The 72,089-nt window shown below is 45.9% G+C and overlaps 1 protein-coding gene across 1 annotated transcript; it reads left to right on the forward strand.

Annotated features, from left to right (window-relative positions):
* The first annotated feature begins 15,988 nt into the window (after positions 1–15,988).
* LOC142767587 (uncharacterized) lies at positions 15,989–54,977 on the forward strand. The gene is made up of 5 exons (XM_075869551.1): positions 15,989–16,047; positions 17,265–17,362; positions 44,001–44,171; positions 54,220–54,242; positions 54,725–54,977. The coding sequence occupies exons 1-5, from the start codon at positions 16,007–16,009 to the stop codon at positions 54,731–54,733; spliced, it is 342 nt and encodes a 113-aa protein (XP_075725666.1). The 5' UTR covers positions 15,989–16,006; the 3' UTR covers positions 54,734–54,977.
* Positions 54,978–72,089: the final 17,112 nt, after the last annotated feature.

Raw genomic sequence — 72,089 nt, forward strand, 5'->3', positions numbered from 1 at the left:
ATGGTATACACGAAAATCATCGATACGCCCTGCGATTTCTGTGGTGGGAAAGGATAGCCTGAGAAAATATGCCAAACCCGAAAAAAAACATGAAAAATGACGAGAGAACATTTCGGCACCACACCAAGTAGCTTTCTTCTAGTGGCAACAATACATCAATATTTAGATAACTTTCAAGATAAATAAACTGCAGTTGTGACGCAACTCCTTAACGAAATATAGGTCGATGATGTCTAATTAGGAGCCAGGAATACTCGACATCAACAAAGTTGCTTAGAGAAGCAAGGGATACTTTTCGTAGTACAAAAATGAGTTTTAAAAAATTAACTACAAGTGACGCTGACCTAAAAAACTGTTTGACGAAAGATAAAGTATATATCGAGGAATCAAAAATGATGGACAAATTGAGATTTCGGGACTGAAACGGAATTTTGTCGACGACGTGTTGAGCTTTCCCGACACTACATGGCCGAAATACATGGATGTAACACAACTCTGAGAACGACAAGTTCTGCAAGCTGTGGCAAAGCTATATGACGGTTTATGATTTCTTACACCATTTTCAGTTAGAGCAAAATGAATCCTCCATAAAGTTTGAAGACAAAACTGGATTGGAACGACCCGTTGCCAAGTCAGCACCGATCAGTTTTGAAGGACTGGTTCGAGGAGCTTTAGTACTTAGGTGATTTTATTATTAGCACATGCTACATTAACAGGCAAGCTGAAATGAAAGCATCGACTCTACACGTGGTCTCTGATGCAAATCCAATGTCGTATGGAGCGGCAGCATACATTTATTAGAATGCTACATTGAAATCAATGAAGCCATCTTACTCAATGCTAAAGGTACCGTAGCTCCAATAAAAAGATTACCCTAGCAAAATTCCAGTTGTTGGCTGGCACCATACCAGTCAGATTGACCAGTCATATAACTGAAAATTTTATCGGGAAAGTAAGGAGTAATAAATTCTGGACTGACGCTCAAACTGTATTATGCTGGATAAAGTCAAACAAGACGAAAGACCTCTTTGTTCACAACCGCACAGCAGAAATCAAGAGGAAGTCAAACTATGATCAATGTAGCTATGTAGAAACTTATTACTATGCTGTGGATTTGATGACAACGAGCATGAAGATATAACGTTTGCTGAACAGTGAACAAGGTGGAAGAGCCTTATGTGGATAAAGAACGAAGAACAAAAGCATGAATGATGACATTGCGATAGAAGCGGACAATGATGAAAACGAATACAACGAAGGAACCGTGGCAAGTTTAACTACCACTACAAGTCAAGAAAAAATAATTGATGGGAACAGGTTCGGATCGCACCAGGAAGCGTTACGAGTTACAGCAAAGGTGATGCATTATATTAGAAATCTAAGAAGCGAAAAAAAAACAGGTTCTTTTACAGGAGAAGAAATGAACAAAGCAGAGTTTGTGCTGAAAAAGCAGGAGCACAAGAGGTTACAAATTGCAGTGACACAAATGTATGACAAGATGAATCTGTACATGAATATCTTCGAAAACAGTCAAGGTGTCCTGAGAGTGCAAAAGAGGCTTCTGTTGATCGATTTGAGCTTTTAAGCAAAATATCCTACTGCTTTGCCAACACAAATTCACTTGTCAGCACACTTCGTTTTATTGCGCATCGAGTGACAATGCATGGTGGCGTTGCGACAACAATGACGCATTTAAGAACAAAGTTTTGAACTGTTTGTTGACTGATTGTGAATTCTTTGTGTCGACATAAGGTGAAATATGTTATAAAAATACATCACTTCAAGGAGGTTTGATTTTTAACTAATGATGCAAAATTTTTGACCACTACTGGCTGGCAGGATAGCGCAGAAAAGGCTATTTGACATAATTGGTATAAACTGTGCTCTACCAATAAATAACATTGTGAGTTTACGTGCGCAGTAACAAAATTGTACATCTGGAGTTGGTTGAGAGGATGCCATCAGCAACGTTTATGCAAGCATTTAAAAGATTAGTAGCCAGAAGAGGATTGTGTACAACTAATTTCAGGGACAATGTGAGAGCGTTGAAGAAGTCTCATAAAAAGAGAAACAAGATAATAAAGATGGCAGATGAAAGGGTGCAACAGTAAACTAATGACCACAAAGTGAATTGGAAGTTTATTGCAGAGTTTGCTCCATGGGGGGTAGGATTTTAGTAAAGACTCATCAGAAGCTTTACCACGTCCATGTCAACAACTATAGAAGGTTGACTTATAAATGAAGAAGAAATGCGGACTGTAGTTGTTGAAGCAGGTGTAATTATCGACCGGCCTCTTAAGTGTATGATGATCCTAACGAGTCGCAGCCCATCACACCGGCGGATGTAATATGAGGCAGGCTAGCTATCAACAAGCAGGAACAGAACATATATGGTCAATAGAGATTGCTAAACTACTGGAGAACAAGGAAACAGGATATATTAACATAATAGAAAAAATGGAAAAACTGAGTACCTTAGGCAGCGTAACTGTGTCCGCAGAAAGGCAGAAGTTCACACAAGTATACAAAAAGGAGATGTACTTCTGATTGCAGAAGCGCAAAAAATAACACAGTGGCAACAATGCAGGGTCGAAAAGACTTTCCCAGGCAAGTATAGACGAGTACGAACATGCTTGCTTCAAACATATGAAAAAACAAAGCTGAGAGGCCGATTCAACTGCTGTGTTGGCTCGAAGGCTGCTTTAGTTTTATCTGGCCGGCGGAAGATGTAAAAAACAGATTGAAGCTGAAGCTTGGAGGCAAAGAAGAGGTTAGCTTGTGGTACATTTTTTATATGCTCGTTCTGTCGAGAATAAGCGAAGGCGTATCGGATCTGCGGTGTCTCTGGTTTTTCCGAAACACCCTTTGTTAGTGCGGGGCTGTGGTGACTTCCACACCAGTGGAGTGATATGTCAATTGAGCCAATAAGGACAAAAATTAGACGCGTTGATAGCGCCGTCTGGGTTACGGTGCCAGTTGTACGAATAGTAAAAAATTACTATTTTACTGAACTGAACAATTTCTTTATGTTCTGCACTCAAATAGCTTTTTTGAACAAATAACCAAAAATATTGTTTCTTTATTTTATAGTTGCGGATAAAGCTAAATGGGTTTCAGAGCACCGGCGCGTTATCATAGGGCGGCTAGCTGTTCGCATAGCAGACGACACTGTCGTCACCTTCGCCGTCTGCTTCTGCTTCATGGCTGTCCCCCGCTCGTTGGTGCAGCTCCCTGTCTTAATGTCTCGTTTCCGTAAAGTAAAATGCAGCAAACTACTTAATAGACGCTCAGAAGTATCTTGCATACTTACTTTAGTAAGTGAGTGATGCCGCATACAGGCTAAGTGAAATGACAACGCAGATCACACGAACATGCGACAACAAATTGCTTTATTGCAGGACGTTTGCATGAAATAAAAATCACGTAGCAACCTTTTTAATATGTACAACATTGAACAATATGCGTGCATAAGCGTCCATGTGCAAACAAGTTACTTACTACGCACAGCTGCAATGCAGATGCCCGGAGCCCACAAGCTGTTCAGCACTGGCTGATATATCCATCGCATCCCACGAAACGTTCGCCGCAGTGAGTAAAGGTATACTGGTAATGTTCCAGCACTTCTGTAGCTGAAGATGCCGTAACACCTTGTTGTCGGTATTCGGCAAACTTTTTGCAAATAATATCAACGTATTTGCGTGCCAAAAACCAAAAAGTTTTTTCTATATTTTGTAGTGTTGTATAAAGCCAAATAGGTTTCAGAGCATCGGTGCGTTTTCATAGGACGGCTGGCCGTTCGCTTAGCAGACGACACCGTCGTCACCTTCGTTATCTGCGTTTACTTCATGGCTGTCCTCCGCTCGTTGGTGCAGCTCCCTGTCTCAATGCGTCTCGTTTTCGTATAGTAAAATGCAGTAAACTACTTACTAGACGCTCACAAGTGTCTTGCATACTTTAGTAAGTGAGCCATGCCACATACAGGCCGAGTGAAATGACAACGCTGATCAAACAAACTGTTTGTTTGTTTTATTGAAGGCTATCAATTATGTATTGCAGGCCAATGGACGTTTACATGAAATAAAAATCAGGTACTAACGTTTTATAATGTACAGCAGTGAACAGTATGCGTGCATTAGCTTTCTTGTGCAAGCAAGGTGCGTGCTACGCACAGCTCCAACGCCGATGCTAGGAGCACAGAAACTGTTCAGTGCAGGCTGGTATATCCATCGCATTCTACGAAACGTTTGCCGCAGTAAGTAAAGGTATACTGATAACGTTCCAGCATTTCTGTAGCTGATGATGCCGTAACACATCAATGTCAGTATTCGTCAAATTTTCCGTAAATAATATCAACGTATTCGCGTGCCTTTCATAAGCAATTAGGCACGACTGTTTGTTTTCTGGACCATGCTGCCACCTAAAGCGCGTCACTTTCCGATTTTCAAGGCGTTCGCAACACGCATGCTTCTGAATGGCTAAAAATTGAGAAACTGTTTTTGTGCTTAATATTTCTAAAGCTTATGAATAAAATTGTCGAAAAAAAAGAGGCTTAGATGGCGTTCGTTTGCAGCCGGCGGCGGCGCGCTGTCGTCGTTTCGATGGTGGCGACGCCTTACGGCGTGGATGCGCAACTTCCATCATGCCACGGGTCTGCCCACACCAAACAACTGTGTTGTGTCGTGTGACCCCTGGTGTCGCGGTAGCACACCAGTGGGTTAGAGTTCTTGTAAATGCCCCTAGGTGGATCTAGGCCCTCGCCAGCTCTGTTCTTTGTGAAGCGCATGAATTGATTCGTGTGGTGCGCATGGAATATTTCTGATACAATATTGTGGAGCCCCACTTGAAGCAGACGTTCCCTGTGTTATCACGGGTGTAGTTTTAGAGCCTTCTTGAGAGTCATACGTATGACTCTGTCAATTTTGTGCTCGTATGCTTTCAATATCCTCAGGTAGTAAAAGCTATAGGGTATGCGACTGATAACAAATGCCTGAATTAGTCGCATTATGTCGTGATCTTTCACCCCTCGTCGTCGGTTACCCACCCTACTAGGAGGCAGGACTTCATGTCAAACCGCTTCCGCGCAACACTCATTCTCAGTTCCACGAACATTGACGTCGGGCACGGGCAAAAGTTCGCGACAACTACTCAGATACTGAGGGCGTCTTCTCTGCCACTGCAGCTGGACCAGTGAACGGCAAATATACAAGAAGCGTCCTTCAATGTGGAAAACGAGTCAATTGTATATCAGCCCAGGACACAGACACAACTAGTATAGAAGAAGCAGGAATCACCCTCGCCCTACGAAACCCAAGGTTCACTTTCGTTCTGACAGATTCAAAAGCAGCCTACCAAAATTTCTGCAAAGGCTTTATTGGCCCCTTCGCGCATCGACTACTTACACAACTCTCTTCTTCACGCTTAGAGGGCGAATTAAAACAGCTGATATGGATACCCGGCCACTGCTGTTAGAGGCAATGGGTTCGCCGAAGCCTTGGCCCGAGAATTACTCTTCCGGACCTCCGACCCCGGCATATCGCACCCACCCTCGGCTATGCGTATGGACCCATTTCTAACATACACAAATATTCTGGAACTTCAATGACCTAAAAGAGGGAAACATCCGCCCCCGGGGCCAAAGCTCAGTAAAGGATCTAAGGTAGCGTGGCGTCACCTGCAGACCTTGTCTTACCCTATTCCATACATACTGTCCAACATAGATCCCGACGCATACGCACCACAGTGCAGGGTATACGTCACTAAAACAGCCACCCTATACCACATGGTATAGGAAAAGCCCACACAATGTACCTCTACAACCCAGAGCACAGCATGACACTGTAGGGTGGGAGGCAGCTATGTCCAGCTCGGACCCGAAGACCCAAGAGGCCCTCGTGAGACGAGAGGGGACAGCGGCCCGTGCCAATGGGATGCTGGACTAAGGAACCCACTGACCTACATTCCTTCCTCGGTCGCAAATATATGTGTTATTCCCTCTCTCCTTTTTGCGAACCTTGGAGGAGGGCAAAAATTTAGGAGAGGCCCTGACGTCACTCGATGTGAAAGCCTGGTTAAGCTGGAAGTCGGCCATATTGACTGGGCAAATTCTGTTTTCCTGTTTACATCCGAATGTAAAGCAGAAGACGCAACTCTATCTCCGGCTCGCAAAGCACGCGGGCTGCGCAGCGCGCATGTGATGATGATACGAATCGAATAGAACGGGGCTCAACACTCTGGGCCAGCACGACACCTTCCGCGAAATCATTTTGTGCGAGTATTACCAGTGTGTATTGGCTCGCCGACAACAAAGCAAGTACAAGAGAACGCACGCTAGACGCACTGACAACGGCGAGTGTTTTCACGTCATTATTTCAGCAACTGTTCAGACAACACGATCGGTCACATGCCCACTTCTACGATTGCACTCTGACACGAGACCGGCACAGCGCCCGGTCACTGTGCCCATATTTCTCGTGAAACGCACCGGCGTCAGCATTCTGCGACGGTGGTGACTTTGAGCACGGCGCAAGCGACACTTGAACGTGGTTGCTCTAGTGTTGAGATTACAATGCTGGAGGCGAGTATAACGTGCAGAACAGAAATGGTGTTTTATTACGCGCATGCACGTTGTTACTGTACTCGTACCCTACACGAAACTACGTATGTGTACATTGTCCTCATTGCGTTTTGCCTGGCACAACAGTTTCGTCCATTGCCACAAACAGGGGACTGCCCAACTGTCACTGACCTGCAAGGCATTTGTCGTTGTTGCACTTCGTCAAGGTGCCCAATATCATTGCGCGAAACACTTTAAATGCTTCATATGCCGCACGACACTTGAATATATCCATGTGTCGTGCGGCGGATACTCTCGTTCTACGCACTGTTCAGACCTTGTGGAGGACGAAAGGTTTGGTAAATGTTGCGAAGTGTACAGCAACTGCCAGGAGAATACTGCGTAACCCATAACGCGGTGCAGACAACGGATATTCTTCTTCATGTCTCAGCACGAGACCTGCGGAGGCAAACGTGCCGCCGACGGGCCAGGCCGCTTCCTGCTGGACCAGCTACACCGCGCAACACGCAACCATAGCATTCCCGCCATTGCGTTCAGTAAAAATGGCTGCCATCATGTCCTTTCCTCCACACTTTTCACGTAGCGTGCCGTCTGAGCATGCCCTCTCCTATCTTTCCTTCCTCCGCGCTGCAAACCACCCGGTGTGCACCTGCCGTCATATGACCAGTGTATTCAGTGACCAATCACCTGCTTCCCAATCCTAAAGAAACCGCCGCAATAACCGCGGGAGAGCATTCTCTCATCAACCGAGCCTAACTTCATCTGTGTGTCGTAACTCGCTGGTCGCTCGGCCTCTCCGCCGGCCTACCGCCGGCTTTGCCATGCTCCAGCCGTACACAACATATGGCGACCAAGTACTGAACCTCATGCTCAGATGACGCCATGAAGTGCCCGACGTAAGTGCCTGTTTTCGCCACCTTCTACTGCACGTCGGTGCTTCACTTAGCGCCACGCTGTCGCCGCCTGACTGTCTTTCCTTTGAGCTTGCTTCGGTTTCCTCGCGAAGCCGCCCTTCCGCTTCAGCTTGCTGCCTTCACTACGCGCCACGCTGGTGCCGTTTGAGTGACTTTTTTCTGTGCTTGCTCCGACTTTCTTGCATAGATACCCTTCCACTTAGCTTGCTGCCTCTCACCTGCACCACGACTGCCCTCTTTTCCAACCTTCCTCCGTTCCTCAATGTGCCCGGCCTGTCTTTCATTCGTGCAACAAATGAGAATAAATTTTCTAGGTACACCTCAAGGCGGGCGGCGGAAGAAACCGGGACGACTGACAGTTGAGTGGCAGCGCCCATCAGTGCTTTCGGCATCGAAGGTCAGCGGAAAAACTTTGCCGCAAAGGAAAATCCTGAAAACCGAACCGTTCTGAAAGCTTCACAATCTGCATCGGGCTCGGTGGCAGTGTCAACGATGGTCGAAAAGTGGCAGCGACAGAGATTGGGGCGGCATCATAGACGACGCAAACAGAGTGCGCCACGCTACTCCGATTTCTCGATGAGCTTTTTGCCGAGACGACGAACGTCCTAGCTAAGTGGCACTTAATCACAACCCGCAAGCAACTACTCGAAGAAACCTTCCTTAAATACATCGCTGCCCTCAAGGAGAAAGCCTTACGTACAAGTTTCGCGCCGCTTACGGCGAGAGAATTCGGGCCCAAACAATTCATGGAGTGGCGGACGCGGAGGTACGAGCCAAAGTACTGTCTTACGGTGAAACTCTCGGGCTACAGAAAGCCGAACAACTTGGACGAGACTTCGAGACACTTCGCAGGGCGAGCGCAGCGTTTAGCGGAAACGAATAGTTTGCCAGTGCCAGCAGCATGGTCCAGCGCGTCGCAGCAGCTCAAATGGCGGCTCGGTTGCTTCGCCGGCAGTGCAGTTGCCTCAACATGGACAAACCGGCTCGTCAGCGAGCCTGGACGGCTTCGGAACCAACAAGTGGGTCAGCAATCTTTCAAGCCCCCACTGGGCCCTTGTTTCCTCTGCAGCCATTATGAACACATGGCAAGTTCACGAATTCGCCAGTCCAGGAAAACATTTTTACACTTCTGCCGCATCAAAGGCCACTTCGCAGCAGTTTGCCGTGAATGGCAATCATCTGTACAGGCGCTTAGCCCCGTTCAAGACTCTGAATCCGGCGCTGCCACAGTCCTGTCTATGAACGTTATGCCGAGTAGCCTGAAGGACCTTCATATTCCTGCGGTTGTTGGCGATCAAGCCCTTATGTCCCTTTTGGTAGATACTGGCACCACTGCGTCGCTACTGACGAAGAAGAACTAGGACATGTCTTTCGCTTCCAAGCACAGACTGCTCCAGACGCCTACTCAGCTACAAAACTTTTCGAAGCACCACATACCGGTCCTTAGATATTACCGCACTGACGTGTAGCATGGTGGGAAGCGCACCCCCATTACTTTTTACGTAACAGCACTTCATTGCAGAGGGTAGATTTCATCCATCAATCGTGTCGCCTAATCGATGGCACGACAATATTGTGTCGCCTTGCCACACCAGTTTCTTCACAACTTCCTGCAGGTGTGTCTCCTGGGTTCGAGCATCTGTTCGACGGGCAGCTGAGACTCGTCCGTGACTTCGACCCCCGGTTCAAGCGCCGGCAAGACATCGTGCCAGTGTCCGTTAAACTGCGTCGGCTGCCCTGGCCCTCTCCAAACAAGTCGCCAGCGAGCTGCATCGGCTCGAGGACAACGACATCATCGAGCGGGTGTCGGCATCTGAATGAATGTCGCCACTCGTGGTCATTCGTAAGGAGGACGGGGACATCTGCCTATGCGTGGATCTGCTAGAACCCAACAAGGCCATTGTCATAGACGCCTTTCGCTGCCCCATGTAGATGAACTCCTCCGAATGCTGAATGGTGCGTCCTCCTTCTCTAAATTGGACTTATCATCAGCCCACCACCAACTCCTCTAAGGGGAATCAAGTAGAGACTTAACCACGTTCATTACGCATGAAAGATTGTTTCGTTTCAAACAAGTATGCTTCGGTCTAGCCTCCGCGCCTGTAGTATTTCAAAGAATGATGTCTACCATTTTGCAATCCCGTAAGATTGTTGTTTGCTAGTTAGACGACATACTTGTGTGGGAAAGCTCGAAGTCTGAGCATGATGAAAATTTAGGAAAAGTCTTGAATACTATTGTGCAGAGTGGCATGAAGTTGAATCACAAATGTCCTTTTGAGGTAAAAGAGTTGACATTCCTGGGGCATAAAAGTTCTGAAGAGAGTATATCGCTCAAGGAAAGCAAAGCTGACGCAATTCTTCATGCTCCTCCTCCTACATGCCTTAAAACTCTTCCCTCCTTCATCGGTCTTACAGGGTATTATGGCAAACTTCTTAACCACTACGCGGATATATTTAACCTCTCCGCACCATGCTGAGAATGAACAAAGATTTTGCTGGTCGCAAGATGCACAATGCAGCTTTCAACAAATCAAGGCTAGCCTTGCGTGTGCTCCTGTTATAAATATGTTTGATCCTTTATGGCCAGAGGTTGTCAAGGCGGATGCCTCTAATGTCAGTTCAGGTGCAGTATTGCAGCAACGTGTGGGTTCTCAGCTAGACACTGTAACATTTGCATCGAGCAAATTAACCCTACTGAACGAATGTACTTTGTGGGTGAAAGAAGAGCCTCAACATGCTTACTTGCATGCGAGCGGTGGCATATCTACCTGTGGGGCAGGCGTTTTACGCTCGGGAAAGATTACCAGTCAGTCGTTCTGCAGAGGACGTCTGTCTGATTACCAGACAGACGTCCTCTGCTTATTTCCCGCTGGTCGGTCAGGTTACCGTATTGCGGTTTCAACATTAGGTACTGCCAAAATTTGGAGAACCGCATAGCTGATACCTTGTCGAGGTTTCTAGTGCAAAACGATCATTCTACTATTCTAGAGGAGGAGATTGTCTCCCTTGTAACCACTGTTCAATAATGAAGCTGTTCAGGCCGGTACTGCTTCCGATGAAACATTTAAATGGGTCATGAACTGTGTCTCTTTAGGATGGTTCCAGAGAAAAACTTGGCCCGTCGCTGATATCAGACTTCCAAGTGCACGAAAAGCCTTCTTTCGTTGACAGACTCTTATTATGGGGTGAACGTGTCGTTATTTCAAATATACTAATACGGACCTTTTGCAATTGGCACATGAGCCCCATCTGGGTATTTTTGGCACTAAGCAGCTACTAAGTGAGCACCATTGGTGGCCCAACCTGGATAGGTGTTTGGAGGAGTTCGTCAGGCAAAGCCCCATCTGCCAGCTTGCGGATAAATCCGTTAAAACTGCAGTGCCTCTCTTTCAGCCAGTACTATGGCCGCAACAGCCGTGGCGGCAACTGAGTATGGAAATAATTCGTCCTCTGCATACAGCTCCTAATCCTACATATGCCATCCCCTTAATGGACTGTTATTCTAAATGGCCTGAAGTCCTTTTTGCAAATTCATTCACAACACGCGACATCATAAAGCTACTGAGTACTGCTTTCAGCCGGGAAGGTCTGCCAGAAACCCTAGTTACTGATAATGAACCCCAGTTTACGTCCAGAGAATTTAAGGATTTCTTAAAGGAAAGAGGTATCGTTCATCACAGCTCTTCCAAATATTCCTCAAAGGCAAACAGGCTTATAAAGAGATTCAACCTTGTTCTCAAAGAACACGTTCAAGTTGCAAGAGAAGGATGTCTTTCAAAGTACTACAGAGCTCTAAGGATCTTACAGGATAACCCCTCATGCCACCACTGGTTGTTCGCCAGCGGTCCTACTTCACGGCTGCAAACCTCGATCAAAATTAGACATTCATAGGCACAAGTTTCCAGTATTGCAACGTACCTCTTCTTCTGCACTTTGCCAGAATATTCAGCAAAAGCCGGAAAAAATGAAGTCCCTTGTAGATATGCGCAAAGGCGCTAAACAAACTCTCATTATAGTAAGCAACAAAGTGAAGATCAGGCTATATTTGAAAGGCCCTTTCAGGTTCAGCCAACTTCTTACCGTTCCGCAACAAGTTAATCCAACCACATTCCTTCTAAGCGTTGAAGAAACGTGAAATGCGTCAAAGTTCACGATCTTCCCGTGTGTGAATGCAGCATCTCTTCCTTTACGCTTCAGTCCACACCAATCTCTCGCGCACATTTTCTCTTTATGGACGATGACTCGAGCGATGAAACCTCGCCCTCAAATACAGAGGTCTTCCGTCATCACTCCATTTCTAGGGTCACGGCTTTACAGCGCAGCTCTGCGCCTGCTATCACCCAATGCGACTTCGTCAAACCTGACGTGTGCCCTCCAGTACCTGTGACCCAGGACCATTCCTTGGGCCTTCAAGAGGAAAGCCCTCGGTATTCTTCACCTACTGTAGCTGGTTCAACGGGAGAGCATTCTCTCGTCAGCCGAATCAAAGTTCATCTGCGTATCGGCACACGCCGGTCACTCGGCCTCCCCGCCGGCCTGCCGTCGGCTTTGCCGCATTCCAGCCTTTCACAACAACCTGCTCGCGCATATGCCCCTCTGTGAGATTGTGCTCTGGCTCTGATATTTTAGGGGCGAAGCTCCTTAAGGCGTGGGCTGTGCGTCCCCTGTATGTAGCCACTTTTCGTTTAGTTCTTGCAGTGTTCACTAGATGGCGGTACTTGTAGCTGATGATGAAAGGGTGCGAGATGTAATAAAATAGCAATGATGTCACATATGGCGCGTGTTATTGCTTAAAGACAATCGTTCGATTTAGTGTTGTGATGTACGCTAGGGAAGTGTTGTAATAAAATCGAGTGGGTAAAATGTATGGAGGAGTCATGGTCTACCAAGTTTACCTCCGGAGCTTTGCCCACTCATCATCATTCACTTCGTTGATATGGCGGCACTTTTTTTGGTTTATTAAGAACTTGTTAGCTGAGTTGGTGATTATTTGCTATGCAAAAATGGCATTCGATACTTCCAATTCTGATTTCTCTATTCTACTATTATTATGCAACTGTCACACGTCTTATTTACACCGCAATAAAGTCTATGTCCACCTACCAGTGCGTCTGTGGAAGTACTATGGGGAATACATATGTAGAAGCTCACAAGAGCAAAGACGCCAGATTGGGTTGGAGGTGAGTTAGTCCCGTAACTCCGCTTAGCGCCACGGTTTGGGTTCCCATCATATATATAGAGAAGCTTCGAAACCTGGACCTGCGTTTTCGACACAGACTCGCCCCGCACTTTATTGTACCCAAGGTCGAGAGAACACGCAGGCAGGCAGGACGCTTGGTTCAGCCTGTTTTCAGCAAGAGGGGTGGTTTCGGGAGCAGGGTCGTGCTTTAGCCTGCCCATGTCTTCGTAACCAGCCTGATAATTTAAGCCATTCAGTAAATTTGTCCTCGCTAGTAAGAGGACAAAAGATTAAATGGCATCACCCGGAGGGTGAGTTGGTGAGATCGAGATCGTAATGTGACTACCTGGAACACCAATCGCAGGGCATTAAATATGCTCAACTTCTTCCAGTAGCTGCTGCCTGCCCAGCTCACGCAGACCACCCACGGCCTTGCTTACTAAATATTTTATGGTGCATTCAGTCGGGCATTTTCCAGCACCCTGGAGCGTTCGGGAAAGTTGCCACGCCTTCGGTTCGTAGAGTTTGGCACTCAGACTATTTTCAGTTGGCTCTTTCAGAGCGTCAGCCTCTGACTGAGAGCACTCCGGACCGCTCTGACTTCGAAGTGAGAGCGTAACGCGCTCTGACCGGGAGGGTGGATCGCATGACGCAAGCTAGCCAATCACGTGGCTGCCAGCAGGGGAACGAGGAGAGGGGCGTGAGCGCGCATTCCAGAAGGAGGTATTGCCAAGCGCGTAATACTTTTAACACGTGCGTGTTTAATGCCATTTGTGCACCAGTGTGGGCCGAATGCACATCTACGAAGCCATATATGCACCAAGTCAACAAAAGGTGGCTACAGCGCCTCGAAGATGACTTCGTAATTTGCCTGGATGATAGCAGCTACAACAAGAATGCTCACCAGAATTATGTGATGAGGTCATATTAATTTCGCTACACCCAGACATGTCAAAGAGAGAGAGAGAGAGAGATTAATAATATAAAAAATAACAGACATGTCAGAGACGTCCACCGAGCTGATCGACATCATTTGTTGATGCAACGCAGAATGTTTACCCAGCAGCTTTCGGCGCTGGCTGTATGGTGGCGCTACTGGCGTGCTGCTCTTACGCTCTGAAATTTCTGGTATATTCGCTTGGTACGCTGCCTTTTGCGCTCATTTTGCGAGCTGCCTCTGAATCTAGCGACTGTGGGTCAGAGTACCAGAGCGGCCAACCGAATATGCAATTACACATCCAACATGCTTCTGCTCCAGAGAAAGTGGCGCGGAGTCTAGAATTGAGCTGCCATATGCTCTGGGTCTGTCGGCTCCCCACAACATAAATACTCACATGCACAATTGCAAACGACAAGCATGGGCTTGCATGCTTGAAAGACAAAATGGCTCTCGATCGAGTGTATAATACGCAGACTTAGCCGGGCGGTCGCCCAACTGATTTTACACGGCATTTGTATAACACCAAGAAAGCACGCTATTGGACTATTTTTCCGTGCACAAAACAAAGCGCGCTGAGAGAGTAACTCGCTATAACGCTTCACTCATGAAATCCAGGTCCGAGAGAAATTCAGGGACTCCCGTAAAGCATCTCCTCATTACATGGCCCCCTTTGCGCGCCCGTTTTTTAGACAGGCTGTCTCTAGTAGAGCCCCGAAATACAAATTTTGGGTTGATAGGTGCCAGGCCTTACAGAAAAGAGGCCTCCACAGCAGCCACGTGGGCGCTGATCCGCCGAGTGGCTCACCCCAGTTGTCATCACTCGCATGCAAATCACCTGAGGCTAGTATTTAGAGAAAATGTTTCACATTATCAAGACATCCACTGCATTTTTCTGGCTTCTGCAAAGGAAAGAGCGACGCGAAGGAGTGTACTTTAGGAGAGGTGGTCTACTCAGCACACGTAGTCTGCAGGACAGGTAGACTTCTCCGTCCGGTCATTATGAAGCACTTCTTTCAAAACACGGATGAGTGGCACCAACATTGTGGGCAGACTGATGATGTATTCCTCATGGTTGAAGCTTTCACATAAATGCTATTCACCAGCCCCTTTCTCAAGCCCCTTGCCGAGACGAATGAAGCATATGCCTTTCTGAACCGCAGCTACAGGATTATCAACCTTATCTGCCAAATCAGGCGCGAGATAATACCTTGTCATGACGTCTACTGGACGAAAGAAGTCAATCATGTAGCAGTCTCACGCTTTGAACCTTGAGCGCTCTTTTTGTAGTAGTGACTTTTACCGCTCCTTCTTTACGTATCTCATCTTTAGGGCGTCATGTGTACTCTAGTGTGGTTGATGACTACGACGACATATGACTCACTTTCAATTGAGCTGAAAGCATTCAGCAACGAACTTCTTGTGCAATCACCATTCTGTGACGCCTGGTTGTCATGCTTCTGTTCTACAACGCGATACTATATACGTACGCTATCTCAATTAGGCACGTGACTTATCGCCTTTACATGGTATCTTTGCGAAAGTATCTGAAGCACAAGCGCGCCTCGGTAGAAGAACATTCAACTGCTGCCCCGCCACGGTGATCTAGTGGCAAAAGTACTCGGCTGCTGACTCGAAAGCCGCTGAATCGAATCGCAGCTGCAGTGGCTGCATTTTTCAGGAATGCGAAAATGCTGTAGGCCTGTGTGCTCAGATTTGGTTGCAGGTTAAAGAACCCCAGGTGGTCAATATTTCCGGAGCCCTTCACTACGGCGTCTTTCATAATCACATGGTGGTTTTAGTACGTTAAACCCCACATATCAACCACTCAAACAATCAACTGCTACGCAGAAGGCCTGAATGAACATCTCACCCTACACGTTTTCTGTTTTCATTTTTTTCTACATTTTCGCGCGATGGTGCGTGCAGAGAACCGTGGTTGCGGAAAGAATTCGGTGCCAAAGTCCGATGGTAAAATATTCTCAATAAACGTTCATGCAATAGTTCCTAGACATAGAGACGAACACCCATAATTGGTGGCAGCGGCCTCTGTGATTTCGTTGGTTGTGCTTGCCGCCTTTTTCATCTTCTTAACGTGTTCCTGCCTGTCGGTAGTCGGTGTCGAAAATCAACTTCGCACAGCAGGTTGTTGTGTCCCGCAGTGAAGCTCTGCTGCCAGGTGGTACAAGCTGTCGATTGTGAAGACGCTAAACATCGTATATATTATATCTTACTTGCACTGCTAGGTATTGGGGCTACCGATAAGCAGAAAAGAAGTGAGCTCACCATGGGGCTTTAAGAACGATTGCAGGATTGTTTTATTTTTCGCTGCTACACTGCTATAAAAGGAATACTGATATGCATGCCATTCAGTGTGCGGGGACTGTTCTCGGCAGAAAGCCATGACGACTCGACAGCAGAAAATTCCTTCGCATCGCCATAGGTGAGCTCTAAATTTAGCAATGTAGCGAGTTTGTACAGCTTTTTATTCTTCTGTTTACAATAATAAAAACGTTGAGGCAACATTCTTGAAAAGCCACTTAAAGTTTAACATATGATAGTCCACCGAATGTTGTTTGTTGTCATTTTACTGTATTAGAGTAATTTTGCATTGAAGTGTGAATAAAATGAAATAGGTGAATATGGGAGACACTGCCAGCAGTGAGAAAATCGGTAAACGCGGTTAAAGCGCATGGTGTTCCATCGACTGATCCAGACTTACGGCCATGCTCCTATCCTCCTAATGGTCTGTGAAGAGGACCCCCTTCCTATAAAAATCACTAGAAAAAAAAACACACACACATATATATATATATATATATATATATATTACAAACAAAATCTTCAATATTATTTGGATGCATTATGCATATTGTATATACTTATGAGGTATTCTTTTCCAGACTTCACAAACGACGTCCTTCGGTAAACTCGGGAACTCAATTCCCATAAAAAATGCTTGTGCAACAAGGCATAAACTATAATGTTATTATACGCGAGATGTTATTTCACAAACTACAAGATGGGAGGCCCTCGAAATCGGAAGACTAATTTTTCTTTCATTATTATTACATTATGATCTCTAAGGTATGTTGGTAAGAAATCGTAATGATGTGGTGTGGGACGCCCGCCTGACACGGTTCATCGAAGTCTGTAACTTCAGGCGCCTGCTCGATCTCCTCATCCCTGACCTTCCCATTGTCTTGCATTTCAGCAAAGAGGTGGCTGCAATGCTTATTGATTTCAGAATATCGGTACAATAGTGAATGTTCGTCATCTTTGAGCCGGCCATACACGCGGAGTTTCTTGACGAGACCTTTTCTGTAGGAAGACTTGTTAATCAGCCGGCACCTGATGGGTCCCTCAAAGGCATTAGCATCGGGCAGTGTACACAGTAGGTCGTAATCTCAAAATTTCGGAGTCTTATTCTAGTCCTTCGTAAAGTATCGGTGTTGTAGCTGCACTTCTCCACTGGAACGATATTGTTTAAGTGTTTGTTGGTTATATGCTGGACGTATTGCTTACGCATTATTTATGTTATTCTTAAACGGGATTGTTGTCAACCTGCTCCTCCAGCCTTAGACGTTTAGCCATAGGCATTCCTAGTCTAATTCTGCTTCATTGCGCATGTGTAAGATAACTTCTCTTTTTCTCGTGCAGATGCATATCCGCAACAATGAGATGCAGCCTTTTCTTATGTGTGCTGCTATGGAGCTGTCTTACTCCCGTGTACACGCGTACAACTTGTTGCCCGAAAGGTGCGTATTTTCTAGTTTGCAAGGCAAAGAGGGTATTCAACACCCATGCCTCAGATGTTCAACACCTATTACCTCAGATGTTCAACACAAAGCAGCGTTTTACCGGATGGAGTACTTCTATATGTGTTGATATTAGACTGAATGATATTTTTAATTATTCTTTTTTAGTTTGGAGAACACACCTGAAAGTTTTCCTACACTCACAGCCCCAAGGGAGTGCTGGCAACTCTCTTTGTGGGAGTGAAATCTTGTCCTATATTTCATTCTCTTTTCCGGAGTACTGGCAACTATCTGCTGCACAGAGTAGGCACATACTCTCGACAGAATGCCTCCACTCTGGCGGACCGAGAGTGAACAAGCTTCCTCCCTAGAGTACAGTCAAGTTTTCGAAATAGATTTCATACTCTCTCACAGGTTTTTACCATCTGCTCAGGCTAGAGTGTATGAACTCCCTCCAAGAGTAGAATTACTCTTGCTGCTAGGCCCAACATTTAAAAATAAAAAGTCAGGCAATTTTTACTTATAAACAGTGAACATGCCACAGAAATCGCTTGTAGCTTACGTCACAAATTTCTGCGAATCGTGCCGCTGAAACCACTGTTGGGTAACGCACCATTGTTGGGTATCGCGTGTTTCTCAGCTCCCGGTTGCAACTGCGCAGAGCTGATAAACGCAGTGGACAGGGCTACGGTGAGTTAAGGCAATATTTATGTACTGCATAAACAGAGGTGTTAAGAGAGTGGCAGCTAAACATCGGTAAGTCGGTGTTTCACTACGCATACAGTTCAAAATTGCCCTTGAGGGGGTTCGTGCCACATACCTGGCAAAGCCCGTGTATGGGGGACAACCAGATGTCTCTAGTGCGAAGTGGTGCATCACTTATTGATCCCGCTTGACTTAAAGTTGCTGCAGGCTCAGCAACGAGAGTGACCTCCTATATGGAGAACAGCGAGGTCTCGTAGTGTAAGAAAAAGCGTAGAGAGTAGGGACAAGAGGTGAACAACGATGACACCCCATCAATTTACCATCCTAATGACGTGGCACAGATGGATAAAGAGGCACCCAAGGAAGACGAGGGAGCGAACATTGTGGTCACCTATAACAGGAACCGAGCATCGGGGATTCCGGTGGTCTTCAGCCTAATCACCACCGAGGACTCCTTCTGAAAGCTGAATCCAAATTGCACGGCATCTGGTATAATGCCTGCTATCAATGAGAAAGTGGCATCATGAAGAACCAGCAAAAAAAGAGTTTTTTGTAATTGGAATACGTACTTAGCACTCGGCAAACAAGTTTCTGTTGATTAGGAGCCTGGCTGGCTTGCCTGTACATGTGATTCTACTCCAGTCTTACATGCAGACCCTAGCAAAGTTAAGAGATGTTCCACTTGAATACAGCGATTATGACCTACTGAAGTATCTTAAACAAGTTGGAGTATTATCAGTCACACGACAAAAGAGATGGGCAAGAAATGGAGATGGAATTGCCAGAATGCAGCCCATACGCAATGTAATATTCCAGCTTAGGCACGACATGCCATCGCCAAAAAGAAATGCTCTCGGCTTCACGGTTCACACTGTCGAGGAATACATTAAGCCAGCTATAAGGTGCAGCACCTTCCAGAGATATAGGCATATGACTAAGGCTTCAGGGGGACCAGAGATGCAAGGTACGCGATGGCGCACATGATTACAAAGCATGCACCGCGAAGCGTCAACACAAGTGTGCAAACTGTGCTGCACCACATCCGGCGTCGTTTTCACGCTGTTCTCGAAACTGTTTGTCAACGACTGCTCAAAAAATAGAACTGTAAACGGGTACCATAACATACAAAGAAGTTCAGTGCCCAACGCGGATATAGTCGAAGATGTTCCTGCAGCACAAAGAAATGCAAAACAGTCGCGTCACGACTCTTACTCGAAACTACTGAAGCACTCAGCACCAAAACATCGCGTTGGCAAAGCAGTCCGGGCCCAAGAACATGCTGAAGTGGCCCCTTCTGCCGGGCTAGACACAGTGAAGGAGTCATTCACTACCAAAGGAAAGGGTCACAGGAGCCTGTTGAGGAAAAAGTCTTCAACAAATGCGATCTCAGCGGAGACAGCCACAAACAAGCAAGTCGTTGTGGCAATTATCTTTGTGGCACTTAAAGCAATTTGATGATCCCCACATCAAGTAGGCTTTTTATCAGAAGTGAAATTTCTGCTAGATCTTGAGCATCTTATCTTGTAGTAATCATAGCTACCAGGCTGTCTAAATTGTACAAAAGAAGTGAAATATTTCAGTGGAACTGCAACGGTTTGCAAAATAGGAGTGGAGATTTTTGAAAATTTGTCGCTTAGCACAGGTTTTCGATGTGGTGTATTTCTGAAACGACAGTATCCACTGCCTTTCGTTTTTGTGATTATGTGGTGTACCAAGCAGAACGTGCTGCTGCAAAAAGCAGGGTGATGTTGTGTGTGAGCCGCAATATTCCATCGACACTGGGGACTACTTCAAAAACAGATACGCCAGAATTTGTTAGATACATGGTCAAGTTTGGTAACGTTAATGCAACTGTAGTTAGTGTATACGTGCACCCTCAAGCAAAAGTTTCATACGCTGAGTTGGCTGCAGTGTGCAGATCTGATCATGATCCGAAAATTTTATGTGGTGATTTCAACGCGCACCGTAAATTGTGGGGTAGTGAGCGTTCTGATGTAAGGGGATCTGGTGTAGTAAAGATGGGCGAAGACCACGGTCACGTTACGATAAATGACGGTTCTTTGACGTTCCTGTGAGAGCATAACTACTGCAGCGTGCTAGAGATCACTGTCTGCTCTTCTGAGATAGCGGCTGGAGTGCATTGGACCACAGACGCTGGTACAAGAGAAAGTGACCATTGGCAGTATTCATATACCATCCAAAGTTGAACAAAACGGGAGATATTCGTACAACAAGAATTACATATCGCACAATCTTTCGAGAACTACAGAAAATAAATGTTAATCTTTGCTAAGACGCACAAAACAACGAATCGAACGCAAAACATTTTCTAACAAAAACTACTCATGCAACACCAATTCCAGATGGGTTTTCGGGTGTTGTGCTTAGTATGAGCGGTTTCGGGCAATACAACACAGAAGATGTCCCAAGTCTAGATATTGAGAAGATTTTTAGGTCACACAGAAAGTACATTCTGCAATGCAGAACCAACTGCAGAAATTTTCAACCAAAAGGGGGCAACAGTTATTTAGCTCGCTTTCTTCATTTATTTCGGCGCCTCATTTGTAGAATATGGTACGCGCCCTCCAACAGCCAGTAGCCCACTCGAGACCACTGCAGGATCTAGCGCTGTCTCGAGTAGTTAGCGAACGTGTGATTGTCGAAGAACTTTGCGATATAATACTGAAAAATAGAGAGGCCATCCAAACTAGCAAATATACATCTTCAGAAGTCCGCTTCGGGGGCTATAGCGAGTTCTCTGTGGTCAGTTCATAATGTCAGGATGACAGCTTTACACCAGACGAGCTCCAATATGTTCTGTCTTCAGTAAAAGAAACAACTTCACCAGGACCAGATGGAGTTAAATACGCTTCACTTTCTAATTTGTGCGAGAAACAAAAATCGCACCTGTTGGAGAGTTACAATAAACGTTGGCAAGAAGAAAAGGTTTCGGAAAGTTGGAAGATATCAAAAGTAGTAACGTTGCTGAAGCCAGGAATGAGCCATATTATGTCGAATTTGTTTAGGCCGGTTAGTTTGACAAGTAGTATTTCGAAAGTGGTGAAGAAAATTATCAGTGAACGACTTTTATGGTAGCAAGAGATGAAACAAACTACTACCAGAAAGCATAGCTGGCTTCAGAAGAGGTAGATGCACAATGAACTGCCTTTCGAACTTGATCACAGATGTTGAAAACCAACGTACGCTAGAAAACATCCAGGTCGCTGTATTCCTTGCTGTCCAATGAAGATACAACAAAGTGAGTCACGTTCACGTATTGGAAGGCCTGGCGTTGAAGGGATTTAAGGGCGACATACTGTATTGGATCGCTGACTTTTTGAAGCACCGGCAAATTTTTGTAGTTACGCAGGAGGACCGAACGTCAGAGCTTGTCGTCAACCAATGAGTGCCATAGGGCAGCGTGCTAAGCGCTATTCTCTTTATTGCAGTCATGATGCAGCTCGCGTATAATCTTCCACCTAACTTCAGATGTTATATAATAAGCACATGCTTATATAGTAAGCACAATGACGTCTGGTCCATCGTTTTTGTATGTTTTTCTAAAAAAAAGACGTGTGGAACTGAGTCTGGCTAAAACAGCCCTACTTCGGTTTACATTGAAACACTTGGAGATCTCAAAATAATTCTGCCAAACCAGCCACTTCTAATGGAAAAACTCATAGATTCATGGGAGTGATTTTAAACCAGAGACTAACATGGTCGGCTCATGTCCAGTGCCTCGAACAAAAAGTGAATAAAGTCACTCTAATACTCCGACATCTTTGCGGAGATAAATAGGGCACCGCGGTATTGCAGTCACTGACGGCCCTACATGTTGCGTGGACACGTCCCATCGTAAGTTACTCACTGCCTCTGCTGCATGAACATCTAAACTCAACCGAAAGAATACTTCACCTGTTAATGACAAGAAACTTGAGGGCATGTCTGGGATTGCCACAGTCAACATCCAGTGCTTTAATGTATGCAGAGTCTGGACAACCACCTTTGGCATTACTCCGAGATAAAAACAATATCTAGAAATTTATTTAACAGTTTCACCCAACATTAAATTCATCCTTTATCTAGTGAACTAACACAAAGGGTTGCAACGTGACTACAGGATAGTGTATCTTCATTGCAAGCACTAGTACCAGGATATAAACAGTGGAAACCTTCAAAACAACCTTGGACGCTGCCACTTCTCAACGTTATTTGTGAAACAGATGGTATAAGGAAGAAAGCAGACTTGGGGCCTTTAGTCGCAGCACAGGTGGTACTTCATCATTTCTATATAATGCATAATGAAAAAAACTAAAATAGGCACAGATAGATCATGCACTGAATATACGTCAGCATGTGCGGTCTGTATACCCGAAATTCAGAAAAAGAGAATGTACAATTTGTAGCACCAATCTTCATCGACCACAGCAAATTTGGTGGCTATCTTCAAAGCAGTTAAGCTTATCTGCAAGAATTCTGTGCAGCGAAAGTGGGTGATATGCAGCAATAGCAAACCTGCCCCTCAGCTAATCAAAAATGCTTTTTGCTTCGAAAACGCGAGATCACTTTACGAAAATGGAAAATGGCACAATTTATTGCGGAAACGGTGGAGTATGTCTCAGCACACGGTCTGAACATTCTATTCCAGTGGAGACTTCGTTACATTGCAATGAAGGGAAATGAGGAGGCTAACAGCCTCGCCAAGAAAGCACTGAACGAAGGACTGGATTGCGTAATTCCTATGTCTGGGAAGGATATTGGACATTTTATAACACAAGAAGTTAACCATTATTCGATGGAGAAGTTGTTTGATAGCCGTAAATATTCGGAAATAGGACTTTATGAAATTGATCCACGCTGAAAACTTTTCATAGAAATTTCTCCCATGATACTTAGAGACGTCGATCCACAGACTTCGTAGAAAGTAGCATATACAAACAGCTTCCTTCATAAAATAAATTGATCCAACTCCCCGGAATGCTATTGTGGTCATGCTGAAGATAATGTTCGCCATATTCTATTATATTGCGTTAAATGCACAAACAAAAGTGATAAATTTAAGGAACCAACTTGCAAGTTTAGACACGTGGGCCTTCAGAATAAAGAAAAAACTCGGACCATGGCCTCAGATGCATCTTCAGAAAAAAACAAAATCTTCCTCAGAGATGTTTTAATTCAGACAGGACTAGATGAGATCCAGTGATAGACAGCCAGAAATTGATATATGTGAAACGTGTTAGTGCATATACTGACAGTAAAAAAGGAAGGTAACGTGCGAACAGTTTATGACAGTGTGAACTGCTGCAAGCAAACTGTGCATCGGCATGATATTTCAACTGGCTGCAGTGTGCTATTATGTTTTTTAATCTTATTGTATATTGTCAGGTACCGTGCAGCACTTTTATTTTTTTTTCACTGCACAACTTATTGATATGGAGTAGCCGAAGCAACATGAACCTCAACCTCTTCACAGCAAAACATTTAGAACACAACAGATCAGAACAGATGTGCTAGATATTCGGCAATGAAGCGGACAGCTTAGGGAGCTGCACCGAGGTGCGACGTGAACCTGTGATTTCTTCGAATGCTCTGCGTCGCTCTCGGGTGCTCTGACGCTCTAGGATGCTACTTCTCGTCGCGCCACTTGGTTGTTTTATAGGCCTTGGGGATCCTTTGCGTTAGCAGCTTCAAAACAGAGCCCGCTGGTGGTTGCGGGCTATGTTGCTCCCGTGGGCGAGGAGCTTGCCACGCCTGCCTAAGACACGCGCAAAAGATTCCGGTGATTGCGTAAGCTTGCTAAAATTGGACTTGCAGGTGAAGGAGCTTGCCGCACATTGCGTAAGACGCCGCCAGATATCCTGGGGATCGCATAAGCCCGGCTCATTCGCTGGTTTGGGCGCCGGTTACCTCAGATGATACTTTGCTGAAGCACTGACTACTAAGCCCTTTAGTGCTAGATGCAGCGTAAGTGGTTCTGAGAAAAGCCAATGAATCTAGAAAACGACTAAAAATACCCTTAATTCAGGTATTTCTCTGCATTACAATTTTTGGCGTCTGTGTCTGTACAAGAAACACAGACGTTGTTCAATATATGAGCATAAGTTTGTGTTCAAACCAACAATGATCAACCACGTTCATTGGCTCGAGGTGGAGCAGAGTCAGTACCAGGCACAGAGCGAAAGAAATCTCTTTGTGTCGGTGACTTCTTGCTTTATCTGATAGCCACACCACGTACACAATTCTTCGAACTTCACGCAACTCTCGTATTTTATGTCTGGGTCCGAGAAAATTTAAGTGACCAATTCCTGTCAAGAAATCAAAGACTAAAAAAACAACATCTGAAGAAAAAATAAAACAAGTTCAGTTAACGGCAATCCAACTCACGAGCTCTCAGTCGGGGACAGAAGCTGCCGGGCACACTATCCACGTGCCAGGGTCACTTTCTTCCTTTCTTTATTATCTGTGTAGACACAGCCCGGAACAAAATAATCTATATATCAAACAAATGACATTGCAAACGAAACGTAAATTTCGACAGGTGTCAAAATATAAAGGTTTTTCACAATCCTTGATATGTAGAAATCTTTGTTCCTTATGGAGCCAGTCAAGTGAATCTTGTAGAGGGCTTTGTGTTTATACAAATTTAGATGAAGACTTAAAGGTGTAATGTTCAACCAGGCTTGCATTTAGACCAACATTGCGCACGGCCATTCTACATTACGATGTACTTTCCATGCCCGGTAACATGTCGCTGGTGAAATTAGGCACTAAGCCAGGAGTTTACGTTTGGTGCGGAACTAGAAGAGCGACAATGTTCTTCTTTTCCAAAAAAGTCTCGGCTTCAGAGCGGGTAATTTATGAATCATATGTGTCATTACCCTGTCTTCTAAAGAAACATTGTCTCGCCGCACATTAGGAGGAATAGAAAAACAAAGGAGGCACTGTACATTGGAAGGGCATGTGTTGTTGCACCAAATAAGCCAATAGCTCTCTATCAATCTAGGTATCAAATAAAAAGTATAAAGGAGAAATATAAAAGAAAAATGGAAAGTAAACACGGTAAAATATCAGTATATTTCAAAGTGACACAACATTCAATGCACAGACAGAAAAAAGTGTTTGAGTCTAGCAACATGAAAGACTACAGCTTGTGGAAGCCGAGGGAACATCATGAGGTACCCTCTTGAAGAACCTTGTTGTTTACTTCACTGAGTCACCGTACAATCTTGTAGCGGCTGAAACAGCGACGTAGGAACTTTTCAGACCGGCCACGTTACCGTATGAAGGTCAACATCTACACTTCGTCGCCTGGATTGAAGGTTATTCTCAAGAATGAAGATTGTAGTGGCATGCGTCTGCAGAATAGTGACAATGAAAACAATGTCGAGCGAGTTAACGAGCTTCTTCAGCCCGTTGAAGCCGAAAAGGTGTGAAACTTCCACTTTCTTGTACTGCAGTGCCATAAGCAAATGCAACGTAAAGCAAGTTATCGTGGTCAATGGTTACATACATTGACAACATGTCTGCAATTATCTTGTTTAGTCTTTCAGTGAGTCAGTTTTTTAGAGGAGAGGACAATATGCCGTTGTGTTACGGTGTTCCATGCACCTTATCCTGAAGACTTTCTGTATTCTCTCTGCGGTGAAAGCTGTGCCACGATTTGTGAAGACGACAGTTTGAGCGCCATGATGGAGGACAATGCTTTTAACAAAAAAGTTCCAGCTTTGCCGTAAAGACGAATTGATGAGCGCGATAGCAACAAATAGGAAGGTAACGCGTAGAATGACAAGAAAACCGAAACGCGCCCCACGTTTCTCACACATAAATGACGCACTGAAGGTACTATCAAGTGCAGATTAACGTAAATAAGTGCCTCAGTTGTTACTTCATGTGTCTGAAAAGCGCTTCACTGCACGTGAAAAGGTTCACAGCCTCCATTTTCGCAAACGCAGGCTGTGTAACTATTGCACTGACTTTTGCGCACCCCGCCGCTACTACAACAGAATCATTTCAGTGCAAGCCCAAAGCCCGCCAAGACGTATGATCCTACCAACCGGGAAAGAAGGGCACGCGAGAAATCATGTACTCCTGCTTGCCATGTAAACGTTGAAGGAGCTGCCTCTCGGTTTCACAGTAGTTAACGCCTCGCATTCATGACGTGAAGGTCCCAGGTTGAATTCCGTGCACGGGAGCTTAATATTATGAATATTATATTGCACTGAGAAATGTTTGCTGTAAAGGTGGTATGGTGGATAGTTGCAGGAAGATTGCCTGGCACAGAATAGGGTCACTTCTTTCGGCTTTTCTCCAGTTCTACTCAAGTCCTGTGTAGTTTCACCAGTTGCAGACGATGCCTACTGGGAAGTTACTCAGTGTCGCGCGTAGTATGGCTTCAACCAGGCGACATGTACGACGTCAGTTTTCTTGGAGCGATGGCCAAAAGATGTGAGGCGTGATATCACTCACGTAACGTCACTAAGGTGTGACTAAACGGTAAAGAGACCTGTATAGTGGGCCGAAAATTTTTGACACTAGCCACGCTTGCGGTATGGACTCCACAGCCATCCCATATCTCTTTCACCGTACGACACATGTCGATGTCGATTAACGTAGTGAGCCTTTGAATGGTCTTGGGCTGCGAAAGTCTGGAGACGAGCGATGCGTCGTGCCTCCTGTGCGCGGTAGAATGTCTCTGCAAGGGATGGGTTTTTTTGCTCTAAAACAGGTAAATTGTATTACGTGGCTCACGGATGTAGACAAGGTACAAAGGGGTAAATCCAGTGGTATCTTGAAGCGCAGTGCTGCAGGCATAGGTAACAAATGGTAAAACTTCGTCCTGCTTTTCTGCTTGGAATCAACGTTCATAGCGAGTATAATAATAAGCGTCCTGTTGAAACGCTCAGTCAGACCGTTGGTCTGTGGATGGTATGAGTGCGCGTGACGGAAATGGGAATCAGACCGGTGAATCAACTCTTCGACGACGCTGGCTACAAACTGCCGGCCACGATCACTGATGATGGCACGAGGGGGCCTAATCCAGAGGATGATGTAGCGAAGCGAGAAATCACAAACGTGACCGGCTGTTGCAGCAGAGATCACAGCGGTTTCCGCATGCCGAGTGAAGAGGTCTACACAGAATATGTACCAGAAGCTCCAAGTTATGGATCGTGCAAAATGGCCCATCAAGTCAATACCAAAGACCTCAAAGGAAAAACATAGAGGTGGTACGGCATGGAGAAATCCTGGTGGCGCACTTGTTGGACTCTTCTACCGTTGACAATGCTCACAGCTGGTGACGTATTTAGCTTTATCCTGACGCATTCGGAACCAGTAAAAACGTTTCAGTGTGCGGTGATGGGTCTTGGCAAACCCCATATGCCCAGCTGTCGAATCGCCGTGTATAGCTTGCAACACGTTCGGTCGCAAATATTTGGGAACAACCAAAAGTAAGTGGGCCCCCTTTTGAGCTTTTGGTTGTTAAGAATGCCATCCTGAATGACAAACGGGCTTTGATGTGGCTAATTGACGGCAGATGAGAAAAAAGAAGTCAGACTACGCTCTTCACGTCGCTCTTTACGAAACGTTTTCAAATCTGAAAAACGTGAGTCAAGAGCAGCCAAACAGTCGTCTTAATTTTCAGCGTCGCATTGAGTCGAGGGAAGGAGAGGTCAAAATAGGACGTCCGCGTGACGGCGGCCAATCTTGAAGCAAACATCAAAGTCATATGTTTGCAGACGGAGCACCCATTGTGCAAGACCACCAGTCGGATCTCGTAGACTAGTGAGCCAACAAAGTGAGTGGCGGTCTGTGACGATTCAGAACCAGCGGTCATAGATGTACAGGCGAAACTTATGCACGGTGAAGACAGCTGCCACACATTCTTGCTCTGTAACAGTGTGACTGCGCTAAGCTTTACGCAAAGAACAACTCACGTAGGCAATGAGATATTCGGCGGCGCCGTAACGCTGAGCCGATACTGCGCGGATACCGATTCCGCTGGCGTGGCTGTGCCCCTAAGTTGAGGCTGATGCGTTGAAATGACAAATAATAGGCCCAGAAGTGAGTAGAAGCTTCAGCTGAGAAAACAATGACTCACACTCTTTCGTCCACGTGAATCGTATGTGTTTGTTGAGCAGATGAGTAAGTGGCCAGCAGCATCGGGAAAGCTAAAAACAAAACGCCGAAAATACGAACACAGGTCCAGGAATCTTCGGAGTTCTCGCAGCGAGCGTAGTTGAGGGAAAGTGCTGAGCGTGGTGGTTTTCTGGGGATCAGGCCGAATGCCATGTTTGTCTACGAGATGGCCAAGAAGTAGACGTTCACGTTCACCAAAATGGCACTTTTTATAAATTCAAGATAAGTGCTGCTTTCTCAAGCCGCGACAGAACGACATAAGGTCGACGATTGTGTTCTTCAAACGTAATGTGAAAGATTACGACGTCATCAAGATAGCGAAGGCATATTCCCCAATTTAAGCCACGAAGAACTGTGTGTCAGCGCTAAATCATGGCTGAACCGTTACAAAGGAGCATTACGTTAAATTCAAATAAACTATCCGTAGTTATAAAAGCCGTTTTTCTTTATCGGCAGAAGGCATGATGATTTGCCCCAATCCAGATCTGAAGTCTTTGGATAAAAAGCAGAAAGCAGAGATCAAACAATAAATAACGTCGTCGATGCAGGGAAGCGGAGTTTCGTCTTTTTCTAACCGAGTTGAGGTGCAGGAAATCTACACAGAATCCGCAGGACCCATCCTTCTTCTCTGCAGGTATAGCGGGTGGTGCCCCGGGGAATAGAGCTGTATAACTTTCTTGGACACTATTTCTTCCACCTTCTCAGCAATAACATTACTCTCAGGTGAAGGTACTCTGTATTCTCTATGACAAATAAGGTGGGCGGAACCAGTATCAATCACATGACGAGTGCGTGAAGCTGGGGCAGAAATTTTGTTACTATTGAGGGCGAAGTCGAAAACAGATGCATGGTTAGAGACAATCTGAACTAACGCTTGTCTGTTCTCTGACAAAAGCGACCTATTCACCATACCCATGAGAATGTCATGACTAGGACAAGCTGCATCAGGCGCATTTTCCTTTTTCCTGTCGTTGCTAAAGACTGCAATGTTAAAGTTTCTCCTGACGTCGAATTCAAACACAGCCAGTTTCAGTTCACCAAGCAGTACAATCGGTTTGAAAGAGGACGTGACCATTCATACCAAGGCTCTGCCGATCCTTGCTGAAATAACGCAATGCGGAACAACCACATCCTTCTTCACACACTCAGCTGGATTGGGTGAACTGTAATATCAATGTTATCTGATGTGAAACCACAAATTTCAAAAGGCACTTCAACTATTGACTGGGCCGGCGAAACTGTGTCATCAACGACTGCTATAGTCTGTTGGTATCCCGTGGGCTCTTCACAAAAACAAGACATTAAAAAATTGCTTGTTGCGCATACATATACTTATATGGTTAGGGATGCCGAAGCCGGCGGCAAAATCCGGCCAAGAATGTTCATGTAATTGCCATCGTAATAAAAAGTGGGCGACGTCCATTGCGGTAGCTTTTGGTGATGTCTTTGTTTTGCGGTATTGGGATACCTAATCTGCAGCGATCACAATCCATCTGTTTTCAGATGAAGACATGAAAATGATCCCAGGAAGTCTATGCCGGCCTGATGAAATGGCGGGTTCAGTGTCGTTATTATGCGTAGGAGTTCTGTTGGTCGTACAGCTGGAGACTAACGTCATTGGTAGTCACGGCATATGTGTCGCAGCTAACACGGGAAAGATCCAGCCTGACAGCGTTCAGGTTTTGAACTGTTTTTTTATTATCGCGCTGCACCCGCCGCGCAGCCCAAATGCCACCTTCTTCTTCTTGACAAGCGGCGCATTGAGGCACTACAGGGCTCCCCCCCCCCCCGTAGAGCGAGAGCCGTAGGAATCACCAGAGGAGTCGCCCAGTGGACGTGCTTGGATGTTGCCATCCAGATTCTAGATTGAAACCCCGTGGCCGCAAGAGCGGCGATATACGCAGGTTTCAGTCGATCAGCAGCCACGACGTCTTCACGGCCATTGATGTCCAGCGTGAACGTCTTAGGTGTACGATGGAGTAAGCGGAATGGGCCATCATAGGCTCGTGTTAGTGGTGGCCGTATTTGGTCACGCCGAACGAAGACATGACTGCAGTCATGCAGATCCTGGCTGACGAAGACAGGCTTGGGGTGTCGGTCGGCAGCAATCACCGGAGCAACGTCCCGAAACGTGGTGCGCAGCTCTCGAATGTACGTGGAGGCATCGTGAGTGGAAGGTGGCGATGATGGCTCGAAGAATTTTCCTGGAAGACGCAGGGAAACGCCACAAACTAGTTTTGCTGATGAGCAGCCGAGATCCACTTTCAATGCTGATCGGATGCCCAGAAGTACGAAGGCGAGGTGGTCGAGCCAACGTTCCCTTGGCTGGTGAGCAGTGAGGGCAGCTTTCAGTTGTCGATGAAGCCGTCCGACCATGCCATTGGCGGAAGGATGATAGGCAGTTGTGTGGATGCGTCGAATGCCCAGGATATTGGCAAGTGTGGTGAAAAGGGCCGATTGAAACTGACGACCGCGATCAGTGGTGATGACAGAAGGGCATCCAAAGCGCGACACCCAGCCTTTTGTGAAAGCCTTGGCGACTGTTGGTGCTGTAATGTCGGAAATGGCAAACGCTTCCGGCCATCTGGTGAAGCGATTCACACATGTCAGCAGAGAACCGTTTGGACGCCCTTGTCAGGCGCCTCGATGACTTTGTACCTGCGCATCGTCGACCATCATCCAGGTTCCAGATACACAGTCGCTCCTCGACGCCCCCACGTTCTCCGGAGAGGCCGCCAAGGAGCTTGCGCATGCGTCGCAGGAGCTGTGATGGGCGACAGTCACCGAGCTCTGTAGCCGTGATGAGCTGTTGGAGTCTGCTGTGTTCGGACTCAGACTTGCGGAAAATGAGAGCTGCCTTCAACGTGTCGTAGGTATGGCTTGGGTGCGGCGACGCTAAAATATCAGCTAAGTCCGGAGGTAAGCAGGATACCAGATGCCAGTGCCTGGTCTGTTGGCTGGTGATTTGCCGTAGACGGAAATGCGCCTCGACCTGCAGAAACCATGTCCTGGGGCTGTAGGGCCAAAATGGTGGCAGGTTGACATGTTAAATCGCAGCGACTGCAGCACCGCTAGCTCTGGCGTCTTCTTGGGTGTCAGGACCGGTAGCATTGGTGGCAGAGCAGGCGGGATCCATGCGGGATGATCGGGGCTGTGTGTTCTTTATCGGCTCACCATTAACTGTCGGAGCTAACACGGGAAAGATCTGACCTTGACAGCGTTCAGTTTTCGAACTGGTTTTTTTAGATGCGGAAGCATCTTATACTCGCGCCTTGTAGTGCGCCGTCCGCGCCGTCCGCACCGCTTCTCGAACATTCGACAGCTGACGCGCGCGCATGCGCCGTCGCGCCGTCGCCCACTCTTCCACCATCTGTGCATCCCTTCCTCCTCTACACACCGCGCGCTTCACTCCTCCACCATCTGTGCACCCTTCCTCCTCTACACACCGCGTTCGACATCTACAATTCTCCTGATTCTCCAGTGGACGCGCATGTGGCGTCGCGCTTCGAGAACATTCAACAGCTGACAGTGCATGCGCCGTCGCGCTGTATATATACTCAAGGTCGGCGCTAGCTCGCTCAGTTGCCGCTCGTCCGTTGGTTTGTACGGCGCGTCGACGTCCGAAGTCGCCGTGAAATGAATGCCAACGAATCCACAAACACAATGATCGACGTCCCTTCGACCAGCGCCACCCTTTCGCATACGTGTGTACGTGTTCACTCATTTAACACCCCCTCCTACAACCACGTTAACCAATTTAGCCATCGACCCAAGTAAGTCGCAATTTAACACCCCATTTCACAACCACGTTAACCAATTTAGCCATCGACCCAAGTAAGTCGCACTTTAACACCCCGTTAACCAATTATATGCTCCGCATCCTCCTCAGTGTTCCCCCGAGGGAAGCTGCGGGCAATTTTTTTTTATTATCGCGCTGCACCCGCCGCGCGGCCCAAATGCCAACTTCTACTTCCTTGACGAGTGGCGCATTGAGGCGCTACATATGCAAACATAGTGCTTCCGCGTTTTTGCGAGACTTGGATAATAGAAGAAACGATGAACTCGTTCCGACATTTGTGTGTAGCCAAAATGTCTGGAGGAGGGTTCGTTTTCACAATAACATAATACTTCGTCACTAAGTGTGGTCGGAAAAACTAGTAGATAAGTAGATTGCGTATTGTTAAATTTCTTCTTGTAAAGGAATCCGTGCCGAAAACAAAAGGACAGAAGTGACTGAGTGAAACAGCGAGGAAAGTTAATTCGCGCCCTTCTCGGTATTCAATGCACGGACTGAGCTCAAAGTCGTCACGCTGTTGCATAGCCCAGCTGGTTACTGGCGTGCCAGAAGAAAATTCTCGTCCTCTTCATAGCTAGCGAGGTAACTATTCACTGGTGCGCGTGAAAGACTGTCAGTGTCGGTGTGGCTTCGTCTAGACTTGTGTATGATAGTGACATCGGATATTTTAAGTCGAAGTCTTCACCACACTAGGCGTTCTGAGGGGTCTTTAGTGTTCGCGAGCCAGCACAAAGAATGGCGGCCGCTGACTGCCCTCAATGGGTGGCCATTCAGGGCAGTTAACAGACAGGTAGGCCGTACGCACAGTGCGACCGTAGAAGTAAGGTCGAAACTTTGTTACGGCCCACACAACTGCTAAGAATTCTTTATCCGTTGCAGGACAGTTTTTCTCAACAGGTGAAAACGTTTTGCTTGCATATGCAATCAGGTGCTTCACGCAGTTATGCTACGGAAGCAATAGAGCACCTAGCCCGGAGTTGCTGGTGTCTGTGAGCAACTGCGTGTCAGCAGTCTTGTCAAAATGACCCAGATGGCGTCTGATAAAGGTCTCAGAGAGTGTCGAAGGCATAGTGCTGATCCGGTGCCAAACAAGCTGGATACCTCCTTTCGTGAGTTGATTGAGAGATCGTCAGTTCATTGAGAGCCCTAGAAATAACCGTAGGTTGCGTTTATTTCTTCGCACGGGAATCAGGGCACCAGCGCTGGTTTTCTCAGGTTTAGGGTGGATGCCGGCATGACTCCCGACGTGGCCAAGAAATTTCAGTTCTTCTTACAGGAAATGACACTTCTCAGGTTTGATAGAAAGCAGAACATTTCAAATTGTATGAAGAACTGTCTGAAGACGCTTGACGTGTTGCGAAAACGTGTCCGTGAAAACCACTACGTCGTGAAGGTACACAAGGCATCGTTTCTGACTGAGTCTCGCGAGAACTGCGTCCATCGTTTTTTGGAGGGATGCTGGCACTAAGTATAGACCGAAAGGCACGACCTTAAACTCGCAGAAGCCGCTATGAGTGATAAAATCTGTTTTTTGCGGTCACGATCATGAACTGTGATTTGTCAGAAACCACTACGTAAATCTAGAAAAAAAATACCGAGCATCGGGTATATAGTCCAGGGAGTCCTAGATTTGGGGCAGGGAATAAACGTCTTCCTAATTGCCCTGTTCAATTTGAGATAATTGACACAAAGGCGCTAGGTCCCATAATTTTTCTTCACCAACAAAACTGGCGAAGCCACAGGACTGGTCAAGGGCCGGGTGACCCCCGCAGGGGCGCCTGCGCAAGTAGGCGTTTGGTGTGTAGCGACACCACGGAGCCGAGCTAACGGGGGGGTTTTGGCTTTCTCCCACGCCTAGCCGTGCGTGGCTTTGCCGTGTCTGGGGAAAAAGGGATCCTGGGGGTTGAGCCAACGCCGGGTGATTGGACCTTTAAGTCCCCCCGGCGGAGTCAACACACCCCTTTGGCCCCGGCTTCACGTAGACGGCACCCCTGGGCTGACCCACCCAGGGGAAATCGGCAGTCGCCTTTTCCTATCTCTCTCTTCCTACATCTTCGTCTTTATCTCTCACTATTTATCTGTCCTGTATTCTACTCTCTTCTGTCTACTTCCAAACTTCCTACCGGCTAGAGTTAACCCTGTGCAAATAGCCTACCTTGGTCTAGGCGCATTGGGTTATAGTAGCGTTGTACGGCTGGCGTCTGCAGGTTTTAGAATCCACAAACTTGTAGCGTCCCCTCGTTGGGCTCCGTGGTGGGTGGCCGCCAACGCTTCTGAAGAAAATTAAACTGGCATGCATAGAACATTTCCCTTATTATGTAATCGTACCGCCTTAAAGCGCGTACACACCGAAGACTTAGGCTTTTTCAACCAATCAAGTGAAAACTTCCCCCATTTTCATGTTATACATAGTGAGATAAGCAGCAAGCAAGCCAGAACTGCATCCCCCTTTGTAGTAGCCAGATGTCTCACAGACACTCTTGGAGCCGGGTACAAAGTTACCAAAATGGCCAGCGGAGACCTCCTCCTTGAAGTTCAAAAAAAAAAAGAACAGTCTGAAAAGCTACACAATCTTTCAACTTTTGGTGACACTCCCATCACTGTAACGCCACACAGATCTGTGAACACAACCCGTGGAGTAGTATCTGATGCTGATTTGCTCGGCTTGACTGAAGAGTAACTTCTGGAGAGGTGCAAGAGTCAGAATGTGACCAATGTACAAAGGATCATCCTAAGAAGAGACATCAAAGTAACACCAACGAAACACCTAATACTCACGTTCGCTTCCAGTAATCTGCCAGAAAGCATTCAAATAGGGTACACAAAGACGTCGATCAGACCATACGTACCTAACCCGCGTCGTTGTTTTAAATGCCAGGAGTATGGCCACGGCTCACAAAGCTGTCGTGGTCACCAAACTTGTGCACAATGTGGAGTGTCAGGCCACAATTCTGACAATTGCGAAGAACCATCACACTGTGTGAACTGTGGCGGAAATCATGCCGCATACTCACGGTATTGCTCATTTAAAAAAAAAGAAAAAGAAATCATCACATTGAAAATTAAAGAAAATATCACAGTCAAGGAAGCAAGACGAAGAGTGTCGCCATTTTATGGCGCTACATATGCTGATGCGGCGCGTCAGGGGGCAACGCCGCACCAGCCCTCGCCACTCCTTCGGCCAGCGCAGAGCGAGCCGTCGGCTGTGGCGCCTGCCCCCAAGGCGGCAGTAGTTCAGTCTACTCCGCCTTCTAGCGAATTGAGGCCGGAGACTCCAGAATCCTCTGGTCTCAAGGCCTCCCCTCACCAGGCGAGGCCTAACATTCGAACCACCAGCTCGCATGTGCGGGCACCCAGTGTCCCTGAGGAGGCAATGGGCACAACGGTACTCTTGGTACCAAAACTGCGGCGCGGCTCCTTGGAGCGCGCCAAGAAAAATAAAAAACCAATAACGGGGCCGGACGACCGTCCTGCAACCTGAATTAACGAGCTAACTCCAACACAGGATACTCTTTTTACACACAGCAGCATCTCTCTTGTTTATATATGCAGACAGAAATATTACAGTGGAACATCCGAGGCCTTCTTCGAAACCTCGGTGACTTACAAGAACTCCTCCATGAACACAATCCAAGAGTGCTGTGTGTACAAGAGACACATTTAACACAAATAAACACAAACTTTTTACGTAACTACGTAATCTTCCGAAAGGATAGAGATGATGCCATGCCATCATCCGGTGGTGTAGCGGTTATAGTTAGTCAAGGTATAGCATGCACGCAATTACCCCTCCAAACTTCCCTCGAGGCGGTGGCTGTCCGAGCAGTTATTCTAAACAAACTTGTCACTGTCTGCTCTTTGTACATACCTCCGCACCACCGTCTTGAAAAACTTCAAATTCCAGTCTTTAATAGACGAACTAACTGAACCTTATCTGGTCCTTGGGGACCTGAACGCACATAATGGTCTGTGGGGTGACTCTCGCTGTAATGCACGAGGTCGTCTCTTTGAACAATTCCTCATTTCATCAGGTGCCTGTCTGTTGAATAGGAAAGAGGCAACATACTATAGCCTTGCCAACAAAACTTACTCTTCCATAGACCTCAGTATCGCATCTCCTTCACTTGTACCATTCCTTCAGTGGAAAGTCATAAATAACCCATACGGAAGTAACCATTTTCCTTTGGTTTTGAGTACACCAATAATACATGAATGTCTTCCACATGTTCCCAAATGGCTGGTAAACAAAGCTGACTGGGAACAATTTCAAAATATTACTCACTTAAGTTGGACCGAAATATGCGGATCAGGCATAAATGAAGCTGTGCAGTACTTCACAACTTTTCTTACTGACGCAGCAGCCAAATGCATTCCACAGACATCTGGACTGCCCGGCAAACGACACGTCCCGTGGTGGAACACTGAGTGTCAGAATGCGCGAAAGGAACAGAACAGGGCATGGAGGTTGCTGCGGAACTCGCCGACAGCGGAAAACCTTGATAGCTTTAAGAAAATAAAATCTCGAGGCAGGAGAACGCGTCGGCAGGCCAGAAGAGGAAGTTGGCACCAGTTTTTATCAGGGATAAAGTCATATACACAAGAGGTCAAAGTCTGGAACATGGTTCGTCGGGTAGCAGGAAGAAAAGTACACTCACTCCCACTCGTAAACACTCAGGGTGATACCTTGGAAGATCAGGCAAACTTCCTCGGTGCACACTTTGAACGGGTATCCAGCTCGTCCCACTATACTAACACTTTCCAAAAATACAGAACAAAAATAGAAAAACAGAAACTCGAACACAAATCCACTAGATACAAGGCATATAACCAAGCTTTCAGTCTAGCTGAGCTCCGAACATCTCTAAACTCCTGCAGTACTTCTGCCCCAGGTTCTGACCGTGTGGTGTATGAAATGTTAAAAAACCTACCAGCAGAAACACGAAAAACCTTACTTTGTTTGTACAATGCTATCTAGTTTTCTGGCACTATCAATACCTCCTGGAAAGAGGCTATTATTCTCATTTTTGAAAGAGGGCAAGGACCCTTCTTTATCTTCAAGTTATAGGCCTATTGCACTTACAAGCTGCTTGTGCAAAGTCTTCGAAAAAATGATAAACTGCCGACTTGTACATATCTTTGAAACAAACAATTTGCTCGACCTATTTGGGTGCGGTTTCGAGAAAGTACATCCACCACAGACCACCTTGTTCGTATCGAGGCACAGATCAGAGACGCCTTCGTCCATAAACAATATTTCCTCTCTGTGTTCCTCGATATCAAAAAAGCTTATGTTACAACATGGCGTTTTGGAATTTTAAAAGACCTGTCCCACCTTGGTGTGTGCGGAAGAATGTTTCATATAATCGAAACTTACCTGTCAAACCGGACATTCCGTATCCGTGTGGGCAGCGTTCTCTCCCAAACATTTGTCTAGGAAACAGGCGTGCCACAAGGTGGTGTACTTAGTTGCACACTTTTTATTATCAAAATGAATTCTGTGCACTTGTCCATCCCCGCGATATGTTCTATTGTACATATGTCGACGACATTCAGCTTGGCTTCAAGTCATGCAACTTGGCAATGTGTGAGCGGCAGGTTCAGCTGGGTTTAAACAAGGTCTCCAAATGGGCAGATGAAAACGGATTTCGACTAAACCCACAAAAAAGCACGTGTGTCTTGTTCTCTCGAAAGAGAGGCATGCACTCGGAACCTGACATTCGACTGAACGGCAACGTCTGTCTGTCAAAGCCGAGCATAAATTTTTAGGCTTAATCTTGGACAACAAGTTGACCTTCGTACTGCACATCAAGTATTTAAGAACAAAATGTCTATAAGCCATGAATGTTGTAAAAGTGTTGTCACGTACTACTTGGAGTAGTGATAGGAAATGCCTCATGAATCTTTATCGAAGCCTCATTCGCACCCGCTTAGATTATGGGGCCGTTGTTTATCAGTCTGCAACTCAAAGTGCTTTGAAGGTGCTGGACCCCGTGCACCATTTGGGCATCCGCCTTTCTACGGGTGCTTTTCACACCAGCCCTGTAGAAAGCTTTACGTTGAGTTAAATGAATGGTCACTTCATCTGCAGAGAACTTACATGTCCTTTGTATATTTTCTTAAGGTGAAAGCAGACAAGAAGCCCCCCTCATACTCTACTATTAATGATCTGTCGAGCTCCATTTTGTTTCAAAACAGGCCTTCGATGAGGCAGCCCATCTCAGTTCGCCTGATGGGTCTAGCTGAAGACAGCGGAGTGTCACTTGAACACAGTTTAATGGCTTTTGTAGCATACCCGCCACCGTGGCAGTGGCAGACTATAGACTGTGATGTGTCTTTCCTAGAAGTTACAAAACATGCACCTATTGCCCATATCTGAACATACTTTCTTGAACTTCAACACAAATACACACGCCCTGAGTTCTTTACAGATGCCTCCAAGTCTCTGTGTCCTCCGCTGCTGTCGGCCCATCCTTTTCGGATGCTGGCCCTCTACATCCAGGCACAAGTATCTTCACAGCGGAAGCTTACGCGATACTTGTGGCAGCTAAACACATCAAACAATTACAAATACAAAAAGCAGTAATTTATACAGACTCCCTCAGTGTGGTAACGGCTCTGCACAGTCTTAAAAAACAAAAAAAAACCTGTCGTTGTCTCACTTTACTCAATTTTGTGCACACTATACACACTCAAACAACATGTTGTAGTGTGCTGGGTGCCAGGGCACCGTGAGATCCAAGGCAACGTGAGGGCGGATCAGCTCGCTGCGTCCGTCCGCAAAAGCACTGCCCCTACACCCATATTGATCCCAGCCCTTGATCTTAAGCCGTCTCTTAAACGAAACCTCAGGGACTACTGGCAGAGCAAGTGGGATACACACACACAAAAGAAACTACACATTATTAAGCCACACCTTGGTCATTGGCCACCAGTATCAAAATCGCGTCTTACAGAGGTAACACTAACAAGGCTCAGGATAGGACACACATACACGACACACTCATATCTTTTGTCTGGTGGCGATCCACCATTGTGTGACAGATGTGGTGAGGCATTAACAGTTCTTCACGTTTTAATCCAGTGTAAACAATCAGACACTCTAAGAAGACAACACTTTCCATTACCCTACCGACAACATATACCTTTACACCCTGCAATGTTTGTTGGTAGGGAACCGCTTTTTAGTAATAAATCATTGTTAGCGTTTTTAAAAGAAATTCATAATTTCCATATCATATACTCGGGCATTCCGTAGCACAACCTCTCCAGAGAGGTTTTTGCTGCGGTGGCTACACAGGAAAGCACTTGCCTCACGGCCCTTGGACGCAAGGGTATGAACGAGTGAGGTACTTGTGCTAATGCCATACATGTCCACCATCGTTTTTCAGTATCACCAACTTTTTCACCTATTCACACCACACACACCTTTCACGGCATTGTCATGATTTTATTACTTCTATGTTTTTACCCGCCTTACTGCGAGGAATTTTATGGCCCTTATACAGCCGCTAATCACAATCATTGTTCACATTCCTTGTCCCATGAACTGGCGCTCTTTGGCCAACAAATGGCCCTTGCGCCAGAAAACACCATATATCATCATCAAAGGCCGGGTGACGCCGCCTTTAAGCATGTGCTGAACTTGGTCCTCTATTGCATCTTGTTATTTTTGCAGTACTGGATAGGCATGTTCTTTAATTAGTTTTTCTGTGGGTTCGATGACCATACGATCCAGAACAAGTAGCGTCTGGTTAACTTTCGATGTCGTAGAGAAGCAGTTTAGAAAGGAGCCGAGTATACGCAAAAGTTTTTCTTGGTTGTTTTGAACCAGACCATGGTTTACGTCGAGATAGCCAATAAACACCTTGGAAGGGAGGTCATACGGAGAAATTGCTGTTAATGTTGGAAAACCATGCGCATCAGCAATTTTCTAGATGTATGCATTAGCGGTGTATCGGGCAAGATGACGGTATACCTCGCTGAAATTTGCGAACAGTAATGAGAACCTGTCTGTTGTGAGGCTGAATGATGCCTCGCGCCACGCAGATATGTTGTGAAAGAAAGTAAAACGAATTCGCCTCTGCAATTACAGTGTTTGATGCACCCCGTCCTAGTCAGACAGTTACAAAGAGGTTGCTTCGAGAGGGCAGAGTCACGGAATCGTCGGCAGCACGTAACGCTGTCTTTGGGAACAAAGTGGTTTCACTTTCAGCGCAAAGAGTCGTAGAATGACACAAGTAACTCACGATGGTCAATCAGTGCACCATGTTCTCAAAGGAAATTCATTTCCAAGATGATTGGCCGGGAGCACACAAAAACATGACAAAAGACCTCGTGAATGTCGACACATAGATTTGAACACGTGCAGTGCACATTGCTCTCGTCATCACCACATGAAAACCTGCCGTGCACAATTTTTAGATCAAATCGGTCACCTGTCTTTGTGCAACTGAGAGAAATATAAGGTCATGGCATCAAGAATCAAGTCCTTTTTAGCACGATGGTCTTGAAGATCTCGTTTAGCAGTAATTTCTCCGTTGGCGTCGGGGTCGGCGTTGTAGGTAGGGAGGATAACTTCGTCCTCTTGTGTATGACTGAAAACTTGAGTAAATTCAACTAACATACACTATAAAAACTGTGGGTACGAGTGTAAAACAAATTCGGGCCATTTGCGAGGTAAGTATATTTCTACCTAGGGTGTTCTACCGCGTAGCCGCGTGTTTGCTTGTGAATACACGTAAAATAACTTCCATTTGGAAATGCAGTGAAAGTAGTTTATTGCTTTAAAAACATACGCGTGCATTGTAGAAGCTTTAAAATACAGCGTGAAATATTGAAGTAGTATTAGTTGGTACAAGCCGACATTTACATCGGTTGTTAGAACATATCATTTTCATAACGATACTTCAGCTGAACTTGCCGTGGGCAGAAACCATGGGCCGGTTCCCGCCCACAGCGAATTATCACTTCATTCACTCTTCTTTCATCAAATTTATTTTACGGTTTGCTACAAGAACTCGCCGTATACTTTATTTGCCAATAATGTCTTGTATATATATACTTGTATATATATTCCAGTAGATCCTCCGTGAGCGGTCACAACGTGGTTTATTTCGACGTTTTGGCCTAGAGTCTGGCCTTCATCAGGAACCACGTTGTGACCGCTCACGGAGAATCTACTAAACTATATGCAACTCTACGGCCACTCAACCACCATGCCTGTCTTGTATATATATATATATATATATATATATATATATATATATATATATATATATATATATATATATATATATATATATATATATATATATATATATATATATATATATATATATATATATATATATACATATATTTATATATATATTTATATATATGTATGTATATGAACATCGCGGGAGGTTCAAACCAGCCAACTCACCCGCTCATTCTGTACAGCAGCTTGAGATATAATGCTTAATGTTAACATAAAAATCATTCCCGTAGACATGCGGTCACAAACGTTGATATGACCAATATGTGGGGTTTAACGTCTCAAAACCATCATATAGCCATAAGAGACGCCGTACTGGAGGGTTCCGAAAATTTCGACCACCTGGGGTTCTTCAACGTGTACCCAAATCTGAGCACACGGGCCTAGAACATTTCCGCCTCCACCGGAAATGCAGCTGCCACAGCCGGGATTTAATCCCGCCGCCTGCCGGTCAGAAGCCGGGTACCTTAGCCACTTGACCACCACGGCGAGGCATCTGTTTAAAATAGAAAGGACTGTTGCAGCCCAACAGGTTTGTTTTAGAATTGCCCTTGACAATAAAAAGGTGATCAATTTAAGTTTTATAGTACTGCTCCAAATGATCTTTGGAGGGGTAAATGAGTTTTATATTACTGCTCCACACGCACTTAGCCCCGACGAAAACAACGCCACTATGCTTAGCAAGTATGAACGATTAGCTATGTCTCTGGTCGGTTTTGTCGTCGCAATGATGCGTTTTCGAAGACTAGCCTATTCAGTGGTTCGATGGGAGGCCGTTGCTCCAAACGGCCACTGTACCTGTCATTTACTGTATTTTACTGCGAGCACTTTACTTTTACTTACCTCTTCGCAAGGATACGCAGGGGGAGGGGTGGTCTCTGAACATTGATATACGTGTGCGAAATCTGCTCGAACAACTACCTGTACACATGTCACAAAAGAAAGCTTATGCCTGTGCCATCCTCTCCCCATTGAATCGCTGCAAAACCTCCCCCCTCCCTCCTCGAGAAAAGTTCTGGCTACGCCTCTACATGGTTCCTCCCACTGTCTGCTGACTTGCCGGCATGCCCTTGATAACGGCGGCCTGAGCCATTGGCATAACGCTTCGCGCGTTAGAAACCAGCCAGACGTGCGTCATTGGCCTTCTTCCTGAAAGAAAGCGGCATTGCGTCTTTACAGAACACGAGGTCAAACCATGCACCTTCTGTGCAGGAAGACTCTGCAAATGTCTGACCGCTTCATTTACGACTGATTCCGACACTACCGTAACCTCTGCTCCCGTACCTAGCCTTCGCTCAGACGGCCGGTGGTCCGCTAAATTGCTGAGGGTGTCGAGCTCAACCGTCATCAGCTGAAGCGGCACTTTTCAGATAAGGTTTGATTCAAGTAAAAGGGCAGTACGAGAATTATTGTTTGCTCTTAGAGTGCCACGGGCGGTACCAGCGCTGAATGCTTAGCTGGCCTCGGCTAGGCTTGATCCACCGATGTGGTGGAAATCTCTTTGAAGCGCAGTCTGGTACGACAAGAAATCCTGGAGGGGTTGCGACGTCTCCTATCAGCTAGCGAAGGGTAGTGAATCTGTATAGGGTTCACCCCTTTCCTCCGCGCACTTTTTATGGCGTTGACAGTTCATCACACATTTACTGCCATCAGACACGCTGACGCAATGAAATCCCAGTAACATTGTTTATGTCGCGAATATGACACCGGTGACACGAACAGATGACGAACAAAAGCAGAATATATAGTCTTATTTTTTCATGGGCTTGAAATCAAACTCATTTCGTCTCTTCCAACGACGGCAAGAGGACGGTGCTTTAGCCACTGCCTACCAAGTCGCTTGCACAACACGGCCTAACCAAGCTCTGGTCTCTCACACCTCTTTTACGCACTGAAATAGATTTCTGAGCCAGCACAGTGGAGATTGGCTGCTCGATTTCTACTTAATTTTGTGTGTATATGAATTCTGTGAGTGCATAGTTACAGTGAAAGACGCACAAGGGGCACTGGGACGTTCTCGGTCATTCCATGTTCAAGCTAAAGGCTTTGCCTCTCGAGTTCCTGAAGTGCTGCTATCTACACTTCTGCTTTCGAAATAGTGTAGATTATGCGACTGCTAGAAAGTGAACACCGTGACACTTCTCTCCTCAAGTGATTACCCTCTTAGTGAGGTGTAAAAATATACTGGCTCGTCTTTCTGCTACCCTTGCGTAAAAAGGGGGATAAACTGCAGTCTCAAAGCACTGAACAGGCAGCCTTTAAGCTTCAAACATTCGCCTATAAGTTATTCGAACTTCAATAAAGTTTTTGAAATATTATTTTGAATCATTCTTTTATTATAAAACACACCAGAGTCGACAGTGACTGACATTTTCACAATGTGGTGCAGTTGCCATTCTCTCGAATTTGTACAGAGCAACCATGAGCAGTTCCTGTGGATCTCTAGCCTTCAATATCAGCTACCGCGTCTATAATTCGATAACGTGTCATATGAAAAGTATTCTATTTGTGTGTTTTGTATCTACAAAAAACAACACTAAGACCAATCTCTTGCCTTTTAATTGCCACTGCTGACTTCCTTATCACTGGCTTAAGAGTATTCAGTGTGATGTGATTCAATGTGCCTTGTTTATTTTAACACGTAGACTAAGAGAGTGAGTAGTTTAACACATTTATGAGATACCAATTTGCTCCGTAAAATTAGAATGTTTTATGATCTGTGCTTGGTATTGTATTTATTCTTTCAGAGTGCAAGCCTTATGAAGTTCACGAGCACTGCTCCGATGGCATCAAAAAGGAGTTTTACTGCCCAAATAATAAAAAAACTGAGAGTTGCACCGTAGGATTTGATGATTGCGTCTGCAATACTGGAGAGTATCGCCGTAAAGATGGTCTTTGCGTGCAATACAGATATTGCGGTAAGTACAAATACTGACCTCATTGAGCGCAAAGCTATTCTTGAAGCAAAAGATGCGTGATTTTTAGGCGTAATCACCGAAGATGTGTGGAAAGAAAGGATGAGGGAAGACAACAATATCACGGCAACATGTTTCGTGTTTTCCTGTGACTGACCAGGTATAGCCTCTGAACAACGAAGCTCAATAGTCTTTTTGGAAAGGGACCTTGTTTATGAAAAGCATTCACGCTTAGTTACACACGACAAAGGGCACCTCTTTCAAGACAAAGCTCAATAGCCCCAAAAGAACACCCCCATCTGCTAGTTGAACATAAAAGGTGATCTCGTTTTTATAGCGAGGACAACTCGACAACACATACTTTGAACGAAGATTTTCTTGTTGCGCTAATAAACGCCTACGGTGCTGTTGCAAACAAGAGTGACCCTTAAAGTGTACCGATGCAACGATGTTATCCGCCCTCACTACGTCTCTAGAACCACCAGGTTATTAAGTAGAATTACCAGGGAAGAAAGTACATCGCGTTTTGCTTCCCTAGTTAGCTCGGCTCAGTGGCTTGCACGATGCGCCTGCCATCAGTGCTTGCATATTTATTCACGATTTATCGCAGCTTGAAAGGCTCCCGGAGCGTGGCAGCTTGGGGAAATTTCTATGACATGACGATAGTTATAGCGCGAGAACAGAACGACTACGCAGAGACAAGAAAGACGAGAGCGCTAACTTCCAACTGAGTTTATTGCGCAAAGCACGAAGACATATAGAGGAGACAGTAAATCATATGACAAAAACCACGTGGCACAAAGAGCATTAAACGAGTAAAAGAAAAAATAAAAGCACAGAAAAAGGCAAAAAAAGTCAATAAGAAACGTCCTTCGTGTCCTTCTTGTCTCAGCGTAGTCGTGCTGTTCTCACGCTATAACTGTCGGTTCCCGGAACAACGATACGTATTTTCGACACTCTGCTTCTAGTACCTGTTCGTGTGCCCGGACATAACACTCGGCCCACCGAATGTAAGCCCTCTCACGTTTTAACAGTCGGGGCTTTTGTTAGGTTGTCCATGGATTACTCATGTGAAAGGTCTCAGTAGAAACTGATGCGCGTGCTCGGCACCCCGGCTACCCCAGCTGCGAGGATATGGAAGACGTCACTTACAATAGAACCATTGGCGTGCGTGCTAGAGCGCGACGCTGCGAACGACGTAACAGATGATACAGCCATTAGAGACTACTAGTGACACCTCTGACTGACAGCTTTTCGTTTATCCTAGCCATATAAATCTTTCGCTGTAAAACAGCGATATCGCCTCGTACATAATAAAATTTTGCAGATTTTTGTCTGAATTATCAATTGGTAGACGCGACAGATATTTCGGCTGCAGTTACCAACTGACACTGCCTGAGTTATGGGCTGTACAGCGCTTGAATCGACCTGCTAAACGGTCTATGAGCAAACGGCATCTGCCACATGCACATGCAGGTGTCCCTCACTTTTCACTCACATGCTGTGTGCGAGCATGTGCAGGTGGCCTTGTGAAGAAAGATTCCTAGCAGGTGGCCGCGAATTCCTCCGCCATCTTAGCTTCCTCGCGTTTACTGGCGGCACCAACTCCTCGGTGTCTGCGCGCGCTTTTCACACCGCGATAGAGAGTGCTTCGAACAATTCGACCAGAGGTTTTTTGGGGTGCGGCAGAAATGCGTTGAGCCAAACTGCAATAGAGGGTAGGCTTCGTGTAAGGACTAATTGCCCTCAATGCTTCTAGTGGCTCAGTAAAGTTAGAAGCATTGGCTCACGCCATACTGAGATAGGACTGAGAGCTGCTGCCTCGTGACAAAGTTTGGCGAGAAACTCTCCACGTACCGGCACATAGTCTGGCGGCCCTGTTGCGTTGAACGTGGGGGCAAACTTTTCTAGGACAACGCCAAACAGCCAGCTTTGCTACAACGCGCTGCGCTGTCAGCCTCTCCACGCTGTCTCAACTACTTGTCAGCTGGTCAGACAAAGTCGTGCGTTCGCAGGCACACACACGCACACACACACACACACACACACACACACACACACACACACACACGTGCACACACACACGCACACACACACACGCGCACGCGCACGCACATAAGTAAGTGAGCATGACGTGAAGTGTGGAGAGCATGAAAGGACAGATAAATTAATGACTCAAGGTAAATATACCAGATAATTTCATTTGCATCTTGATTTTGTGGTCACGAACACAGTCGATTCTACAGCGAAGGTTGTTCAGAGATCTTAGGAAGGGTGGCAGGCGCCGTTTTTCCGCCGCCGCGACGTTGTCCGAAACCACTATTGCGCGAAATAGGAAAACAAATTAAATGAAAAACACCGAAGACACAATGGAGCATGTACCCGGGTGTTCTGCGTGTCAGCCCCATATTCTATCACTGAGCCACGCCATCGCTTGAAACTGCATTGCAAACTAACCTTAGAGAGGCTTATTATGCGGCAAAATTGTAGTATTACGAATAATGGAGCATCGTAGCTGAGCAATGCAAACCAGGCGTCACACAATACGAATTACGTAATGATTGGGTCATCCATTGGTGCAACCCTTCACAAAAGCTTCATGAATATATATTCTCCTACTTCCGCCACAACGAAAATACTTTTCACACTTCCTTTCATGTATGTAGCGGTTATCATTCTTCCTTGAAGAGCGACAAATGAAAGTACAGTGAATGCCTTCATACCGCAACAAAAATTACGATAATTTATGGCCTAGTGGGTACCCTGCAAATGTTTTGTAGCAGTTTCTCAAAGAGTATTTAACAAAATCTCTGCAAAGCCGTTCTTCCAGCTTTCGCTGTGACTGTGCTGGGAATTCCACGAAGGCGTGGCGTTTTTTTACGGTCCTTTACGCTATCATGTTGAAACTCATAGCCGGCGAAGGTGCGCAGAAACACACGTTTTTGGACGTGAAGCGCGAACGGCAATTCGGCGTGGAGTGGCCTTGAACGAAAGTGAGGTGACAGCGGCGGGCGCGCTTTTCCTTCTCAGCTAGCGAAGTCCATGAGAGGGCGCGTCAGTTGAGTGCCCGATTCTGTGGCTTTTTCATGACGCCCGAGCGAGTGTAGTTTCGCCTTCTTGAAAATTCTTGCGCCGTAATTTGACTCGAATTAGCCAGAATTAGAACTGTATTGAGTACCGAGTTCGATGTCCATGAAGCCATAGTCAGCACGATATTATATAGAGGCCAGCCGAGCTGTATGCGCGAAGGCAAAGTCTAGATTCGTAATGAATCGGCTGAGCATTGCAAGCACCATCGTGGCGACCACGCAGTTCTAAATTGAGGTGATAAGTTTTGAAAATGATTTTCGAAAAAACAAACAGCGCGAAAAACGAGAGAGAGAGGGGGAGAGAGAAGTGAGCGTTTATTTTTAAAACAGTGCCCCAAGCAATACCCGGTGTCACCTTGATGTGAGAGGGCTCTTTAGTCCTAGAACCCTCTGGCTACCCTGGCGACGAGTTGTTCGTATTTCAGGTCCTCGAAGGCGAGCTTCACGTCCCACGTTTCGGTTTGGTCTTCGTTCGTCCGTCCTGCCTTATTATCAGCCGTGTGTCGTTCAAGATTACGTCTGGCATTACACTGGCATGCAAGCAGCACGTGTGCCAGGTTGTCCGGTACGCTGCAGAGCGTGCACATAGAGCTATATCTCGTTAGGTACAGTGCATTAGGGTCCTATGTGTGTATGTGTTGCTTTTCAGGCGTCTCGGTATCACGCTTTCCTATTTTGCCTGTTTTCGGTGTGGTGGAGGGTATACTTGTTGCTCCAGCCTGTAATGCTGGAGTAACGACGAATAGGTGTTTGGACCTCTGTCTCTTGAACGACGGGTTGGATGTCATGTGGGCAGGAGGTAGCCCGGCTGACGTGATCGGAGGCAGCGGCATGGGTCGTTTCATTTCCCAGCAGACCCTCGTGTCCTGGCACCCATAAGATACAAGTGTATGGCGGTGGAGTGCTTCGCTGTTTTAAAGTATTGATGAAATTGGCTGAGATACTACCCTTGGCAAAATTCCTGCAGGAAGCTCGCGAGTTGATGAAGATCACCGAAGCGTCCGTACACGTGGTGGTTGAAAGAGCGATTGCCGATTCTTCTACTGCGTTTGAATTGAGTGCGTTGATCGTGGCCGACGCTAATTTTTGGCCTTGAGAATCTGCGACGCTGACTACGAACGCATTTCTATGCGGATACTTGGCCGCGTCAGGGAGTTGGGCGTCCAGCTCTTGTTTGAACTTTCGTTGAATAGCGTCAGTTCTAGTCTTGCGTCTACTTCTGTGGAAAGCAGGATGCATGTTTCGTGGAATAGGAGCGATGCACAGCGACTGTCTAACGTACAGCGGGATGAGCTTTTTTTGGTCTGCATCGGCATAGAACGTGTCGCTGTAGATGAGGTACCAGAGCACCGACCTCTCCATAGGCGTCAGCTTCAGCCTCTCCAGTTGGCTGTTCTTATACGCTTCAGCAAGCTTTTGCCACGTGTGGTGGACGCCCATTTTTAGGAGACGTGTGGTAGACGCCACTGGAGGAAGTTCCAGGGCTACTTTAGTGGCCTTTCTCATCATAACTTTACGTTTTTATGTTTCAGCTCTTTTGAAATTCAGGCACGGCGTGCGTACGTAATGCGGCTGGTAGACAGAGCTTGCATTATACGTAGCGTGTTGTGCTCTTTGAGTCCGTTTCGTTGGTTCGCGATCCCCTTGATGAGGTGCGTGAGTTGTCATAGTGTCCGTTGAAGTGTCGGTAGATTGGCAGCTCTCGATCCTCCCTGGTAGATGTAAAGTCAATGCACTCGCTGGGTCTCGCCTTTTGGAAATTATGTCCCATTCAGAGTTACGCTAGGGTTGGACTCGTCGTATGGAAGGGGTCTGCCTCTTTTCGCTTTCAAGACAAGGTGCTCGAATTTTTTTTGTGGCACAGCAGAGACTGCAGTTGCGGAGATAGCGTTCGATGGTATTTACGGCGGTTTGTAGGCAGGTCTCTTGTCTCCCAGTGTTCAAAGGCCTGGTGCAGAGCACGATGTCATCAGCGTAGGTCGCGTACCGTAAATCTGGTATTTTGTCTAGACTTTTTTGCAGATTGATCATGGCCACATTGAGAAGTAATGGCGAGATGACTGAACCCGGCGGCGTGTCTTTCTTCGGTAGTTCGAAGCTTTTGCTGTGGTAGTTGCATATGCCCTCAGTTGCCGTACGGTCCGTCATAATCTTGCTGACGTACGTCTAGGTTCCAATGCCGCAGCCAATGCCTTCGAGGTTCTTGAGGATCGCGTCGTGGCTGACGTTATCGAATGCCGCCTCTACGTCGACCTCGAGTATGAAGTACTCTCTTCGATGCGTCAGGTGATCAATGAGATATTTTTGAGTAGTAAAAGCACGTCTTGCGTCAAAAGCGGCTGCCTAAAGCCGAACATGGTGTCTGGTAGGTGTCCACCATCTTCTAGGTACTGGGTTAACCGGTCATGCACCATATGTTCGAACAGCTCTCCCTCGCATGAGGTGTGAGAAATAGGGTGTAGGTTCTTAATGCCGAAGGTTTTCTTAAGCTTAGGGATGATTGTGATTTCGGGGTGCTTCTATACTAGAGAAAGGTCTCCCTTATCCTAGCAGTCGTTGTAATATCGGAGAAGACCCGTGGTGGCCGCGTGTGGTAGGTGTCCTAACTGCTTGTTGACAATCCTGTCTAATCCGCGGCTGGTATTTCCTGTATACTTTATTAGGGCTGTGTGCAGTTCAGCCTGGCTGAAGGGCCGGTCAAGCTCAGTGTTTGGTTTGCCTGCGTACTCTTTGGTGTGAATTGAAGCCCCAGTGAGTGCATCGACACAGAGCTTCTTTTGTATTTCTTTTAGGAGGTGTTCTCCTGTACCAAGGTGCAGTGTTTGGTGCGCCAGCGTACTCTTTGGTTAGAGTTGAAGCCCCAGTGGGTGCATTGCCACAGAAATTCTTTTGTACTTGTTTAGGAGGTGTTTTTCTGTACCGGCATAGTTTCCAATAAGTCTTTGAAGATGCTGCTTTTGTGCTGTTTTAGAGGATTGCGTGGCTAGAAGTGCACGTAGCAGATGCCAGGTCTTCTTGGTGCTGAGAGTCCCCTGTCGCTTGTCACAGAAAGTGTGCCAGTTCTGTCTGGCCAATTGGTTCGCATAAGCTTGTGACTGCTTGGTGAAGAAATAAGTGCGTTTCTGTGGCTTTCCGTTTAGTTTTTGCCGTTTTCACAGCTTCAGAAGTCCTCTTCTAGCCTCCCAAAAGTGGAGGACATGTGCTTCAACGACGGGTGTAACAGCGTCAAGCTGTATGTCCTTAGTGTAGCGTTCGGCTATCTTGACGACATTCTTAAACCAGTCGGTCAGACGAAAAATTACACATACAGAGCGTTGTCGTCTGGTCTCTCATTTTACGCGTTGTTTGTTTTTCAACTATGTCGTACCAACACGCCCAAGCAACCACCTTAGTTGTATATATTTTCGTAGGTTTGACAGCAGTCGTTAATTTATAGTGACAAAGCACTTCGCACGCACCGTGTGGAATTGAAAATAAAAAAATAATAGATTGGTAAAGCTGCTGAAGCCTTGCTTTCCACAAACCCGTAATTAGAGTGAAATAGTGGATGACCACCAAACATTTATTAAGGCCTAGGACGTTTTGTTCGTTAGCGTACTTGGTATGTGCTCTTTTGAGCCGCTGATGGACGGCTGTGTTGCGTGGCGATGGCGAAAAAGGTTCCCTTTCACATTTCGCTCATCTGCTAGTGTCGCATACAGCTTTCAGTCACAGCGCTGGTCTAATGAATGCACACTCGAAATGCCACCTCTTGGGGCCTTCCCGCAATACTTTGCTATCACTGTTGTCGACGGCGTGGTTAGCAACGTAGGCCGTTAGCTTGGTTACGACCAAACACGCTACGTGCGCTGGTAGCAGGTGCTCCCACGGTCACACTCTGAACGATACACTTCAAAGGAGACATTCTTCGGTTTGCATATGCATGCCTAAAACGGCATCTTGGACTCACTAAAAACTTAGCACGCGATTCCACCTTTAGTTGCTGGCGTACAACAGCTTGGCTCGCTAGCAACAGAAATAAGTGTCATGTTCGTTTGTTTTTAAGGTAGTTCTTTAGAAACAGAATTTTGTGTTTCTCAGAATACGAAAAAGGAGATTTGTACTGTATTTAGCATTCGCTCATATAGCCTAGCAAACACCACATGATAATTGAACGCTACTGGTCAACTCAAGAAAATCAGAACCAGATAGTATTTGTCGTCACGTCGCACGACATTACCGCAGTTTTCATAGCAAAAATAGCAGACGCATGTCGCCGCAGTCTGCAGTAAAGGTACAATTTCCCATTCATCAATTTATAACAGCTTCAATATTGGAACGATAACAGCGCATACCACAGCACCAGAATAACCGACAAAAAAGTTATAAAATTGTAGCACATGATCCCTTATAGAACCCTTATGCTTGCCATCAGATATACGTCCGATTCGTATCATTTGTCGAATAAACAAGCGTCAAACTAAAAACTTGTTTATTGTATTTGTTACAACATACGTTCCATTTACCACACCACCCCCCTAATAAAGTTTATAGAACCGCATAAAATGAGTATTGTGGTGTACACGTATCCCGAAGGAGTATGGCCACCAGCGTGGGTCTAGTCATTAGCGAGCCGCAGGGCACGCGTTAACCGTCGCCGTGGCGAGAACACGATACTACTCAAAGTCGCAACACTTTAATGTCTGTGGCTACCGAACGCAGTACAGCCCGTTGCAAAGGCGCGACGGGAAAGCAAATAGGCTTATCCACGCCACGGGCACAAAAGTACTACACAGGGTGCCACGAGCGGTAAAGGTGATCCACAGAAAGACCCAGACCAACGCCCGTTCGCTTGAGCGAGGGCAAAGGCGCTCGGGTTGTCTTCGGAGGGAGACGGGTCGGCGTAGCTAGGCCACGCACTAGGACACCGTACCGACCTTCGGCCAAGCGTACGCAGCGGGGCAACAAAAGGAGAGCGTTGGCCTCGGGCGCGAGGCGCCATCAGCGAAGTCCGACGAGCCCCCGAGTGACGGGAGCCGACGCACGGAAAACATTGCGTGGCTCACCGTCTGCAGTCCCGGAGTGTATCTATCTGCCCGCTCCGGACGCAGCATGCGAAAACCTCTCGGGAGACACCGCGCACGGCGCCACCGTGAACATCCCCTACCGGGTGAGAGGGTTGAATGTCGCTCCGCTTTCCCAGTGCGGCAGACAGCAAAGTAGGGGAGACATGTCGGGACATGAGAACGGCATAAAAGGCGGCAAAGCCCGCGCAAAGGCAGCGGGCTAGCCTCAGATCCCACAGTTTTTTTCTATTGATTTCTGCACTTCTTGTTGTCTTTACGCTATATATATTTCTATATTAATAATCTTCCCACATGGCAGATTCTTCGAAATTGAAGTTATCTGTAATTCAAGGTGAAAGAAAGTGAATTATTGTAACCTAGTTTACCTTCATTCCCTCACATGCTATTGTTTGCAAACTGAAACCATCGAGACATCAAATCCTACCATGTTTTGATGCATGAAATATCTTGCCGTGCTAGAGTTGTCCATCTTGCGCTAGCGGCCATGGTGCACAAAATCTGTCTTGCCAACTGTGAAAACGTCCGCAGTCGTATTTTACAAACGTACTCATAAGAACGAAATTCAAATGACTTTGCGGACTTTTTTAGAATGAACATACATTTCCAGTTCATCGCTTCATTCTACCTGTGCCCAAATATCGGGCTACTCCTTATTATGATAAAAAAAGTCGCAGATTGGGCTTTGTCGGCAAATCAATAGAAAGGGCACTTTTTTGCGGAGCTACGTGAGCGCAAGCACAGAAGGAAAATGCATGAAAAAGACAACCCTAGCGCTACTAGCAACAACAGAGTTTAATTTTTGAGACCATGCTTCCTTGTACACAATCGTCTATACATACTCTCCGGTTGATGAGTGGTAGGTTCGAATACAGTGAACTGATGCAGCGGGAAGGCGTTATAGTCATGCCCTTCAACACCAAAAAAAATCTAGTCAAGTCTGTGTCTGGGTTTAATGTGACTGTAGGGCCACGGTTTGATCTTAATCATTGAGCTCCCGCACTATACAGTAGTACGTGACGCAATCTCAGACGTTTAGAATGTGGGCCCACAAAATGGCTGAGCATGTCCTACTCGACTCACATGATCAATGGGAAGCGTGACGGAGCCACAGAAAGGCAGCGTATCTTTATAGTAATTCCCAGTAACGACACTACCCACAAACGTTTGGGAAAAGTTTAGAAATCTTGACCATGGTTTGACGCTGTGTGATCGCTATTCTTATGCTAAGCAATATATAGATATAAATGTTTCAAATCAATATTTGCTTTGCATTTATTACTAATGCTACAAAAAACGTCCCGTATAAAAATGATGACGAATATAATTAATAAACAAAAGCACAGTGAGATGTAAACTATGAAGGTGACCAATATATCAAGCAGCCCCATAAGTAACAATCAAAACTGTACTTGCCCTGCCCTATAATTCTGAAAAGAGCGTGCTTCGCATGAAAACGCGTTTTCTGAATGAAACATATTGAACATTCATATATATCACACAACATATGTGGAACAATCTTAACGACTGAGTGATTTTCAAAGACGGTTCAACCCGAGAGTGGCACCTCAAACTCGGGCCTAGTCTTAACGCGGCGCTATTACATACTCCAGAATAGCAATGTTTGATACACTACTTAGTAAAATTAAGTTTCCTATTTGAAATATCTATGAACAGGTGTCATCTTACTAATCTTGTACAGCTAAACTCTCGAGAGCAATCAATGGTAATCTATGTTTTATGTTTGATAAAATATAAGTACCTAACTATATTTGAGGACTATTTCTTGTTTCTCTAAATTTATTAGCGTGTAATGCGTAAGCCAGTTTCTATTGGTGACACACATCTAACTTTTATGTTCTTCATTCTTGGCCCATGAATGGATATGGTACCGCACAGAGGGACTGGATGGCGATGTAGAGGTAAGTGATTTTACATACTGCTTTATGCCTGCATAGATATTTCATAATAGTAATTTTGGACATAATAAAGTAAATATATATTAGAGAAATTTATTTGAGAAAAATAGACATCTCACATTATTTATTACTAACACGTGATACTTAGCGAAAGGCAATTTGAATATTGTTGAAAGGGAGCTAGACGACTATGTCGATGCATCTCAGGCGCAACATTTTAGTATATGAAGCATGGGGCAATGACTCCCATATTCTTATAAAGCTTTATTTAACTGAAGCTTAGTCAACTTGCATCTTAAATGCAGCCTTGAATCTATGCAACAAAAACGGACATCTGTCATCATTTAATACTAACGCAGAATTCCTATCAAAGCAAAGTTGCGATTATATCTTCTACATTGAGCCAAAGACATCGGATATCGTCAGTGGTAATTATGTTGCAGCAAAATGACACACTAAATGATGAATATCCTTTTTTATTTCAGGGAAAATAACCTGTTTTACTTGGTGCACACAAACTGATTTTAAGAAGCTGAAAAAAGAGTGCGTGTTTGTTGCTGAACAATTTTGTGTACAGCCAAGTCAGTTCACACGAACTTTTCAGGAATGTCGCGGAACGTAATGAACTTCTAGGAAACCTACCTCTCTTAACTAGGCTTCCAAGTGCTTCCTTGCAAGCAACTCGTAAAGTTTTTTTCTACTGTTTTGTTCTGATAAAGTTGCCTAATGAAAATGCAACTTAGTCTATCTTGTTTTGTCTATGTTTGTTGATGTCATTTCTTCAGTAGGCTAGCAAACTGTAATAAGATTGTGGTGAAAAGCTGCTTCCGCAGCTATTCCAGCACCCGGACCGGTGTTGGCATCGCTGTTTGTGAGCGAAATTTCTCATTTTGCCTGCGGCGGAAATAAATAGCTACATATCTCCGAGTGAGTATCAAATATAGGTGGTCTATATGACAGGCAGCACATATGTGGCAGAGTCACGGTACTGCTGGAAAGTCCTTAAAAAAGAAATACTACGTATGACTGCCGCGTAGTCGAAGGAGTCTTCTGAACGCATTTAGAATTCTGTTGAAGAACAAACGATCCAGGCCAGGTGTCAGAACCTGTGGATTGGGAAATAGGTGCTTAATTTGCCAACAAATTACATAGGCACCACACACTGACAAAAGGAAAGTACGTTTCTTGCGCCACCCCGTCGTAAATTTTTTGGCGTTGGCCGTCAGAGGCACGCTGAAAACAGACGCGTGCCCTCGTTTCTTGTGAGTCCCTGTCACAGTCCACCCACTTATGCAGAAAAGGATACGCACGCATCACGTACTATTTTAACCGACCGCTTTTCAATATTGCTGATTTTATCCGCTAGGCTTTTCGTTCCGGCGTCGCACTCAAGTAAACTCGACTGCACGTTACCGATAGCGCGCAGAGCTCTTTGGTCAGCTGCAAAAACATCAACAAAGTGAGCAGATGCGCATGATCGCGTGTTTCCTTTCTGGACTGTAATGGTGCTTTTGCCGGTACACTAAAGGCGGATTTATGTTGTAGAGGTTATTAAATGACTCTACTTGCTATAATTATTGTACCACAGCTTGGAACAGGTAACGTAACCCGCAGTGATTCGTTGCTTTAGGACACGGTTGAGGCATGCAACAAGACCAAAACAATGGCAAGCATTGGAGAAGGCGATTTGCACGGAACCTGATTGTGTTATCGCAATATACTTTGAAACGCAGTGCCCTAGCCTTCTCTCAGTTTTATTTCGTGTTTCTTTTTTCTTCTCTGCATAGAGATTTCCTACCTTCTTCTATTTCGCACCTCTACAAAAAGCATCAATTAACAATGAGATACTCAGGAAAACATTTTTTATTTCCTCTCCTAAAAAAATTCCATTCATAAAAAACATTGTGCAAAGTGTGTCTGCACAACCAAACCACACAGAAAACTGCAAAGACATCTTTCAGCTTCGGTGTATAGATTCCTGGTAGGTTTGAATACGACGCTTACAACGCTGTGTACATATTGGATTTCTGTGGCCATTAAAACGCTGTACTGGTCAACCAGAAACTATATTTTAAATAGGCTTGGATAACCAGAAATCATATATAATATTTGTTTCCCCTAGCGTTGTCACGGCGATTTCACACACCAGGCCACTCTTTGGACCAAAGGCAAAAAAGAAACATTTTTGAACCTGGCTTTTTATCTAATTAAAATCGGGAACCTTGAGAATTCTACTGGATATTTGAGTATAAAACTCTAGCAGGTGTTATCAATGGGTGATTCCACGTAAGTCGGAGACAGCATGGCTGGTCGACCTCAAGTTTCTTTCAAAATTTTATGTATTGCTGCCTGGTCACTGGAAAGAAGAGATCAGCAATCGGTTTGGCTGGAAAAAGTTTTTGCGAAGCACAGTAAATCTCTAATGACATGAAGGTGGAGTGCCGCGCTTACCAGCCCTGATTTCTTTTTTTTTTGAATTTAGAGAGAAACTCACAAAAACATTGTTCCAAGTTCACGTACAGAAAGAATCGATGATATGCGAAGCGAAAATGAGAAAGGTGCACATGTCACTTTTAAATCAACATAACGTTCCGAGGTGGATGGTAATTATACCGTACACGACTTCTATCTCATGATTATCATGTCTGGACGGGTCTTTTCCTTTCATCGTCTATTGATGTCACGTGATAACAAATTTGGTATTGTTGAGCTAGGGAAACGGCCACGAGCACAGTTTGAGCGCACCTTGTAGTAATTTTTAAAGTGACACTCATATTGTGATTATCATGTTTTGACGTGTCATTTACCTTCATCGTCGCCCCGCCATGGTGGTCTAGTGGCTAAGGTACTCGGCCGCTGACCCGCAGGTCGCGGGTTCGAATGCCGGCTGCGGCGGCTGCATTTCCGATGGAGGCGGAAATGTTGTAGGCCCGTGTGCTCAGATTTGGGTGCACGTTAAAGAACCCCAGGTGGTCGAAATTTCCAGAGCCCTCCACTACGGCGTCTCTCATAATCATATGGTGGTTTTGGGACGTTAAACCACACATATCAATCAACCTTCATCGTCTATTCACGTCACATCATGCCAAACTTGGTATTATGTGAATCTAGCGAAATCACCGTGGGCGCATCATGAGCGTGGCATATAGTTATGTTTATATGTGACATGCACCTTATGATTATCCTTTTTGCACAGCCACATACCTTCGTCAATTATTGGCGTCCCATTATACCATACTTGGTATAATCGTAGCTAGCGAACGCATATTGAGCGCGGCATGTACTCTTGTTGTTACATGACACGCATCTCATGATTATCATGCTTGTACCAGTCACATACCGACGTCATCGATTCAAGTCCCTTATTACCGAATTTGGTATATGTGAAGCAAGCGAAAAGGCCGCAAGTGCATCATAGGTGTGACTTGTAGCCATGTTGTTACATGGCACGCATGTCAAAATTTTTATGTTGGGGTCTGTGGCTTGTGTTCGTCATGCAGTCATGTTCATACCACACCAGTTTTGCATCATGTCATGTAATCCAAACCATCGCAAGAACAGGAAGACCATGAAACGTAAATCTTGATAGTCATTGCATACATGCCATTATTTTCGTTTTATGACTAGTCACTTATGCTCGCCACACTGTGACGTTATTACATACGAAGTTTCGTAATGATACCATTATCAAAAAGGCCACGCGAGCTGAAAGTCGTTGGCGGATAAATAGATAGCTAGATAGATAGATAGATAGATAGACAGACAGATAGATAGATAGATAGATAGATAGATAGATAGAGAGATAGATAGATAGATAGATAGATAGATAGACAGATAGGCCGACAAGCAGGCAGGCAGACAGACAGACAGACAGACAGACAGACAGACAGACGGTTCTCGTAAGTCAACACCTATCCTATAAAATGGTTCAGATGGGACCTGAATGGCCGGAAGGCGTCCCGCTGGAAGGGTTGCTGATTTTTTGCGGTGTTTACAGGATTTGCATGAGGCGACGTTACGGCAGTCGGAACGGTAAATACCGGGCCAAAAGAAGCGACGTTGAATGCGGTCATAAGCTCTATAAACTCCCAGGTGACCTGCTGTCGGAATATCATGCAACTCTGCGAGGACAGTCTGACGCATATGTTGTGGTATGACCAACAACAGCCCAGGTCTGTCCGGATGCATGTTGTAGCGGTATAGTACGCCATCTAGGAGCAGAAACATACCGAGAGACGGAGAAGTTGTGGGACCACTGAGCCGAAGGTATATATCTCTGAGGTGAGGATCACGGCGTTGGTGATCTCCGATGTTGCTGAACGCGGAAAGTGCGAAAATGCAAGTAGACTTGTGCTGTCAGACAGGTCTGCTGGGTCTACTGGATGACGCGACAAGCAATCAGCATCCTCATGGTGGCAGCCTGATTTGTAGACAACCGTGTAGGAATATTCCTGTAGCCGTAGAGCCCACCAGCCGAGACGTCCACTAGGATCTTTTAAGGACGACAACCAGCATAAGGCGTGGTGATCAGTGACAACAGTGAACAGGCGTCCATACAAATACGGCCGAAATTTAGCCACTGCCCAGACGAGTGCGAGGCATTCGCGTTCTGTGATATAGTAAAATGACTCTGCTGTCGATAAAATACGGCTAGCGTTTGCAATAACGTGCTCGCAGACATGCTGTCATTGTGCAAAAACGGCTCCTATTTCGTGGCTGCTGACGTCGGTACGCACTTTCGTCCGAACGCATATATTAAAGTGGCTGAGAATCGGTGGCGTCATAAGTCTGGTCGTCAGTTCAGCGAATGCCGGGCTTGTTCACGTTCCCACACACAAGTGACATTTTTTAGTAGCTCCGTGAGTGGGCATGTGACGTCAGTGAAATTGCGCACAAATCTACAAAATAAGAACAAAGGCCACAAATCTTCGAACGTCGTTCGCAGAGGTCGACACAGGGAAAACCTAAACGGCGCGGACTTTCTCAGGATCGGGACGAACACCAGAAGAATCGACAAGGTGCCCGAGGACAGCGAGCTGCCGGCGGCCGAAGTGACATTTCGACGAGTTTAGTTGGAGCCCTGCTTTGCCGAAAACCGACAGAATTCTTGAGAGACGCTCTAGATTGGGTTTGAGAGTTGGCGAAAAAACAATGACGTCATCAAGGTAAAATAAGCAGATTGACCACTTTAAACCGTGAAGAAGAGCGTCCATTATTCGTTCGAGTGTAGCCGGGGCATTGCATAACTCGAACGGCATTACTTTGAACTGATATAATTTGTCGGGAGTTATAAATGCTGTCCTTTCACGGTCCCGATCATCAAGTGAAAACTGCCAGTACCCAGAACGAAGGTCGATTGAAGACAAGTAATTTGCTCCACTAAGGCAGTCAAGAGCGTCATCTATCCGTGGCGCAACATAGAAGTCTTCTTTTGTAACTCTGCTAAATTTCTGTAGTCGACACAAAAGCGCCAGCTGTTATCCTTCTTTTTCACGAGCAGAACGGGCGAATCCCAAGGACTTGAAGAAGGTTCAATGTTGTCTTGGGCAAGCATGTTGTCGACTTCTTGCTGGATCACGTAGCGCTCGGTGTAGGAAACCCGATAGGGTCGCTGGTGTTCTGGTTTTGCTTCATCGGTGTATCCCATGCTTTACGACGGTCGTTTGACCTAGGAGTCGGTTGTAGAGATTGAAGACGTCTTGATACGACGCAAGAAGGCCACGAAGCGCAAACTTATGCTTAGCCGGGAGATCAGAGACAATAATTTCAGTTATGGAGTCTAGTGTACTGCCCGACTGAATAAAGGCAGATGACGGTGTATCCTCTCTTAACTCTCTTAAGGCAGATATGTGGTAGTCGCCAGCTGGGACAAGGGTTGCAAGGGATATCCCTCGTGACAGCACCTTAGTGCAAAGTCCAAAGTTCACAATAGGGAGACATGCCGCGTTGTTTTTCAAGGTGATGATGGTGTAGAGAAACGCAGCATTGAGCGAACACAGGATTGCAGGATTAGGTGGAATGACATAATCGCTCTTAGCGACAGGTTAATCAAAAGAGACTTTGATATACGTCACAGCTCGACTAGATAGGCAAACAAATTCGGCACAGCATAGGTTTGCGGCACAGGATCAGGAGGGTCAACGGCGTGTAGTAGGACGAGCTGAACAACAACAGCAGAACATTCAGTTAGGGCATAATGCTCCGACAGAAAATCGAGTCCCAAAATGATGTCATGTGGGCAGTGGACCAGTACGTAAAACAGAACAGTGGTATGACGTCCAGCAACAATGACGCGGGCAGCACACATCCCAGTGACCGCTGATGTTGCACCATCGGCTACTCGGACAACAGTGATAGGAGCAGGAGTGAGCACTTTCTTGAGTCGAGCACAAAGGCTGCAGTTCATGACTGTTATGTGACTGCCGGTGTCAATGAGTGCTGGCCCAGAAGTACCGTCAACATTTACTTTAATCAAGTTGTTGCGTCCGGGTATTGTGTGTAGAGGAATGTCGGGTCGGGTCGTCGAAGCAGGCTTCCTTCTAGGAGCTGCGCCTGTCAGTTTTCTGAGGACTGGCGGTAGGAGGATGAGGGAAAGCGTCGTCGGTTAGTTGAGCAGGACATGCGTCTGGCGGGCGACAGGGAGCGGATCGGTTGGGCGGTCATGAATGGCGAAGCATCGTCTTGTTCCGCGTAGATCGGCATCCGAGAACCAGCAGGTGGGCGTCAGGTGTTGGCATACTGCGACCATGGCTGCCAATTCCAGGAAGTGGGGCAATGAAGTGAAATATAGCTGAGTCGTCCACAGTTGCAGCAGATGGGCCTTTCATCGGAAGTTCGCCATTCTGCCGGGTTCCGGTAAGGTGGGCGGTTGTTCGGTCTGCGGGACATATTAGGCGTGCTGGGCAGTCAGTAGTCAGGTCGGTTAACAGGGCATGGCGCCTGAAGTCTGGCACTGACCAGTTCGTGGCGCACGACACTCTTGATCAAAGAAATTGTGGTGCGAGAGTCATCGGGGGCCCGCACTTGGTCAGACAGGGCAGATGCTGCCTCGATTTAGTGGCGTACAATGCGCACAATATTGTCGGAAGCAGCAGAGACTGGTGGTAAACGGGCGTCCTCGCAGGTAGATGTTACAGTTGTATTGCAAAGACGCGAAAAGTACGGAGTGATACGGCGACTTTTGGCGTCTTCGAAGTGTCGGCATTAATTACTAACGTCGTCTACGGTCGATAAGTTCCGAAATACGAGGAGATTGTAAGCGACATCGGAGATTACTTTGAGGATGTGTGCAACCTTTTCATATTTTGACATCTCGTCGTCTACCTTCCGACAGAGGGCAAGCACGTGTTGTATGCATGTAACGTACGACTCAGTGCAGGACTGAAGTCGGCACGCTAGTTATTTCTGCGCAGCACGACGACGCCCAGTGGGCTTGCCGAAGAGATCGATGAGTTTCTGCTTACACATGTCCCCACTCATGATATCTACCTCATGGTTCAAAAACCAAACTTATGCTGTGCCATCAAGGTAGAAAATAATACTGGCCAACATAAGCATCGGATCCCAGTTGTACAGAGCGCTCGCCCGTTTGAACAGCTGAAGCCATTCCTCCACGTCTGCACTGTCACTGCCCGAAAAGCTGCCTGGGTCACGCGGTTAGGTCAGGACGACGGTGTGGTTAGTAGCGGCTGGATGTGGTGCTGTTGGTTGCTGCGTAGTCGGACAAAGCATGGTTGGGGCAGACTTCGAAGAATACTCGTTCTCATCTTGATCAGGCATCACACAGGCAGCCAAGAAACGTCCGCTGCGTAGAATCGTCGTGGATGTTGAATGTGGGAATACCCGCACTCTCCACCAAAATGTTACGCGGAGAAGGCGTCTCAAAATACCTTCATCTAGGTAAACAGGCAGGCATTAAATTTGGAGCCTAGTCTGCACGAGCTCGCCCTAAACATTGCCCTCTTTCCTATAATGTTAGTTTGTGGCACGCCGTAGCAATGTGTAGGGTTTAACGTCCGAAAACACGATATGAATATTAGAGACGCCATAGTGAAGTATTCTGGTAATTTTGACTACTTTTACCGTGCACCCAAATCTAAGCACATGGGCCTACAACATTTCCGCCTCCATCGAAAACGCAGCCGCCACAGTCGAGATTTGATTCCGCGACCTGCGGGTCAGCAGCCGAGTACCTTGGCGACTAGACCACCGCGGCGATGCGAAAAGCAATGAAAATCCTGCATTACTTTCTAAGCATGCCTGTTTATAAAGCTGTCAAAGCTTTTAATAGCAGTTTTCAATAAAATCATGCTCACGCTTACCTCAAGAAAAGAGTATGCCACGACTAAAACGGAAACCCTCTCTTATACTTTTTATAATTTCCCCAATTATTCTTCATGATATCAAGTTTTACAATAAAAAAACTAGTGTAAAAATCACATCAGACGTCTCTCTCCACACGTTCCGGAGGTAACTGCATCAATCAGAGTATCGATGTTCAAGAACCATATATGGACTTGGGCCCGGCGCAGCAGTCAGCCTTATCCGAACTTAGGAAGCTACTGTCCTTTGCGAGGCTTGGTACAACACCACATATATGAGCACGATGTCGGTGGACGCCAGCTACTGCGGTCTTGGAGCAGTACTTCTCTAAGAACAGCCATTCGGTGAATGTCGAGCAGTCGCTTTCGCACTCCTCACACTCACGTAACGGTGGTACAGCCAAACAGAAAAAAAGAAGCTTTAGCAGTCAGCTGGGCAGTGCAAGGGTTCAAGAAATACCAACGTCCACGAACTTTACTTTTTCTCGAGACGGTGCATCAACCGATAGCCACACTGATGAGTTGCATAGATGTTGATCTTCTGCCACCTCGGATATTAGAGTTTCTCTTGAAGCTCCTTAGCTTCCGGTACCAAGTGCTCGACGTACCGAGAAAACTGTTAACAACTGCGCACGCGCTCTCGTGCACACCTCTTGATTCTATCTCATCACACCGGGTGTAAAGCTTTTCGCCCAAAAAGTTGTCTGCTCATTCAAAGACATCGTCTTTTCACAGATCAATCCCATTTGCCAAGCCCAGTCCAAAATGATAGTTGCAGTCTGCAGCTTTAGTACTGCGTCAACAACTCGGAAAGTGGTACCTCGGTGGTCGCACTTACCTCTCCTTGCGATGAAATACTAGCAGTACTAAAGAGACCTGAACATCTCTTCGAGATAATGCTTCTAAAAGGTCCTTGCATCTTCGTTCCGTCTTCCCTTGAACACCCGATGGTAGAGCTCCGTCATGACGAGCATCACCCTATAAAAAGCTTTAGCTCTGGAGTCAGTCTGGCGGCCTGGCAACGACAACAAGATAGAAAAGTTTGTATGAACTTCTCCACAAGCACCGAAACTAGAGTGCAGTGGTCGGAGCCCATGTTGCCGTCACCCACTCCTACTCTGTCCTGAGAAGAGCTCGACATCATTTTTTTAGCTTAATGTCCAAGAACACGCACTTCTGGTAGAGAACTCATCACGCTTCCCTGGAAGCTTTTAGCCTGCGTTCGACCACCGCACCTGCAGTAATCAATTCTATCAACAGAGCTTTCTCCTGACAGTGGATTTGGGGCTGTTGCGCAGCGACAACAGTTCCCAGTTTGCTGCAAGAGAATTCACCACCTTTGAAGAGTCATATGGCTTCTGACACGCCATCAGCAGCCCCCATTTTCCGAAGTTGAACGGGGAGGTTGAATGGGTGGTGAGGACAGTCAAAGACCTGCTGCAAAAGGCAGACGATGCATACCTGGCACTTATCGCATACCGGGACAGCCCTGGTGTAAAAGAGATGCGTCCCACCCAGCTGCTCATTGGTAGACGCCTACAGATATGGCTGGCGAATACGTCACAACTCCTGGAGCTTGCTTGACCCTAGTCGGTTTTAATCACCCAACGCAACTAAGACAACCGAAGGCACCAAGCGTCATATTTCAATCGAAGGCACACAGCTCACACATTGCGGTGTCTTCAGGCTGAAAGCGGGTCTAGGTGCAAGACGTTTACCCTCAGCAACAGTCTTGGGAGACAGTGTAACACCCGCGCTTCTACGTGGTCGAGACTTCGACTGGTGTACTGCAGCGTAACCGGAAGCACCTGGTGCAAACGACGAGAAGTTCGGAGAGCATACGGCCAGCCCACCTGCAACTTACGGATCGGCCCAGACCTAGACGACTACACTGTCAATACCTGCAGACGAACTGAGGCAACCGGAACCGAATGAAGCAGCCCAGAACGAGCGAATATAATCACCTAACGAAAGCTCCTTCACAGTAAAGCAATGTTGGGGCTGTGGTGCTACGCCACGCCAACGACGAGAAGTTTGGAGAGCATACGGCCAGCCCACCTGCAACTTCCGGATCGGCCCAGACATAGACGACTACACTGTCAATACCTGCAGACAAACTGAGGTGACCGGGGCCGAATGCAGCCAAAACGAGCGAATATCATCCCCTAACGAAAGCTCCTTCACTGTAAAGCAATCTTGGGGCTGTGCTGCTACGCCACACGTCTCGCTCTTTGGCAGGAGGATCCGCAGGCCGAAAAGACTGATGTCCTAGTTTACCTTTGGGGGTAAGTGTACGGCAGTATAGGTAAATTGTTATCTGTTGATGTAGTGTGCCACAGTACTGCCAGATAGCAGCAAACTATGTAGAGAGATTTATATTATTGCTGCCAATAAAACATGACGTCACGTTTTTACCCAGAGACTTGGTTACCGTGTCGTTACTCACCCAATGCGCTCGACCAAAACATGTTGCATCTTACCGTTTCACTTGCATTCCCGGCCCGCAAAAAAAAACGCCCTAGCACAACTATAGGGAACGGTAGTTCGGACTTCCTGCCCACTAAATACATAATGCAGGCCCATAATCCAGTTTCTTAAAAAGCAAGCAACAACGAAATGAATGTCGAATGTATTGATGACGCCAATTTTGAAACGGTTTCGTAACGGGAGCAGCCTTGAGAGCATCGCTAACGAGCAAGCAAACGTACACAGTCCGGCGTGTTCCAGGGCAATCAGGGCTCGTTTTCGTGTCCTCAGAAGAATAAGTTGGTATACAGCCAGGGCTAACTTCCACGCATGGGCATTGGAGCATAGCTATTTTACTGGCCCTTTGCTCGCATAGCTGCCACTTCCCGTAGCAGACGTAATGGACATTTTAGATATTGTTTCTCCAAAGTTATTACAAAAAAAGCACGTCTAGAGTACGTGCTTTCATATAATACAAAACTGTCTCCAGGTGACTGATCTAACTTGGGTAGGGCAGGATTCAACGCATGAGACTGGCGCAGGTGAACGACCAAAGTCATGAACTCAGTGTCTGGCGCAGGTGAACGACCAAAGTCATGAACTCAGTGTCTATAGCTCAAGCTCTCCGACCGCATTTGGTGCCCGCACAAGAAAGACTTCGAGACATCGGCGTTGCAGATTTGCTGCGTTCAGTCTCAGCGAAAGCACCTGAAATGTCTTGTCAGGAAGCTGCAAGCGCTTGCTCCCAGCACGCGGGTGACAGCCCCTTTAGCTGGAAAAACTGCAGCGGCACGAATTGATTGATCTCAGTGAAAACCTTCAGGGTGGTGTTCCAGGAGCCAAATAAGAAGGAAACAATTGCTAAACTATGCACAAACGGGTGCGTCCACCCATATCAGATGGCGGCGGCAGACGACTTCTACTGGCTGACACGCGGTACGCTGCTCACACTTCATTTAACTCCGCATTGTTCGCGCTTTGCTCTGCTGCTGTGTGTTTCATGGTGCTGAAGTAATGCTTTTAGCGTAATTATTGCGCAGACTGCCTTTCAAAGCACAAGAAGCTCACTTCATTAACACGAAATTTCCGCAGAGTTAACGTCTTCTACGTGACAGCTTGAAGCCGCTATGCCTCAATGAAGCTCACTAGTACAACCCGGCCTTCGATTGATTCACCATCGTGTTCACTGCTAATTTCCAGTGGCAACACATAGTTATTCAATACAATATCATGCCAAATTGAATATACGTATCCAGTCACGAATTTCGTAAAATTTTTGGACCAACATGCTGTGCTAAGTCTTGCGCAAAGTTCTTATTCAACGGGTCCTTTTCACGCCAGGACATATACTGTGCGCGCTTGCTTTCTCGTTAATCCCGCTCTCATCGCCGCTACCGCTACCAAACCATTTCAAAATTTGCGTCATCAGTGAAGTCGACAGCGATTTCAGTGCTGCTTGCCCTTTAAGAAACTGAAGTATCATCCTGCATTTCATACTTAGCGGGCAAGAAGTCCGACCAACAAATGCCAATCCTTGCTCAAGGACATTTTTGACGAGCCGTGAGTGTAAGTGAAACGATATTATGCAACGTATTTAGGAGTGAAGCTCCTTAGTGCATGGGTCATGCATCTCTTGTATGTAATAGCCACCTCTAATTTTAGTTCTTAGATGTCCGCTGGATTGCGGTACGTGTATATGTATATATTTAAACATATGCAACAAGGCGCTACAAGTAGTGTTCACTAGATGCTCGAACGCACAGACAGACAGACATACAGTCAAACAGACAGACAGATAAACGGACATACAGATATACAAACAGACAGACAGACAGAGACAAAGACAGACAGACAGGCGGACGCGCGGATGGACGAATGGACGCAGCCAGCGGTATATACACTGTTTGCCGGTAAAACATTTCGAAGCTTCGCCCTACTCATCATCATTATTTCTGTAGTATGCTGTGATTTTTTTTAATGTTAAAGCTGATGCGCCGGACAATATGCCAGGAAAGTATGAAAAAATCACAAATTTGTTTTGTTTTTATAGTTGTCAGAAGTTTCTCTTGCATGCTGTTTTCTTGTTCGCACAGTTATTTATTTTATTGATTGGAGTTATTCATAGAAGCTCTGGCCATTTTGTAAATACATTTTTGTAAATTAACCTGATATTGCCGATATTGCGTCTTCTGGGTAGCCAGCTAGCACAAGGTTTTTTACCGTTCTTGCCTTAACTACCGCGCAACATGAAAAACTACTTAGCTTGACACTCACCAAGCCAAAAGAGGAGAATACACGTACTTCTCAGACAATTTCTTCGAGGTAGTTTCTTTCTTCCAAAAAACCACAGCTTTCGCCGCGTCGATGGCACTCGCTGCCAGCTGGGCTTGGTGGGTGAGGGAGCTGGCTGAAGCCTATAAAAGAATTTGTAATTCCCGAATACTTTCACTTCCATGGAAGCCCTTAAACTGGACAAAAAGTACGCTAACAAATAAATGGGCACCTGCCTCCTTGTTGACGCCCCTCAGTCAGCGTTTCTTGAATACCAAACCAGTTCCAATAACCACAAGGCAGTTTATTCGCAAACTACTCATAAACAACGGCGGGGCTATCCTTGCACAAACAGTGTAGCGTTGACGAAGGCGCCACCACTTTGTTTCATTGTGCAGCAAAACTGCCTTGTAGACTGGTATAGCCTTAGTGAAAATAGGACCAGTAACCTATTTAACCAAGAAAGAACGAAGCAATTAAACCAAGAAACAATGAAACCGTTAACAACTCAGGGTAACCGTGCGTCTACACCTCACCTCATAAAACCCAAAAGCACAGAAATGTGCACCAAAAACAAGTGATATCGGTATGGTTATGTCGATGATCTTCTTTGCTTTGAGGGCCATTCTGCGTGCATTTCCACAGGCCAATGACTTTCCGGAGGTGAGCGCTGTCTTTTATTAGAGCTTGTAGTAGCACAACAAGAAGTTGTTTTGCAAAATGGCTCTACAATTACACAACTGTTTCCGCAACGCAGCTGTGTTTCAGTGGAATGCTAATGGTCTTAGGTGCAAAACCGCGGACTTTAGAACGCTGGTTGCACAGTATGGCTTCCCTGTTTTGTGTCTAAATAAAACCAACGGGATTCCTGACCATAGGGTTTCTAATGATGTGACATATCCTAGAAGAAGAAATCCAGGCTTAAGCAGGGCACTGGTATGTGTACGGCGTGACATACCCTCTTTTCTGTTATACTCGTCGGACTCGGATGTGCAGAATTTGTGGGGTGCAAAATTCAGTTCCAGAAACTAACCATCACCATAATTTGTGTTTATGTGCAACTAGATTTTAATGCGCACTACATCACGTGGGGCAGTACTCATACTGATTCCCGTGGGAAAACATTTGAAAAAGCAATTGATCGCTTTGGTCTTGTGCTGAATGGTGGAGTAGTAACGCTTTAAAGGGGTTACAATTATGCCAGCCTGCCTAGATTCGGCTATAGCCTCTCCTGACATGACACGAGATATTAAGTGGTGTACCGACCTCGAAACTTAGGAGAGTGACCATTAGCCAGTTTTCATGCAACACTCACGAATGCAAGTGCAAACTAACATTAACCTAAAAACTAACTGACTGGAATTTGTTTCGTGAACATACCAGACAAGACTTGGTGAGAGTTAATGAACATGATACACTTATGTCCTGCATTGAAACCAGTTACTCCAGTGACAGTGACAAGGTTTACACCTGGCCCAGCAGGCCACTCCAGTGTCGATGCACACTATCAGCGCCTGCGAGCAATAAAGAGGCGAGCAGAACATCGCTATCACCGAACTCAGAGGCTAGAACAGTACAAGGAGAGCCAGGCAGCACACGTCCACTCTAACCGACCCACGCAAAAGTTAGGTCCGAAAAAATGGAGCCATTTATGCAATCCATTGACGCCACTTCCAAGAATCTGGAAAACAATCACTGCTTCTCGGCTTCCTGTATCCCAGAGAAGCCCATTGAAAGCATTGGTCATATCCCTTGGATTATGCGAACTTGATGTTGCTATTACGTTTTAACAGTTCTGATTGGAACTGCACACTTGGTTCACAACAGAAATGCACTGCCTATCTCGGTAGAGAAGCAAATCAAAGATGCTTACGCTTAACCACACGCTCAACTGGATAACACGTATTCTCTACTAGAGCTGCGCACTGCCCCATCACTAACCCTCATAAGAAAGGCAACAGGTCCAGACAACGTGTACAGTGTACTGAAAAATCCAGGGCCCATCGGCATGCCAGTCCTTTCAGAGATGTATAACAACATGTGAACTAAGGCGTTCGTTCCTCCATGTTGGAACATTGCTCTACTCGTCCCACGGGTAAAACCCGGTAAATCACCGCTTTTGCTTGACAAGTTTTTCAGAGACGGCCTCGCTAGCTGTCTATCAAGTCATAAAACAATGGTTGGCTGATGGTTAAAGTGGTAGACTGAAGCAAACAACTCTCTTTCACAACATTTGGTGGGCTTCAGTTGACGGCCATGTACTATTGCCTGGGTCTTCGAACTCATTACATTTGTATAACATGAGACGAGCTGTGGAAACTTTGCTGTCGCGGAGTTCATGAATATATCAAAAGCGTTCAAATCTGTCAGCCATGCATCTTCACTGTACGGATTAACCTGACTAGAGGTTTATGGTCACATCCTTGAATGGATCGCCAGCTTTCTGCGTAGAAGGCAATTATACATTTCTACCAATAACGGACACAGCAATCGCTTCAACTTGTGCAGAGATGTACCCCAAAGAAGCATTCTAAGTCCGCTTCTTCTCAATGCTGCAACGGCTGGTCTTCCAAAAGAGCTGCCCAAAGCCTTGAACATGACCGTATATGCAGGCGACATAGGCATAAAAACGTCTCACCAGTCACTGGAAGTGATCCAACATCGACTTCAGCAGCGACTAAACGCAATAAGTGGTTATCTCACAGAGGAAGAAGGCATGCATATTTCTGTCGCTAAATTGGTAGCTCTGTCGTTCATGAGAAAGATAGTCAAAAACTTGAAACTTTTCATGAATGGCAAGATAATCGAAATCGCACGAAAGCATCGCTTCTTTAGTGTTACCTTAGACAGCCAACTAACATGAAGTCAGTCTATTGCCCATCTTAAAATTCAAGTGAACTGCCCCATAAATGTCATACGTCGCATAGCGGGAACAAAATAGAGCGATACATCAGCGTCTCTACTCCACGTTAATTGTGCACTTATCCGACAGAAAATCGACAGTTCCGCGTGAGTTCTCCGCGACATCACTCAGACGTCTCTACGCTGGCTTGAGCTGTTACAAGCACAAAGCATACGCATAATTCTAGGGGTTCCACAGGCAACATCAAGTTCTCTGACACTGGCAGGGGCAAGAGAACCCAACTTCATAGTAATACGAAACATGAAGACCTATCGGCACCTCTTTCATTAAGTCATGCAACACCTTTCACATCCACTCATGTGAAACAATGTTAACCATGCTGAAGCGAAATACAACATGTTTACCAACAATACATTTCACGGCTTCCTGAGTCGACACATTGGCTACTCGACGAAAACTATCCGCCATGGCTGCTTGAGCTACCAACTATTGACACATCAATAGAAGGACTTCGCAGCAAACACGAAGTGCCAAACGTTGCGTCACAGCAAATGGCATGACATCACCTGTTTGACAGGTACCAAGGCTACACTCACCTGTACATTGAAGGTTTCGTCGCCAAAGAGACACTGACATGAGCAATTAGAATTCCAGAATTACGCGAAGGTTATGCATGTCGGTAGGGCCATCTCTCCCGTTCAACAACGTCGAAGCTTGTAGCGATTTTCCTAGCCATAAGCTTTATTAAGCAGCGAGTGACACCAAGAAAATTGTTGTTAATTTATAGACTTCTAGGCGGCACTCGCATGCGTGAAAAATGCAACTTCAAGACTAATTGTTGCTTCTATAGTACACGCTATTCTGAAGAAGCTTCGAGAAGCTACGAAGTTGAATTATCGAGTGGCATTTCAGGGGGTTCTCATTCACTGCAGAATCTAGGGAAATAAAATGCTATATAAGATGGCAAAAATTGCTCATTATTTCACACAATCGCGCCTCGTTCCTGTATAGAATTACGATGTGTATGAAATTTTAGGAACGAAACGTGACTTGTGCTTGTCTACCTGGTTCACAGACAAAACACAGGAGTCGATTCTGCATTTTGTTAATGCTAATCTTGAATGCTAATTTGACGATCACCTCCCAAGGTGTATACACACACTCATACATTGCCTGAGACTCGGAACTGCTAACACAAAACACTTCCTACCTTGTATTCAACGTGCAACATCATCAGAATGTTCGTGCAGCCACAATGACTAACATATCGATCCCCTCTTGCACGACTGTCCGAAACACGACACACCGTAAGTGACTCGAGCAGGAACTCCATAGGCTAGATGCCGCGCGGCCGTTTGCGTTGAATTATATATTAGGCCCATGGCTATCTAAAACAAATGGCAAAGCAATGACGGTGCTTCAACGCTTTTACAAAGAAACAAAGATTTGTGACCATTACTGATCGAACTATAGTTTAAATTGTGCGTGGGTACTACGTGCTTGTATTACCCATAGGTGAACTTTTACACTCACCTACGTAGGACTGTATATATGCATATTTGCTCTTTCATTTTTTATTCTTTATTTTAAACAATCAAGTGGGAAAAGATAGTCGTCGCAAAGTATTGGTGAACACTTCGTTTATTTTTTACTTCAGTAAAAAAAGAATATATAAGACAATATTTGTAGCCTTTAACTGTGGCAGAGAAACTATAACGCCAATGATTACGAAATAAAGTTCATCATAAATCACCTTGTGTAAGTGCAGACGCAATCTCCAATCATCCAATTACGCATTCGATGCTCTTACAGCTGTGTGGAGGTTTCTTTGCCATTCACTTGATGCATTACAGCTAAAACATAGGTAAGTATAGTCTAGTACACCTTGATTAGCGTTCCTATTCACCCTAGTATATACCCTAAAGATTG

The sequence above is a fragment of the Rhipicephalus microplus genome, chromosome 7 (assembly GCF_043290135.1).
Source record: "Rhipicephalus microplus isolate Deutch F79 chromosome 7, USDA_Rmic, whole genome shotgun sequence".
Lineage (NCBI taxonomy): Eukaryota > Metazoa > Arthropoda > Arachnida > Ixodida > Ixodidae > Rhipicephalus > Rhipicephalus microplus.

Excerpts from the sequence above, each read along its gene's own strand:
- LOC142767587 (XM_075869551.1), top strand. The coding sequence starts at position 16,007 with ATGACGACTCGACAGCAGAAAATTCCTTCGCATCGCCATAG. Across the intron at positions 16,048-17,264 it reads ATTCCTTCGCATCGCCATAG|ATGCATATCCGCAACAATGA; the intron begins GTGAGCTCTAAA and ends TTTCTCGTGCAG. Across the intron at positions 44,172-54,219 it reads CGTGCAATACAGATATTGCG|AGGGACTGGATGGCGATGTA; the intron begins GTAAGTACAAAT and ends GGTACCGCACAG.